We start from the raw sequence: 72,089 nt of genomic DNA, 5'->3' as shown, positions 1-72,089 counted from the left end.
CCCCAACATAGTGGTCCCACAGATTTATATTTCAATGACAACGGGAAGTATCAACGACTAATGTTTTGTGACAGATTTTTTGTCTACAGCTTTAGATTCCTGTTCACTAGTCTATTATCGTAATTGTTTATAAAGTAGATTTTTCACCATAAAAATTTTGATATAGTGAGATCCATATCATCTCGATAATAATTTTGCGATTTTGCTGTCACTGGTTCCCTTCTGTGGGTTGCAGATTGTAAACACACTCTCTACCAAAGCCATGAAGCATTCAACTGGAGTTTTATTTCTCTGAACCAATACCTGGGCTTGTGTAGGGTACAGCCGGCAGTTATCGTCACAGTAGACTGTCGCCACGACGCTTGTTGACATTTTCACTTCGAGACAGCGTGACAAACAATAACAACATCGGCTAACAGTTTGTACTGATTAGGCATTCCACCCTAATCGTCGCTCCGCGCACTTATCTCAGCTCAGTACCTGCAACCTTCTGGCAACGTGTCGGCAGGTCGATGCGGCAGTGAAGGTGGCGGTGGTAGTGGTGTTGTCTGCAAAAATTATTTCGCCACTCCTCGTCCTCTTCGCCAATTCTGCTGCTGCTGTCCGTCGCTTGAAAGCACATACATTCGATGAAGGTGCATTGGCTCCCCAAACGGGGAGCGTTTTTTGTTTTGGTTTCTGCAATCCTTTCCCTCGCGTATCTTTACCTAACTGCACGCTCTACTCACGGAGCCACGAATCGAGAGGTAATGGATGGCCGAAGAGAAAAACACAAACCGTTCTACCCGCTGACACAGCGAACAAACTCTCCGCGAGGAAGAATGGTGAACTTTTTCAAGGTTGTCCTTTTGGTCCACTTTTCGGGAGGATTGAACTTCGAAGCAAAGGGGATTCCAGGAATTCTGTTCACTTGCGTCTGCCGTTTGTGCAATGAACTTCAACTAAAGGGCTGCCGTCTAGTAGCAGTCCTGAAACTGCTCGATGACGAAAACAGAACTTCAGTTTGTACATCCGTTGAACTCTGTGGCAATGCTGATTCCGGTATTTTCTTTGCGTGGGTCGATAGAAAATCGAGAACGAAGATGTTCACCAGCTAGGAGGGTGCAGTGAAGAGGAAATGGATTCCTCCCGTGCCACCACTGTTGTGCTCCACCGCACCATGGTACTGTCAGTTTGCGATTTTTACTCAGGGGAACGGGGGTGAGACGAACAGGTTAAGAAGAAATTCGATTGTATCATTGGAACTTTCTGTTGACGCAAAAGCAGTGTGTAACAGTTGATTTTACTGTTTTTAGAATTGATTGTAAATTTTGATTCCTATAATTTCCTCAATTGAATTATGTCAGAGATGTAATCATACATGTCTCATTCCAAAACCAAAAAAATAACTTATGATTCTTATTTTTTCCATTTTTTACTGGTCATTATACTGGTCGAATAATCAATTCAACAATCAACTATTGGAATCAAACGCCTGTCCGACTTACCCACCGTTCCCCTGCATCCGCTGCCTGTGTTGCGTTTGTGTGTGAGGACAAGGTAAAGTTTTTCTAATCACTCCGTCTCTGCTACTGCGCTAGATCGCCGCGCGTCCCGTGGAGGGGACGGCACCGGTGGTAACTACCTAACAACGGCTCCACGCAGAGCAAACGGTGCACTGCTGGCAAAGGCAAGTGACTTTTAATTACGGTTAATTATTGCCTGCATCTCGGATGGAAATCCATTAACGGCTGGCCAGCTGTACTACGGTGCGAGATAGCAACGCCTTTGCTGTGTAGCTTTGTTAGGTGTATATCGACAGCGTGGATCCCACGTCTGTAAGGGTGGGGAGCTATAGAAGTACACCCCTTTTTATGTTTTCTTGAACTCATGGATACTGTCAGATCCGTTGTCAACTAACACGTTTCGCGGAATATATCCTTTCAATAAAGGGCGAGCGTGATTCAATCTGAAACTGTAACGATGTGATGAAGATTTTTAGTGTTCAGTTTTAAGCATACGTAATCAGAATCAAGTGCGTGGAAATCGCTGAGTTCATACAAAATAGGTGCCCCGTCGTTCAGCAATTACAAAAATATTTGAAGATTGATTCATTTAGAAAAGGGAATCACAAAACCAGTCTGTTCACAGCTGTAAATCTCTTTCCGTATCAAGAACATCCAGACAAATTTATCGGCAAAAACGAACTCTAATCCGTCCGAACAACAGTTGTACGTTCACTAAACTTTTCAGAACATCATAAACGGTCAATTTGACCACTTTCAGCTTTCAGTTAATCTTTTCACATTGCCGATATCTTTACATATATGCTTAACCCTTCGTTGTCAACATTTTCAGAGGTGGTTTCCTCTCTTTCATCACGCTCGATACATCATCTGTCACTCTCACAGCACCTCAATTCACACCGCCCTTTCCTGTTCCTTCGTAGTCCGATCCGATCGATAAGATCTCATCGATTTTTTTCGAGTCACTTTGAAATTCGGGAGAGCGAACCTTTTTTTTCACGGAACAAATTTTAATCTAGTATCTTTATCATTTTTGTCATTTCAATTCCAATTCAACTTAGCGCGGTCTTCTCGATCCGCTTTCAATTGAACCTAGCGCGGTCGACTCGATCCGCTTTCAATTGAACCTAACGTGGTCGTCTCAATCTGCTTTCAATTGAACTCAACACGGTCGTTCCGTTCCGCTTTCACTAAAATCTAGCGCGCTCATCAGGAGCCGCTTCCTTTCTTATTCATCGCAAAAAAAAAGTTCATCACTTCCATCCACCGTGTGACATGTGGGAATCACACAATCCGTAAATTCAACAAGCAAATTAAAAAAAATATCACTCGCGTGGATTTTTAGTATCGTACACGAAAATTTCTCACATATATAAAAATAGTGTTGTGTTAAAAATTCTGATAATCTTGTGAATTTTGTTAAGCTTACGTGGTTCCCTAGCGTTTATCATGAAAGGGATAGTTGTTAGTGGGAATGGTTAAGGAAAATCAGGATTCACTGCGGTAAGTGATGGGATTCTAAACACGCGAACTCTCAACTATTCGGCGAAATGAGATTTGAAGAAAATATCCATTCTTATCGGATCGGTCATACATTTTGTTATTTCCGTTTTTAATCGCACATACTGTTTATATAACTCCAATCGCGTCGACGGAAGGTTATTTTTTGGCAACCTGAGAAAGTCATCGAGAGAAATCCTCTAATTCAACCTAACAAGGTCACCGATAAAACTCCTGAAAAAATAATCAGATCGACGATATATTGTTATTCAAACCGCGCACGCTTTATATAACTCAAATCACGGCGATGGAGGACTATCTTTGAAAATCCTGAGAAGGGCACCCATAAAACTCCTAAAAAATTGATCAGACCGACGATATAACCCGTTATTCAACATGCGATGGTCACAAAGAGAACAAAGGTCACAAAAAAAACTCGTCCAGCATTAATCGAGCTTCTACATTTTCTACAATCGCTGAGATTCTGTTATTTAAACCACTTACTGTTAATATAACTCCAATCGCGGCGACTGGTCTACAATCACAAAACTAAACACACAACATGTTATAACAAAGTACAAACACACATACTGGCGTATCGTTTGTGCATTAAGCTACTCAATAATGAAATAATATAAAAATGAAGAACTAACGAACCTAAACAACTAAGAAATATTACTGTCTTTAATAGACTGCATATCGAAACATGGACATTTTATCACAAATATACGCCTCTTCATAAAATACACAATAGCATTTGTATTATCATATTTATATGACTGAAGCAGTTTATTTCAGCCGAAATTCTACACGTTCGCTCACGCAAACGAACATAAGTTCAAATCTGTGGCTTCTTTGCTATTACAACAACACCACATGAATGCAACAATCATCAATGATAGATTCATTGTTTCTCTTAACCCACTCACGTCTCGCTACTCGCCACAAGGAACATAGAATCGCTTGCGCCATCAATAACCGACTATGCCACTACACAGTGCCATCAAACACCAGAGGAAAGGAACTCTTCTAACATGAGAAACAACGAGCGATGCGAATTGAAAACAAACCCTGAGCAAAAATAATTACGTCTCACAGAGCGTTTATGAAAGTTGCGAAACACTAAACCACAACATCAAAGGGCAGCAAATATTATTTAAAAAAGATATAGGAGGTTGTGTTCAAGACACGACCACATTACTGACGTAGAACTACGCTGTACTTTAATTCATGTCGCTTGTTTATAACTGCGGATATTATTTTATAATGCTAAGAAAATTTTGAAACAAACATTCTACCAGTTTGGTCGCCCTGAAATGGTTTTTTTTTTTATTGTAGAATCATTCGACGATATTTTGAGATAAGCGCAGCTGTCATCCTTAGTGGAGAAAGGTTTGCTACTGGCAAGCGAAACCAAATCACATACAAAATTGGAGAACGACATTTACTTTCTTGGCGACTGAATAAACGAAATAAACTCTATCTGTTAATCTCAACAACCTCGAAAAGAGTAGCACTGCTTCATTATGATCAACAATAGCGCAAATGCAATCCTAGTTGAAACCAGTTTTGCGACTGGCACGCGAACCCAAATAAATTAATAACTGTTAACTGCTTGCAAAAAGACTGAATATTTTCCTCAGCAGAGATTCATTACTAATACCCTAGCGCAAATATTCCCGTCCCGTTACCTTCCCTCTTTGACTATATTTATCATTACGGCTGCATAATTTGCAACGCCAAACAATCGTCTATCATAGCACAAACAAATAATTGCATCGTTGCAGGGTACGGGAGCGGATACAAACGGGGTTTTGAGCGTAGCGAAGATGCACTTTATTTACGTACGGGCTATGAAGCACGCACGTACGCACACAAATATCCATATATCGATGGATTGAAGCAACTAAATATACACGCACCCATCTCCGTTTTGCGCTCTTCTCAACAGAAGCCCTTTCTGTTCCGCTTCGTTGCTCGTCGATAAGTTGCTCGTTATTGACAGCTCTGTTCGGGAAAGCACACAAATGGATAGAACAAATGTATGAGGAAATGGGAATGCTTCCAATTTTCATCAAATTAAACCATATGCAGACTATGGGATTATAATATATAGCATGTCAAACAAATCTTAGGGAATTTCCAATTCGTTTGGTATGTAAATCGCTGAATTCCGTTCGCGGCAAAAACAGTTATTAACGTTGACTTTATTTCATAAAAACGTGACCTGTTTTCTGATTTGGCACCCTTAAAGAAAGACGTAGTTCTACGTCAAAAACAACTTAGCGCTGCTGTTCACTATCCAAATCGTCATTCCATTGGCATGAAGAAAACTGTTTCGGAACGTTCTAGAAACAGCGGTTTTCAATCACACCACACTTTTCTTCCCGAGATTTATCCACAAAACCACTGAATTAAATTGGCCGAAACATAAGTACACAATTCTCCGGGGGTTTGACGAACTTTCTCACTAGAAACACAGACTTTAGACCGAACATTTGGCACAAACTATCACAATAATAACGAGCTCGAACGCGTACACCATTTTTTCTCTCCCAATCAATGCACGGAGCGACAACAAAAAGCGTCCGCACTCAATGCCTGCTCGATCGAGACTCTGAATTTGGTTAAAAATTCCTCACAATTTACTAACGCTAACGCGAGGACCTTCATAGCATACCTGTTAATTGTCTAAGGTCGTTGGGCTCGAACGACCTCCATACTTTTTTCACTTTCACGAATTTTATTTTTCGAAACTTATTTAGACACTCGTTTCACCATCTCACCATGCTTAATAAACACCGTCACGCGCAGTGCAACAGAAATTTCCAGCTCCTGGCAGGATCGCCAATGTGAATAACCGAGCTTCGTGAGATCATGCCCCGAAACTCGTTAACACATCTTACCTCTATTACGGCTGGAACGAGAAAAGGCCCGAATTCCTGTGTGATGTGTTCACAACAGCTGTCAGGCTGAACTCACGGTTCACCCGTCGGGTTGCTTTGATTGGGATATGTACGAATTGTAGGATGAGCTAATAAGGTGGGACAGTTATAGCTGGCAGTGGTGTAAATGTGCATTCTGGAATCCACATAAGGCCCATTATTTTTGTATCACTATCTTGCGCTTATACAACGCGAGATAATGATCACTACAGCCATCTATCTAGAAATAATGGTTTCATTTTCATTTTTGCCCCCCTCGGTTTTGACAGGTGGTTGTTAACATCTGATTCAAACATAAGTTTTTGATGCTGAGGAAGCTTCCGAAAAATGGGTGGAAAGCAAATCTCAACACAGGTCCGAGATTTGATTGTGCGTATCTTCCAGCGTGAGGAGTCCCAACGAAACATTGCTGAGAAGTATGGGGTAAGCCGTGTTGCGGTCAGATGCCCGGTAGGGTGTCCGATCGACCGGGAAGAGGACCAAATCGTAATACTGATGCGACACGCTTATCATTCGGGAAGTAAGGACAATCCCTCGAACGACCATTCGGGCGATTGAAGAAAGGTTTGATTTGGACCTTCCCAATCGCACCATTCGACGACGCTTGGTGGAACGAGACCTGAAGAGCTACTTCGCCAAACAGCGACCGATCATCACCAACATAAACCAAAAAAAACGACTTCAGTTTGCGAGGGGCCATGTCAACCTTCAGGACCGGCATCTCATGGTGTAGGGCTTCTCGTGGGCTGGGGTGGGAAACTTAGCGCAGGTCAACGGTGTTATGGCTGTCGATGGTTAGATCGACATGGAAGAACCGATGCTGAAAATGGGGCTCGATGATAACTACACCATCCAGCAAGATAATGACCCGTGTCAAACAAATGGTGTGGCCACTCCAAAGTCCCGATTTGAATCCTATTGAGAATTTGTGGGCGATTTTTGGACACCAAGGTGGACCAAACTGATGTTATGATCAAACAAAACTATTCTGCTGCATTGAAGAAGGCTTGGGATGAGCTGGACCCCCAACACCACCGGAACCTCGTGGAGAGTTTGCCAAGGCGTTGTCAGTTGGTTATCAAAACTAAAGGGGGTCATATTGACTATTGATTATTTGTTTTTATTTGTTTTGATTATTTTTTACAATAAACCATGAAGTGGATTGTTTATGTCATACCCCTAAAAGTACCTAATTGGGAACAAAAGTAATTTTTTGTTGACGTGGGACTACGTCTAACCGGAATATATGGAGGGTAAAATGAAAACCTAAACACAGAACATGCAGGAAAAAATGAAAGATTTCGAATGCTTATAGCTCGAACATTTCGTACTGGATAGGAGAGATGTTTGCATCACTTGATAGGGAATATTTCTACGCATCTATCGCAACTAACAAAATGTTGTTTTTCATTAGATAAACAATTGAATAACTGTAAAATATTAGGCGTTATCTAAACGCCCTAACTGCATCGTTTTGATTGGCCCGATTTACGGTTTCCCTAACACAGCCATCAAAACCAAGCAGCCTAGGGGAAATCGGCATTGCAAATTCATACAAATCGGGGGTGTTTTTGTTCCGATTGAAATGTGTTTCCCTAACACAGACTTCAAAACCGAGGTTTCTGGGGAAATCGGCTCTGCAAATAAATGCAAACTGCGAGTACTTTTGTCCTCGCTTGCCTTTGTGCAGAGTGGAATATGTCTGTCCTAACATGATCTTCTAAACTTAGGAACCTGGGAAAATCGTGCAGACACTAGAAGCGAATGAACTTCCCAGTTTCAAGCAAATTCGAGATTCGAGAAGTATGTACACTTTTGGGATGTAAACTTCAGAGGGAAATGTAAAATAAAATAATCGTTTGATAATTTTTTTTTGTCTTTATTGGAAAGATTTTCAGCCTTAGGCTGGTTCATCAAACGTTTGATAATTCTTCCGTACATATATTTTGTTCTAGTCATCATACCAAACGTAAAATGTCCGTCATTAAATTTACTTGTAACGAAGAACAATCAATCACAATAAATGGATTGACTTTACACGGCATTTGTTCATTTTTTTCACTCACAGAGCAAATATATTGAACTCAATTGAATTTGGAAACTGTTTCATTCAATCAAGAATTTAATCAATACAAACGAATGATTGCTAAGCTAAGGTAGTTCCACGTGAACCTTGCGGTTATATCATAGATATAACCCACTATTTTTTTTTCTAAAAAATAAATCAACAATACTGAAATGGCAAATTGGTCTACGAATTACCTACTTTTACGTATTATTGACTGGAATACCGAAAAGTTAGATTTTTAAAATACTGGAACACTTTGATTTCAAATGAGGCTGGGTTTTTTTGCGCCCATCAGTGTATGTACAAAATCGAAATAAATGTGTTGCAGTGTCAGTCTCATAATTTATTAGCCACATCTCGTATTGAAGATTTCTATAACCGTCCCCTAGACCAAAAAGAGTCGTATCTATCAGTTATACAGTCAAGTAAGTTCTTATAAAAATTGGACTTGAAAAACATCGGCTCATGGTTACATGATGGTTACATCAGCTGTTTTTGACGTAGGATTACGTCTTTCGGGAACATATTGGGGTACAAATTGAAATTCGAAAATCGAGCTCATCGTGAAAATTGTCCAATTTCAAACGTTTATTGCTCAGTCATTTCATGATGGATTGATGAATTTTTTGCGTCAATGGATTTCGGCACTCCATAACAATTTTGACGTGGGACTACGTCTAACCGGAATATATGGGGGGTAAAATGAAAACATAAACACTGAACATGCAGGAAAAAATGCAAGATTTCGAATGCTCATAACTCGAACATTTTCTACTGAATCGGAAAGATGTTTGCATCAATTGATAGGGAATATTTCTACGCATCTATCGCAATTAATAAAGTTTTATTTTTCATTGGGTAAATAATTGAATAACTGTAAAAAGTTAAGCGTTATCTAAACGCTCTTACTGCCTCGTTTTGATTGGCCCGCTTTACGGTTTCTCCAACACAGACTTCAAAATCAAGCAGCCTTGGGGAAATCGGAATTGCAAATACATGAAAGTAGGGGGACTTTTGTTCTCTCCGAAATGTGTTCTCTAACACAGACTTCAACACCAAGCAGCATTGGCGAAACCGACATTGCAAATACATGAAAGTAGGGGGAGCTTTTGTTCCCACCGAAATGTGTTTCCCTAACACAGACTTCAAATTCAAGGAGCGTGGGGAAGTTGGCATTGCAAATACATGCAAGTCGAGGGCATTTTTGTTCCGACTAAAATATGTTTCCTCAACACAGGCTTCAAAACCAAGGTGTCTAGGAAAATTGGGATTGCAAATTCATGCAGGTCGGGAGTATTTTTGTTCCGACTGAAATCTGATTACCTATAAAGACTTCTAAACCAAGTTGTCTGGGGAAATCGGCATTGAAAATGCCGCATGCAAACTGCGAGTACTTTTGTACTCGCTTACCTATGTGCAGACTAGAATGCGTTTCCCTAACACGGTCTTCTAAACTTAGGTACCTGGTAAGATCGTGCAGACACTAGAGACATGGCATTTGTTCAAATTTTTTCTCACAACGCAAATATATTGAATTCAATTGAATTCGGAAATTGTTTCATTAAATCAAAAATTTAATCAAACAAACAAAGGTAGCTAGGTAAGCGAAGGTAGTCCCACGTCAACCTTGCGGTAATATCATAGATATAACCCACCCATTTTTTTTATATTGAATAAAATAATATTTGTCATGAAACTCACTATCGAACAATTGAAAAATCCCAACCCCTATTCTAACGGAAATATCCACTTCTGATTGGTCGAAATTGACGACACATGCAGGCGGTTCCCTAACAGAGACATCAAAACCAAGCTCCCTGGGGGAAATCGGCATTGCAAATACATGAAAGTAGGGGGAACTTTTGTTCCTGCCGAAATGTCATCAATACCAAGCTGCCTGGAGGAATTCGGCATTTCAAATATATGCAAGTCGGGGGCATTTTTATATTGCAAGTAAGGTAAGTGATACGATTAATTGTACCAAATAACATTTGAATGTGGAACTTTAATGTTGGTTGCTTCGTGTAATTTCATATCAATGACTGATCGTGCATTGTGAAAAATTTAGCCGATGAATTTTAAAAGTGCGCTCATACTATCATGAAAATCCATTTTGCCTTGAAAGTTCTTGTTTAAAAATTGAAAATATTGAAAAGAATTATACGTTTCAACGTAGTTATGTTATTTTGATTGGAATAACAAAGGCTCTGGTAACTGTATGAACTTCCATTTTACCTTAACGAAGTATTGTGTTTTTATTACTGTTGTGCCTTTACGTGGATACCATCAACATCGTCGAATTCGCAATAACTATGCCAATCAATGATAATAAAGCTAAAATTATGCATCAAATTTGGTCTTTTAAATTTGATACAGATTTCAATACAGATTTTCTGAGGAAAAACTAAGACAAAAAGATTGTTTGAGACCAAAACACAGATGTTATTGTGACAACCCTGGCGGACACCCCAACAAACATTATTTTCCGAGCTATGTATGTATTGCAGACGAATTGACGAGAGGGAAACACCCGAGAACACCTGGCTGCGAATCAATGGAAAGTTTGGAGACAAATCGATTCTCAAACGTTGCTGCTTTCAATTTTACTACAAGAGTGAAGGGAGCACAGCCAGTGTAAAAGTATTACCAGTTGTAAAGTTCAAACTCCCGCACGTTTCTTCGAAGATAGAAGAACTATCAACTTGTCACGTGCAGTTGTGGTGGCTACAGCCGGCCGCGAACCATTTTTGTTAAGCTAGAACACAGCTTAACATTAATGTAGTTCTCTAAGTCTTACACCATATGAAGAAAATATTCAGGCTGGTTGGTTTTAACCACATTATGATCATTCGTGAACATCATCGGCACTCGAACGAAAACAAGTGAAATGATTTTCGAAGACGAAGAAGGTTACGATTCGAAGCAAGTTTTGCTTGAGTGCGTGTACGCATCGCATGCGCTATCGAGGAGAAGATATGCCCAATATGCAGCGCTCGTTTGCGCACCATGCAGCTTTCCCTTCAAATGACAGGACAAACGCACCATTGCCAGTTGCCGCTCCCTTGCCGTGGGTGATATTATTGAGACGCACACCATTAGCGACGCTAAGCAGAATGTGGCCATGTCCGGCCAGCTGGATAACCGTACCGCACGCAATCAAACCAAGCAAACTCGTTCACCTTCAGCGGCCGTGATCGCTGGTAAGTTGATCTTGCCACTAGATTCACCCGTGTCGGTGTGGTCTCGATTGAAAGTGGCTAAACTACTCGCGGAGCTATTAACGGCCTCTGTTCGTAAACGGTCGCTCGTGAAAAGTTGCGGCCAGCGCGCGTGTGCGCACGCGGATTGGATGTGTACACGCGTCGATCGTGCGATCGAAATCAGCAGGTGACAGAGCACACAACGCTGAGCTACTCAGACGCCCCGAGAGCAGTCGTGGCCGAGCGGTTAAGGCGTCTGACTAGAAATCAGATTCCCTCTGGGAGCGTAGGTTCGAATCCTACCGACTGCGAGGAAGTGTGTATTTTTTAGACCTAAAGTCTTGCCACCTTAGCTAGTTGTTAGTTAGCTAGAGTAGTACCTACTTTTGATCTATTTGCCGACGTCTAGTATTAGGTCGTGCGTTGTCTTCTATGTTGTTGTTTTTATAGTAAGGTAAATGATTTTGGTTTGTCCAGTCGAAAATATGATCATGGTTTGTCCACTGTTTTGAATGCTCTAGTTCAGCGCACCTGTGTCATATTAGGTATTCGAAAATATTTGAAAACATATAAATAATATTGTCTTCTTCATGATTCACTGTAGTTTTATAGTATATTTTTACGGAATCACATGATTTAAAGGATTATAAAATACACCATCTATTGGTGTTAATGCGCCCCTCATTTGAGCTAACTTTTAATCGATCACCAGACGATTATTTCGCACGTATTCAGACCTTTTCTGGATTATAACACTTACAAATATTGTAAACATCATTCTTGCACACCATTTGTATCAGATTTACATAAGTAAACCATTAAATTAACGCATTTTGATGAACTCAGTTCTGATCATGAGTTATCCAATACAATAATGTTGTTTTGTCCATATGATTTATATGGCAACCACTTGGCGCGCTGCACTTTGTTTATTGTGTCCTTCGCGTATAGCAGAAATAAAGTTTCTTTATGTTGAGTGTCTTGAGGTGAACACAAAAAATGCCCAAGAAAGTGCGATATTCTGAAGGAGGCAATGATAAATGCAACATCTACTTGAGAATTCGAATATTTTCATTCAAAAATGGCGATTTCTAAATCTGGACAAACCATGATCATTTTTTGGACAAACCATGATTATAATTCCTCTTTGAGGAAAATCGTTAAAAACATAAAAAAATGAATAATTTTAACGCCTTATGGTAGTGTTAGACACTAGAAACTTGGTGCTTTTCAACAAACCCAAACTCTTATCGATTATACCGTTTTGTCTCAAATTCCGAACACTTAAGCTTTGATGGCCATTAAACAGTGTCTCATTACTCTAGCTCATTGACTTCAACTTGATATGTCGATTATCCAAATCTGTTGGGTAGTTCGAAAGTTATGAATTTTTGAAAAACGAATTTTTGGAAAAAAAGGAAACATGATTTTTAGATCATCAGTTAACTTTCAAAAATTATAATTCAAAAACAAAAATAAACACATTTCTGATTTTTGGATAAGTTATGTAAAAAATCCTCAGCTTTCGAGAAAAAAAAGAAAAACAGTATAGCACCCTTGATCCCGAGACCATGAAAACTATAAAAAACAAATACGTATAATGAAAATAAAATTCAAATTTTTCAAATTTGCAGATGTTGTATTTTCTCAAAAAAGACCAGCTAACTGGTTTAATTTGATATATCGAACATCTGAATCGGTCCAGTAGTTCAAAAGTTGTGGTTTTTTTAAAAAAAGTAACTTTTGAAAAAAAAAAAATTAGAAAAAAATGAATTTTTGGACCACCCTAAAATGGAAATGGTCACCCTAACAAAAAAATAAAAAAATACGGGTCTGATATTTTGCGATAAAGAACAAAACTACCACTTTTCACGGAAATCGGAGAACCACTACAGGGAAACGTCGATATAGCGTACCCTCGTTATAACGTACCCTCGATATAACGTACACATTTTCAAAGTCCAAAGGAATAATTTTTTGAATATTGTTTTTTGGAAAGTTATATGCTATGTCATATGTCAATTAATTATATGTATTTTGATACTAAAGCTTGATTCGTACATTCCACCAATCTTGAAGTACAACTGTTTAGTGATTCCGGATTCTAAATGAATCAAATCTTAATCAACAGTATGAAGGGAAACATAATGAGAAAGGTTGGATTCGTCTTCGAGTTGAATTTATTCATTAACCTTGCTCAAACAGCAACACAACAAAGTAATATAAATTACATTTCTGAGTTATTTATTATGCTTCGATATAACGTACAATTCGATACAACGTACAATTTTGAAAGTAAAATGTACGTTATATCGAAGCTACCCTGTATATTGAGGTGGCAGTTGTTGCTCCAGAATTGGATTGTCCTTGTACCCCAATTGGTGAAATATCGCTGTATTTGCCGGAGAAAAGTGTGTTCAAACATTTTCTTTCGGAATTCGATTCTTGCGTCGAAACTTGATTCAAATTACAAACACTACATTAAAGCTAATTTTAATAATGATTTCTGTATAATTTTTTTTTTAACAATTTATAGGAGATTCGTAACGAGATTCTTACCAAACGAACATCTAAACAGCAATTAAAATAGTTTTAACTACAAAAATTGAAAAATTCACGATGCTTGTTTTCTACGGAATTTGCTAATGCAAACATTTTATCACTGGTTTTCGATAGTCATTTTTTTTTGTAAATGTTCAGTATTATAAATTATAGGCAGTATCGATACCAGTAATTGAATTTTAAAATGAAACCTATAAATCAAAGAATGTTAGGGTTTTCATTATGCAATTATTTATAACATTAAAGTTCAGTAAATTCTCATTTAAAAATAATGTGTTCGGGATTTGAATCAATTCCGAACTATACTTCAATACTAATTTTAAAAAATATCTCTGCACAAAATATCATTTTTTCATCCATTTATTATGGTACCTTACCTTTTCTAGCACTTAACACAGACAGCAAACAAAATAGTTGAAACAACGACAAAAACTGAAAAATTAACGATGCTTGTCTTTTACGGAATGTGCTAACGCAAACATTTAATCATTGGTTTTGACTGTCACTTTCTTGCAAATGCTTAATATTATAAATTATAGGATGTATCGATACCTGTAAATGATGTGAAAATGTAGCCTATATCCCAAAGAATGTCAAGGCTCTAATTATTCAACTATTTATAACATTAAAGTTCAGTAAATTTGCATTTAAAATGAAGTGTTCGGTATTTGAATCATGCAAAGAAACTTGATTCAAATTCCGAACACTACTTCAATACTAATTTTAATGAATATTTCTGCATAAAGTATCATTTTTTTCATCCATTTATTGTAGATTCTCACCATTTCTAGCACTCGACATGAAAAAAGCAAACTAAACAATTGAAAGAACTAATAAAACTGAAAAATTAACGATGCTTGTTTTTTACCCAAATTTGCTAACGCAAGCATTTTATCTTTGGTTTTGACTGTCACTTTTTTGCAAATGTTTAATATTTCAAATTATAGGCTATATCAATGTCTGTAAATAATGTTAAAATGGACCTGAAACCTTATACCTGAAAGAATGTCAGGGCTTTCATGATTCAACTATTTATAACATTAAAGTGTAGTAAATTTACATTCAAAAATGAAGTGTTCGGAATTTGAGACAAAACGGTATGTGATTTTCATAAAGAAAAATCGATTTGCATATACTAGTTTCGTAAAAACACCCCAAATCGGACAAACCAAGATCATTTACCCTACCACTAATGTACCAGTAATGCTGCTAATGCATGAACAAATTTGCTGCAATAAATGAATATCGTATTGAGTGGAGATCAAAACTTCGCTGTTATTTTTTCTTTGAAAGTCAATTAACCCTTTGCGGTCGTATTGAATTTGGGCATGAGTGTCGTACTGGTCGGAATTATTTTTCCTTGAAAAGCAGTGATACATGCAAGATTATGAAGAATAAACATTTTTGAATTTTTTGTGAACTAAAAATAAATGTCTCACACTTATGCGGACAATTATTCTGCTTTTTAAAAACAACTACTTCAACAAAATTTAAACAAGTTGTTACTCAAATAATGATTTCTTCGTATCCGAAATGATCCGATCTTTTTAGATAAAGATAGATTTTGTCGCTCGAGACAATTATGCGATTATTCAAATATCATGACATATTTATGCAAACAGTAGTTCTGATACTTATGAACAATCTTTTCCATCACACCAAAATGTTACAATGGCTAAATTTTGCTGTTATAATTTTTGTCCCACACGCACTGTGCGTTGTCTTGTGTGGGTGATTACTCTGTTTAATACTGAGTACCGTTGTCTTGGTTGAGTAAAATATAACAGATTTGCATGGTTTCTCGCTGTGGTGGCTGAGAGCAGACAAACGACCAGAACGGTGAAAAACGTATGGTGACTCAAAGAAGACAAACGACCACAAAGAGTTAAAATCGATTCCAAAATGGACCAAAATGCCAGAGCTCGATCAAACGAACTCTAGAAGAAATCTCGCTCAATTTTATTCATCGAGACGGTAACAACGACATATGTAGAACGGATAAAATGAGCGAATGTAGCTACGCCCTTTGCCAGGAGTGCGAGTTAAAATTGTCCGGTTGATGTTTTAAATGTTGCTCGCAGTGTGGCATACATTCCTCCGATTTGAGATAAGGCTTGGAACATTTAGAATCCGGAATTACAAAGCCCATTGTTGGTGCAAGATACAAATGTTGTTGTTTTAAGAAAAAAAAAGTATTCCGTTATAGTTTTGATGAATTTTCCTACCTTTCGGATACCTTCCATTGAAGTTTGAACTCTCTGTTGGTCAACCTCAGCGTCCATTTTATTCCACCATCTCTTCATGTCTGCAGCATCCCGAGTTACTTCGGCATCCTTCTTAAATTTCATGGGCAATTGGGAGGATTGAGGTCTTTTTTAATGTAATCGACCCCATTGTCACGATATAACTAAAGCATCTCTCGACTATAGTGACAGCTTGCTAAATCTGGTCAAAACATCACCAGACCTTTGCGAACCTTGATGAACGGAAGGAGACGTTGCTACAGGCACTCTTCTTTATGAATTTTCAAGTCCATTGTCTTGTTTATAACGAGTACCGTCATCCGGGGGCAAATTGATCACCGGGGTGAAATTGATCAAACGTGTTACTTAAACAAACATACATTTTGATAGGTATTATGCATTTAATTTTAAACTTTTGTAATCTGACACGTTCAATAATCATCTGAAGGTTCTTTTTATCAATGGCTCTCAATAAATCACTTATTAAATTGCATGAAAATTAACATTTTTCTGAACAGTATTTTCGTTTCCATTTTCAACTATGGTAAAGAAACATATTTTCAACACATCAAAGCAATATTTATAGATGCTAAGAATATTAATTCACTTCTAGCCGATGCTTGACGAGTTGAATAAGTAATCAAATACAGGTCGGACTCGATTATATATAGTCGACCTTTTTTTTCAACAATTATTTTCAAATCCTATACATAATCGAATCTCAAGAAATCAATTTTTTCATTAATTTATGAATGTCAAACATTAATAGAAAAATAGCTTGTTTGTGATTCGATTATGTATTGGATTCGAAAATTAACGTTGAAAGTGAAATTGCGATTATATATAATCGAGTCCGACCTGTACTTGTAATTACTATTTAAAAAAGTGAGAAAAAACTATTTTACAAAAAAAGCACCACGAATAACCAGAATCGAATCCCATCATGCGACATATCGAACGTTTTGGTTTGTCAAACCTAGCTCATTGGTGACCATTTCAAGGGTTTTTGACCACAATGGGATAACCCGAATGATCTCCGGATGACTTGCTGATCAGTGTTTAAATCGAGTTATGGAAAGGCATGGCCACACCTTTAGGTGGATTAAATCAGGTTTCTTGTATCCTCAAACCATTTAATTATCATTAAAATGACCGTTGAATTTAAGTATATAGTGTAGGATATAATAATTATTTTCATTTAAAAGACTGGTCATTTGAACTTTATTGTTGTGTTCAGGCGTGAAACATTTAAAAAACTAAAATTCCAGTACATATTTCATAACTATAGAACCAGATGGAAAAACTCTAACTCCTTTACAAAATTAACGTCAATTTCACGTGAATTACAATACGTTCTCAATCAACCATGACATGACCTTCCAGATTTTATGAATTGATGCCAAATTGGCCATTTATCACATTGTTTTCGATGTAAAAATATCAGTAAACGATTCTGAAGTACTTCATTGCACTTCTGACTGTTCATTCGTGTTGATGGTAAGCTACCTAAACCAGGCCTTTTTGATCTCCAAAGCTGCGGGTCCAAAAACTAATGTGGAAGCTAATGCCATGGATTTCACTATTTCAGGAGAACTTCTCTGATGAAAATAAATCCAACTTGAATAGAATGTCTTCATACTGGAAGGACTTGCGGAACTTGCCATGTAATTTTTCAACTCGTAGCTTTGCAGGCGGCAGTTTGATGGTTGGAGGAAAATATTTACAAAACGGCCGGGTTCAGATAGCTTTTTATCAAAACCAATGTACAGTCAGAAGTGCAATGAAGTACTTCAGAATAGTTTACCACTGTTTTTCCATCAAGAACACCGTAATAATTGGGTAATTTGGCAGCAATTCATAAAATCCGGAAGGTCATGATTTAATCAATAGGGACTTTACCACATCAAAACCCTATCAGAAACTTATGAGGAGAGATCGTACGAATAGTAGATGCAGCTTACAAGCAGTATGAATGATTTGAAGAGCTTAAACGAGCAGTATCCTCTGCGTAGAACGAGATACACACTACAATATGACGCAGCTTGGTCGTATCCACCCCGAATGGGTTATTTGAACTGATTAAGAACTAAAGATGACCTACGAATTAAAAACTTATTGTAATTCACGTGAACTTGACGTTTATTTTGTAATGGAGTGAGAGTTTTTCCATCTGGTTCTATAGTTATGAAACACTGGAATTATAGTTTTTTTTAGTTTTTCGCGCCTGAACACAACAATGAAGTTCAAATGACCAGTTTTTTCAATGAAGATAGTTATTATATACTGCACCATATACTTCAATTCAACCGACTCCTTACATATCTCTGGAAACTCAGGAAAAATGAGTGATTCTATAGTTGTGAAACGCAGTGTAGTAAAGTGAGAGACTTTTTTTTTTCTAAATAACGATGAGAGATTTGTTTCAGTTTCTTTCATGAAATTTAATTTTATTGCCTTCGTCCCATCCCTAGAAAGTGTTTTGATTGATAGAATGTTTATCAAATACACGCATTCAAAAGTGCCCTATTTCTAAATGATCTAAACTCTATTAACCGTTATCGGAGGGCAATCAAGTGGGCAAGGCAAAACCCGCTTACACAAATATTACCGGTCAATAAAATATGATTTGTTAAAGAAACTGATAATATCCTAGAAGCAATCAGAAAATCTTCAACATATGCGTGTCAAGACATGAAGTGATATAAAATAAAGTCCTACCATGGTCTACAATTCTACCACAGGAACTTCCTCAACGATGGACTGTGACGTCTGTGTTAAACTTCCAAATGTTTCAACAATTTGAACGATCACCAATCACCTAATCCAGAGGAGCTCAAAGTCGCAAGTATTACATGCCAGGTTTTTTTATTTTTCATTGAATCACATTTGTTTCCATTAGATTCAGTTTTCATGTTGAAGATTCAAAAGGGTAAGCATGGGATGCTGCTTCGTTCAAAATCGCTACTTGTTTCATTTGTCTGCATGTCGCATTTGAGGCGTCTTTGTGTTAATTAATGCATTGTTACAAAATGGACTTGAGGAACTCAACTTTTATGACGCATGTTATGAGAAACTGTGATTTTTGAACAAAATAAGATTGTTACAATGTGTGCTCGGGCTGGGGTGTCATATTCATCACAGGTCAATTGAGGAATCGAATTATCGTTTGGCTCGTAATGTTCGTGTGGGGTAAACAATGATTCATAAGAAGGATTATCGTATTCGACACTTTTCTCTTGCTCATTCAGTCAAAAACATGTATTGTCATGGCATGTCACCACTGCTCGGTACCGATTCAAAACATATTTGCCTGCCTCTGACCTCATCAGCGTTTTCGTCAGTGTATATGGGGCTGCCTGTGCACTCGAGGTCTACTACTGCCTGTCGTTCGCTACCGGGAATTAGGTCTCACGTAGAGGCGTTGCAGTCAAACACAGATGCATTGGCTTCCCCAAATTGACTTAAGATAATGATTTATGTTCAAAGTTTTGGGAACAGATTACAACGTTATTGTTCTGGTTAGTCATCGGATCTAGGTCTGTTTACAGATGATCACCACTCGGATGCATGCATACATCAATTCAAATTCATTCTTATTATGTGAATTTCCTTTGTTCAATCATTCACTACATATGAGCATAAGCGAGCGAGCATGAAGCGTTTATCTGCGGTCTCATGCCTTCATGTCACCATGTACACTCTCCTAATTGTTATTTAAATCGCTCAGAGTGACCATGTCTGCTGTGAAAACGAATGTTACCTTTTTACCACCCCGCCACTGGCTTTCGCTGTTTGCAAACATAGTTAAACATGCCAAAACTGTAAATGGCCCACTCTTCATCGTGGTATCGTGTGTCCATTCATTCAACGGACAGCTCGTCTTTCTTCTTTTGTTGGCCTGAACCAAGAGGGTTTTCGTTTTTAATGGCAAAAAATGGTTACTTTTTCTCGCTCATTTGCCGCTGTGTGTAACTCATAAACAGTGCCCGCTGCCTCCGCCAGCAGGCCTTCATATTGAATTCTTCTCTATATGTATCTTTGTTATGTTTGCCGTTGTTTTCCCTCCTTCGTTGGTAATTAGTTACCCAAGTGATTTACTACCGTTTCACCATCCCCAAACTCGACATCGCAGTCCGCGCCTTTGTATAGGTGCTCTTGCTTCGGCTACTTCAGGTGGTGCTGATCTGCCCATGATTGCATGGTTGACGTAACCACCAACACCGTCACTGATGGGGAGATGCGGTTTTGTTCTGTTTTGCCTAAAATCATCTGTGTCGACATTTCCAATGAAATAATCTGTCCAGTTAATGAAATTACTGATAACTATTGCCGTCATTGATAATGTACGGACTGTTCATTTAAAAAAATATTCATCGTAGTAAAAAGAATATGGGACGGATTGGATACATTCTGGATTTTTTTTATAGAACTACCAAAGGTAAATCAGTGAATGAGTAGTAACGAATAGTGTACCTCATTGCTGGAAATCAATCTTATTTTGTTTTCATTCTTATTGCAAACACAATTTTTACAAAATACAGAACAATGAACAGTTGATTTGGCTCTTTTTGGTGCGTACGTCACTCATGCAATCAATGGCAGTGATGCTTTTATCAGCGTTGGATATCATTCATTGGTGCTCGGTTCGAAACGGTGCTGCTGGAAGTTTCTATGGAAGGGAGAAGGCAGCAAATGATGGTTCCCTCAAAAGTCTTCTACGTGATGTGCGACGACAAACAAAGAATGCGCCAGAAAGTGTGAATCTGCTTTGGCTGAGAAATTACGCTCACCTACTTTACGTAACGATTGCATCATGCTATGGAATATGCCGCCTGCTGACAGATTGCAGAATATTGGGACAAAAAACGGCTAAATTAAATCAATCAATTAGTCTCACACAAGCAAGCTCACATATTGCTTATCATATGGCTAAAAGATAACGAAGCTTCTAGTTTATTTTATTTGATGTATTTGGGTTTGAATATGGCTCCACCCGTCCCAATAGTTACGCTAGTTTCTTCATTTAAGCAAGCTTCACAATTGTCCAAAATGACCGCTTTTTCTCTCGTGAATTGTGATTTTGTTTCACCAACCAGAATCGAGCTCAGCACGAGATGTTAAAAAAAGTTAGTTTTTCCCAAGCTTCTACCGCGGAAATTTACAAAATCGTCTTGCTTTTACAGAAGACTCTGTACAGTGCAAGGTGCTGGAAAATTGCCATTCGATTCTATACCGCTGATAGTTCGGCAAGTGAGATACAGCGCGGACTCGATTATATACAGTTTTTGCTTTCTTTTCACTGTATATAATCGAATCGAGTCAAAAAAAATCTTTTTTATTTTTTTTTCATATATTTTTCGTTTTTCAAAAATAAAAGAGAAATTTGATTTTTGATTCATCCCCTTAAAGTCAGAAAACACCTTTCTCACATGAAAAAAATAAATTTATCCAGATTCTCTCAGAAGGTGATAGAGGATCATATTTGAAGAAAAAATCCTCCTTCGCATATGTTCGAATTTCAACAATAACTCTACAGTAAAAAGTATGCTACAGAAGACGATTCTGATACTCTCATTTGAAATATGAGAAAATTTAGTACATGATATTGTAGTGGAACAAATAAATCAGTGGATTTTGATAACATTTTAGAAGTGAAAAACATAAAAGTTAATAATTTTTGATGTGTTATTATTAATTTTATCCTGGAAATTTATATGAAACTAGATTGTTTCTATCAATTAAATTAAAGCTCTTTAACCTCTCTACTATTTGTGCTTTGGCTCCCAACTTATATCTTTCTTAATTTAGCTGCAATATCGATATAAACAACTACTGGTGAAAATTCAAGCAAAATTTTCAAAAATCACGATTTTGACCCCACTATTACATGTACAATAGAAAGTTAAACTTCACCTTAACGTTGAAAGGTTACATTTCTTCTTAAAATAAGTCATATTTGAAATATAAAAAATATATAGTTTTTTCCAAACTGTATAAAATCGGGTCCAAAATTGTATATAATCGAATCACATATAATCGAGTCCGACATGTATAAAAAAGACAATGAATTAGAAATATATATTTTTAAATATATTTTAAATGTGGCTGCATTTAGAAAGAGATTGATGAACAGCTGTTTTATTTTAAATTACATTAGGAATCATAATTTGTGCCTAAAAATGATTGTTAACATACCAAAATTCGAAGTATCTAAAATTCATAAAAATTCGATGTTCCACAAAGTTCGTCAAAAATAGTTTTACCATCTTGGGCTCATTTTTTAAATTTTCTCCATGACTTCTATTTTATACGAAAAAATTAAAAAATACATATGTAAATTTAAAAAAAATTAAAATTGAAAAAGACAATAAAATAGAAATGTTTTTAAAAATATCTCGAGAATGGATGCATTTAGAAGGTGATTGATAAAAATCTTTTTTTTAAAATAACTTCAGAATTCATAATTTGTGGCTAAAAATGATGGTTAACATACAAAAATTCGAAGTTTCGAAAATTCATAAAATTTCGATGTTCCACAAAGTTCGTCAAAAATAGTTTTACCATCTTGTACTAATTTTTTGAACTTTTTACATGACTATAGAAGTATATAAAAAATATGTATATATGTATATACAGCCATTCCATGCCAAACCGATATAGTGGTTCTCAGATTTTCGTGAAAAGTGGTAGTTTTGTTCTTTATCGCAAAACATTAGACCCGTATTTTTATATATTTTTAGTAGGGTTTTTTTCCATTTTAGGGTGGTTCGAAAAATCAACTTTTTTCTCTTTTTTTCCAAAAATGACTTTTTTCAATAATTCATAACTTTTGAACTACTAGACCGATTCAGATGATCGACATATCAAATTAAAGCCAAAGCCAGCCTGTATTTTGGACATTGTAAATTTAAGTATTTTTTTTTGTAAATAAAAAAGAGTACTAATTTTTTTTCTCAATGTATATATTTTTTACGTTTGGACATCAACACTCCATAACTCTTTCTAATACACTACGAGGGCTTTCCGATAAGTTGTTGGCCCACAAAAAAACAAAACTTTTGAAAAACTGCCGATTTATTTCTCAATAAAGACCTCCGTGGCGGCGATACCTTCTCATTCGACTCAAATTTCTGCCCGGCGAGTGACATTTTCAAGTATGGAAACAAAAAAAATCGCACGGGGCCAAATCTGGTGAGTACGGTGGATGGGGCAGCAGTTCGTAGCGCAATTCAACCAGTTTGACCATGGCGACGGCGAGATTTGCTACACGATAAGTAATCTCTCTTGCGATACTGACACTATCGGGCGATGAGGCTAAGAACTTATCGGACCGCCCTCGTATTTCGGTAGAACTCATAGTTTATCGAAGATTTCTCTTACTAAAATCGATACGCCCTTTTCAAAAGTTACGCTCGAATCGAAAAAATCCCAAATGAACTGCTCATAATGAAAAATGTAATTTTTGGTGTAGCTTCCACCTTATCTACAAATTTCATGAAATTTCATGTAGACGATTGATGGTTTGTTAACCAACATTAGGGGAGGTGGGGGTAAAACGGACATGTTAAGAGGAACTAAGAGGAACTTCATGTAGACGATTGATGGTTTGTTAACCAACATTAGGGGAGGTGGGGGTAAAACGGACATGTTAAGAGGAACTTCAATTATATCTTTGGAAACTCATGTTTCCCAAAACTTTGATGCAGTTTCATGCAATTCAATATACTGTTTTTCTACCTAATTGGCAAATATTTTACAAAAAAGTGTTTTTCAATGTTTTTTACCAAAATTAAAACAGACCGAAAAGTACAAAAAAAATTTTCGATGCAGGTAATATGGACATATACTGGGGGGAATATGGACAGGTTTGTAATATATGAAGATCGCGAGAGAAATATATTTATTCAACCAAGGTCTGAACTCATCAGGAATGTCCGTGAAATGATGAAAAATCGAATTAATCCATCTAGAAGTGATATCATGCTTTTCAGCAGTATAAACGGACAGACCCTCATACATTTTGCTTTTGGTTTCAGTCAGCTTCTAAACAGTCCACATTTGGCGATTTGATTTCCAGTTATAGACGCTGGGCATTCCTTAGGAATAGATTAAATAGACTTTTCGTGGTCCATCTCACTCCCACTGGCAACTGTTCGTTTTACCCCACCAGTACAATTATTTGAATAATTTAAATTTTCCACTTAAAAATAAATTTACTTTTCCGTACACATCTAATATCATTTCTCTGTTATCTCGCACACTGAAATACAACAATCAGCGAATTGAATGTTGATATTAAACCACTCAAAATGCTAAATATCGAAGCAGCTAAAATTACATCAACACGCGGTATCATGTATGATTTTCGGTTTTTGTTTCCCTTTTCCACTTTTGGTCAGTATTCATTGCCATAGGGTGGCTTGAATATTATAGAATGACATGTAGCAGCTTTTCTCATTAACAGAAATATGAAATTCAAAATGTAACTATACAAATTAACCATCTGTCCATATTACCCCCACTGTCCGTATTACTCGCAGTTCCCCTTCTTGAAAAAAAGAATGCCTCCCCGACGGGGAATCGAACCCCGGTCTCCCGCGTGACAGGCGGGGATACTTACCACTATACTATCGAGGACATGTTACTCCTCTTATATTCAAGCAATGTCATCAAAAATTGTCCTGAGCTGAATCTAAATATTTATTCAAAATAGGATAAAAGCTGAGACAGCTTATCTCGGAAATATATAACTTAACTACAGTAATTAGAACAGTTTTATTAGCAACTTGAAGAATAGGTTGGAAATGCATGTTTGTTCATAAAAATCCACCAATTGGCAGCGGGTCCGCAATCTCTCGAATCTCTATTGACAGGTCTCGTCTCGGGTTAGAAGCCACTTTCAAATGGACCGCTATAAGAAAAGCGACCAAATCCCCATAAGCATTGATATCTATGGAACCAATGCCACATCTTCCATATCCATCTTTTGCGCACAATTCTCTTTCAGTTATCCCCTGCATACCGGAACACCGAATCAAACAGAGAAAAATAACTTGGCAATAAAAAAAGAGAATCCAGCAAACCAACAAGAACATATAGTCGGTCCCTTCCATACCCAAGCTTTATTTATTGACAGGTGAGTATCAAAATGTACGTATTACCTGCCATGCTCCCGCTTCCAGCGCTGACTGCACACAACTTCCTCTGCCCAATCATCATCAGCACCAGTCCTTCGTTCAACCAAATTAGTTTTCTTTGTGATTCTTCCACCAGCTCACGTTCCAGCCGTTTTCTTGGCGCTCTCTTTCCTGCGCTCTCCGATAAAAGGATAGCCCGGAGTTTGTTTCGGCAAATTTTTGGATTGGGAAAATACCCGTCAATATTTTGCTTCCCATTCCATTCTCATAAGCACTACCCGGACCCCCGTGCCTGCCTATAATTTCGTGAAGATTTAAAGGATAAAGTGGCTTTTTCCATTCTCATGCTGTTCACCGCCAGCGCACACCACAGTACACGACACGCACACATCGAGCGCTGTGACACCCATACACTACTTTCCATAGCTTTTCCTCGTACCCTACTTTCTCCCAGCCGCTCAACAGAAACCAAATACCGAAACCTATTCGTTTCGCTATTTCGTAACGTCGTGAGAATTTCTCTCGCCCCATTGTAGCAAAAGGCGACCGGCTGAAGATGGCTGCTAAACTACACCTTTATGATTCGGCCGATTTCTTGTTTCCTAGAGAGTGTGTATGTATGGCGGACGAGTGGATGGGCTAATCGCGTTGGATGCAAACATGAGGGCATTCCGGAACCTATTATGTCACTCTGCCGGTTCTTTATTTTTATTCAGAATTTGCAGCTACACACATACAAAAGTTTATGAGCTTTCACCTTGATTATCATCGTTCGGTGGGAAAATCATATCAATAATCCAATGTTATGATCCGCAGTGACAATGGTTCATTTCCAATCTGGATGTAATTTAAAATCATCATCCAATTTATCTGATGATCAGAACGTAATATTTGATTGTCAATGAAATAAATGATGAATCACATCACATTTTTTTCAGATGGCAAATAACACGTTGAGTATTCGTAATTATTTTCTATAATTGAGAAATAAACCCATTTACAAATACTGCAACACTTATCGGTCTGGTCTGATGGATGAACCAAAAGCTGTTAAGTTGAACAACGGGAACTGAAAATTGACATGCATGACATGTTTCTCACTCAAAGACCGACTATAAATGATAAATGTCGGTATAGTCATGGAACAATTATCATTTTTCATTCTATTCCGTTTTCAGCCTGATTACCCACCAAATTTCAGCACCTGTCACTCTGTCATACGCTAACTAACTTACTCCTTGCTGGTAACTCTTCAGTGCTTCACTCGGGAATATTACCAATGTCTACACTCTGTCCAACTTCTATAAGACCACCCTGATTCTATTTCGTTGCACCACAAACAGTTAGAATTTCAACAAGATACATTAATACATAAGTATATTCAACGTCAATTTCGTTCAAAAGAATTGTTTGTTTATTTATTGTGCTTAAATATGATCATCCTGTCCAGTTTCTATGAGACCACTTTAAAATTTATAAGTATTATCAATAAAAAAATTCAAAACGATCGGCTGATTTACATGTCAATAGTTGGCAACCTTGCCATTTCGACTAATAACCTGGAAAATTCGTGTTGGAATACTATTTACCAAATTCTGAACGGAACGGATTTCTCGATATTTTGGAATGTTTCCACAATTGCGGAAATTGTGGTGTAAATTTTCTCTCAGTATAGATTCGGCGTACAAGGATCCCCCTAAGATTTTCAACAGGATTCGAGTCTGGAGAGCGAGCCGGTTAGTCCAAAAAACTAAGTTTTAGGTCCTTAATCCATTGCTTAGTTTCCTTGCTGGTATGAATAGTTGCATTGTTTTGCTGGATAGTGATTTTTTTGTGACGATATCCACGCAAAAATGGTAGGAGAGAGGATTCCAGAACATGTATGTAATCCTTGAATGACGTGAAAGCTATCTTGAGCTTTCCGGTTGCACAGAATCCCGCCCAAACCATGCACGAGCCTCCGCCAAAATTCCAGTTTGGAAAATACTGTTCCTTCTTCCGTAAATCACACCAGTACCCATTGAAACCATCAGGACCATCCAAATTGAACTTTTTTTCTTCAGTGAAGACATACATTACATACCTATACATTGAAGAACTTTTCGTTATGGTATATAGCAAAATGTATTATTTTTGAAACATTCTTTGTCACAACATACCATGTCCCACTGTCGGTTCATGTGAGCTTCTGCAAAACTCAGACGTCTTCCGATGTGAGATAGTGTAAGATGAGGAGCTTTAACCTTTCAAGCCCTCTTCATGTGAGTATTTTTTTTACAAGAACGAATTGTCACCCGGGTAACATTTAAATTGAAATATTGCTTTATTTGCATAGGAAATTTTGAAGTATTCAAAGCTTTTCTAGCTTTTTCCCGCTTATCCTGGTCAGAGAGCTTCGATTTACGTGGAGCTCTCTCCTTCTTACCGTATCCTGGATGATTCGCCCAATAATTGAGCACTACTTGATGGGATCATCCAATCCAACGAGCAATTTTTCTGATACCAACATTATCTTGGAGAAATGCATCGAGTTGTCTTTCTTCTCTAGCGTGAGCACTTTTACCTTCGGCAGTTTTCCAGATTTGTTGATCAAAACAACTAAAACAACGGAAAATGTAACTGGTCTCATAGATTTACTGGTTTGATGATTCATTCTTACCCTCGCGAGAACAATACAAAAGCCTGATATATGGCGCAATTTGTATACTTACTCTAATGTACGCATTGCATTGAGTTTCCATTGCGAACGTCATCGCGGTTGTTTTTCCGCATTTGACACTCACTTGATCACAGGCAATTGAATTTTATTCCCACAGCAGCGCTATTTCATATTTCCTATCCGCTTTGATTTACCTTTAGCACATAATAATGTGTGCGTGTGATGCAAAAAGATGCAGAAACACTCTCGACCAGACGGCATGAAAATTGACGCGGTGCTTCCACCGAGCAGAATTGCATCGCTGTTTTCGATATCTTGCTTTGTATCAAGCAAAATCTGTGTCAGGCGGTGCCTTAATTGCAATATTTTCTCTCTTGAAGAATTTCCGATTCGATTGGTATGCCAATCATCAGAATTCATTCGTCGCAAAAATAATTGTAATATAACTTTAATATAATTTGTTAAATCGTTACCTGTTTTGAAAAAACTACAAAAACATTCGTTTACGCTCAGCGCTTGCACACACATATATGAAAATCATGTAACGTATGGTAGTCACCAATACCTTCACACTAGAATATAAATTGAAGCATGGTTTGTTTACAATGACACAAAGCAGCAATATCATCAGCTGGTCTTACAGAAGTTGGACAGAGTGTAATAAACACAATATCGAAGGGAACACTCTACGACCTCCCTTTTATGATGATTTATTGAATTTTCAATGGGGTGGATAATACTTGAACTCATCGGTTATCTTGCTCTGGCTGAGACTGCTCAATCGTTGAAGTAGATCTTGCAGATTAGTCAGTATTACAACTGTTCGATGCAATTAATTCCGTTGTCTCCTCCAAACCTGAATCTCCCGCGCTCAATGGTTTACCGATATCGTCCACCAACTTCTCCAAGTCAGTAACATTTCGGCGATGCTCTTTTCCATTTTTTTTGTGATTGTGATTTTATTGTTACATCTTTTCTTTCACCTCTGATCACCTCGAATGGCTCAGGTTCATGATTCGTACAAAATTTGTTGTTTTTTCGTATCCACTCAACAAAAACATGCAACGTTCAATTGGCCGCAGCTGGGGACAGTTAGGTGGGTTGAGGTCTTTTTCGACAACAGGATGTTGTTTTTCGAAAACCATTGTAGAGTGTATTTGGGATAATGTGCCGATGCCAATCCGGCCAGAATAGAGGAGGAACCTCGTGGTTTCCACACGTGCAAATGGCACCTTTGGGGCGAATTTTTCCGTCGCAACAGTCGTATAAAATTGAGGTCCTGGCAGCGTTCTGGAATCTTCTTTGGTGTATGTTTCGTCATCCATGAGAATGCACTGGTTGGGATTGTTCAAAATACGCTCATATAGCTTACGCGGTCATGTTTTAGCGCGATCTTGCTGCTCCGGTGTTTGTTTGGTCACTTTTTACTTTATATAGGTCTTTAGAACATGTCTCTGTTTAACCTGATGAATCATCCCAACACTGGCTTTGAACTTCTTGGCCAAGTCACGAATAGATCCAGAGCTGTTCTTCTGAACATGATTTACGACTTTTCGGTCCAATTCAGGATTACTTGGTTCAGGTTTTCATCCACTTCAGCTGAGATCCTCGAAAAAATACTCATCACCGAACTTTGCGATGATTCGTTCAACACTGTCTGGACAAACTTCGAATTTTTTTGCTTTTTAGTTTCCAAATCTTTTAAGCTTCCAAATCAAACCGCGACATTCCGAAAACAAAAACTCTTTGACCGCGACTAAATGACTTGTATTTCGATGTTTGACATGTTAACACAGCGTGCTCTGATTACACGATAATAAAAAGTTCACCCGTTTGTGTGTAATAACGTGTTAAATGTTTATGACCGATACACCCATAAGAAAGCTTCCCGGACAAAAGTTCTAGAAAACTACTGGTCGAATTGATATCCCTAGCAAGTTCCACTCTATTTTTGACGATGAATACGCAAGAAAGCTTATAATCTGGCCAGGTATTTGCAACTGCGGACAAAAAAAACTAGACGTGGCAAACAAGACTATGGATTCCAAAACGTACAAACAGGAGTGTATGGAAAAATCTATTCTCCCGTACATTAGAGCTCACAATGGACATATAAAGTTTTTGGTCTGATTTAGTAAGGTATGGAGCAACAGGGTAGATTTCATCGAAAAGGACATCAATCCACCCAACTGCCTTCAATTCCGCCCAATTAAGAAATATTAGGCAGCTGTCAAACAGAAGTTGAAGAAGAGTGGAAAGGTGACTCGGGATGTGATAGTGATGATGGTGGAACAAAATATCCGCTCAGGTTAGCCAACAAAGTGTCTGAAATATGATGAGTTGTATTCAAAGAAAAGTTCGAGATTTCAAATCGGAATAATTTTATCGCATTTTTTTCCTTTAAGGATCAATAAATGATATTCATATTGAGTGCTTATGATTTGTATTCCATTAACACAGTTCCGAGAAAAATTCGTTTTTTACATCCAGATATTAAATGATTCAAGCTTCACCCGTTTCCCTTTTCTATTGATAGTTCATCGTGATCCTGGTGCTCTTCATTGTCTCGAATGATTGTTGGTACTTCGGTAAGCTTTATTTGGATACTCCAACCAAACATCCTTCCAAAAGGTTTTCATAGCGACATAATTCGTTTGTCACGATGCGGCATCGCAACGGCAAATCATGGGACTTTCCGCTTTCCAGACATTCGAAAACAAGCTGAATTTCTACATCTTTCTGTAATTTTCGTATTATATCGTTCATATCCCAGTAGCGTCCTTGACATCCAGCCCAAATTTGGAACCTTCCTTCCCTTAAATCCTTTGGTGGTGATAAAAGTGATTACATCTCCCTTCAGTTCGGTACTCCATAGAGTCACAAACATAAAAGACTTGGGTATCCTTTGGAATTCTTTTTTTTTTTTTTATCTGTATTATAGTGACTTTCAACTCATTTGGCTGGTTCGTCACTTTTACTTCCATTTTTGGAAGAATGTCGGGAGTGAGAATTGAACTCGTGACCTTTAGCGTGAGAGGCATGGATGTTACCACTACGCCAGATCGCCTCCTTTGGAATTCTAAGTTCACCATGTTTAGCAAAAATGTTACATACGTTGTTTTAAACGCGTCCAAAACTCATGGGTTGTTTTCGCATCACAAAATGTCCATGACGTATATTGTGCCTTAAAGTGCCATATTAACTGCTTTGAATGACTAAGTTGTCTTGTTTTAAATACTAGAAAGGAAAGCTTACCTAATCACGCCTTCCAACTGCGCGCACCAATTGTGGCTAGAATATCATGGCAAACGCCTATCGATTTGCTAACATCCAGAAAAGCAAACAAAAGTCGCTTCAGACAAGTTAATTAGCTTAAGCTGTTGTCATTAGGGTTCAATATTAGCCCTTCTAAAGGTAAACCCCCAGATTGATGTGAAATTGAACCTAGAACCTTAAGAACCCTGAAAACGTCGGCAATCTAGTAGCTATATTCTGAATTCCCAAGCTAAACTTCAAAACTCTTAGCTACTTAGAGATTTGGTTGCCCATAGATCTTACCACCTTTGATATTGAAGTATAATACTCGAGTTGAAAGATTGCCTAGCTTCACGTCTGCAACGAATGTTCTTGTTATCGATAGTGGAATGTAAGAAGCGTAACCTTCCAGCACTTTAGAGTTTCGTACTTTGGTGAACTATTACATTACCTTGCTTCAACGCTTTCCACGCTTGATCTGTGATTTAGTTTGACATCTGATTCAGAATCGAATGATAAATCTCATCTCACTTCACCGACAATATTGTTTCGTTTTCAGAACGATAGCATTAGCGGATGCTTCCGAACTCGATGGGTGATTACAATGCTCGATCATTCGCTCATTATTCAGATTCGAACTTCTCTCTTGAATTACCGGATCCTACATCGCGATACTAAGTGGCGTTTAAGAGTTTATCTTTTGCTGGACATACCTCATCAAGGAAACAAATTGCGCAGCTCGAAAGAGAAGCTCTCCCATACCCTGAGTACCAGATATCGCTCCGAGACAATGTTTAAATTAACTCTCAGCATCAACATATCCTGTTGATTGTTCGCTGTCTAGAGCGACACTGGACGTATTTAATATCAAAGTAATTTTCGAGTATCTCTTAGCAAAATTACATCTCCAACGCTCCCAAACTGGCACAAATTATGCTATGCAACACTGTTCGCAGAAGGGTAACAGAAAACCCGCACCAAATGGGTTGTGTGGCGGCGACAGCGATTGCCGAGGAACAAACTTTCACCTCCAGTTTTCGACCGAAGAACACAGCTCTCATCGCTGGAAAGTACCCTTTTCACATTCTACTTGAAATGCGCTTTTGATTCGCTTTTAAATTATCGATCGGAAAATATCACCAATGAGTTCAAACATGTCCCTAAATTCACCCAAGCCATCTAGCTAGCCATGTGTCGAGCTTTGTGTCCTTTTTGCCGATGCAAGTAGTGCACTTAGTATGCATCTCTTCTTCTATGCCCACACTACAGCCACAGGCAATTCTATATTTGTTCCACCACCTCTATTATCTATCGCATATAATCGACAATGCCTACGTGTGACTCATTCATACACAAACACTCTCCATTTTACGGTATAAAGGGACGACGGTTTGCGTGGTTTTGTAGAAGCAGTTGAAGATGGTTGTTTGATGATTCATCCTTACCCTCGCGAGAACAATACAAAAGCCTGATACATGGCGCAATTTGTTTACTTATTTAAATATACGCATATCGAGTTTCCATTGCGAACGTCATCGCGGGGTTTTTTTCGCATTTGACACACACTTGGTCACAGGTGATTGTATTTTGTTCCCACAGCAGCATTATTCCATATTTATTACCCGCTTTGATATACCCTTAGCACCGCATAAAAACAACAACAAAATGTGCGTGTGATGCAAAAATACAGAAACACTTCCTCCGAACAGAATTGCATCGCTGTTTTCGATATCTTCCTTTGTATCAAGCAAAATCTGTGTCAGGCGGAGCCTTAACCGCAGTATTTCCTCTCTTGCAAAATTTCCGATTCGATTGGTATGCCAATCGCGAAAATGATTGTTAACTTTAATATAATTTGTTAAATCGTGACCTGTTTTCTGACTTAGCACTCTTACTGAAAAACGTACTAATACGTCAAAAATTACAGGGTGGTGTCCAGCAACGTGAACTGAGTACTACGATATTATTACAACCAATTCGCTTGTTTATCACTCCCAATATTATTCTAGTATAGTAGGCATTATTTATACCTTCGGTTGCGCGGGCTCCTTGTTCTTTTCTCGTTAAAGTATGATGATGCACGATTCGAAATGGTATTTGTAGGGGAGCCGCGGGTAACACGTACAATGGAGGTATGATGGACAGGTGGTTGATTTCTATAGTTGCATTATGAATTTCAAATTTCTGTTGAAGGGAACCCCTTCTACATGATATTCTAGAATATTTAAAACATCCTATGACAATGAATACTGATCAAAAGTGAAATAGGGAAACAAAAACCGAAAATCCAACATGTTCCCGCGTGTGGATGTAATTTTTTCGGCTTTATTTGAAAATTGAATTCGGTTATGGTTATATTTCGGTTTGTGAGTTGACAGAGAAGCGATATTTGGTATGTACGGAAAAGTAATTTTTTTCGTAAATGGTAAAAATTTCAATTATTGAAACGATTGCACTGGTGGGGTTGAAATGGACAGTCACATCCATCATCTCTAATCTTGAAAAAGGCCAATCAGACGACCAAAACAAATTATCTTAGCTCCGAAAAAGGTAATTTCAAATTTTAAAATAAACTCTAAGTCTTAAGAATGGTTGGCTTGAGCGAGACTATAGAAAATCCATCAAGTCTGCAAATGACATTTCTTTACACTCTCACTCGGTGTAATTTTTGTGCAAGGGTGGAGCTTAGGATGCAAATGTTACCCTTCTCCTTAGTGCTGCACTGAGTGTGTATTCCGAAAACTTAATTGTGGGGAAACAACTGAATATTGTTTCACCGTTACTTTAGGTGCTCGTTTGAGATGGCTCTGTTTTAATAGAAAAGCATTGAACAAACGTATGGAGAAATGACAATGTCTCTAATTTTTGTCGTTTTGAACTCTCTACAGACTGGAAAATCGTATCATATCAAACCAATTTTAGGGAAATTACAACCCCATTGGTATGCAGATCATCGAAATCATTTCGCAGCAAGAAATGTTGTGAAAACTATTTCATATAAACGTAACATGTTGCCTGATTTGTCATCCTCGAGTATAGACGTAGTGTTTCGCGAAAAAGAATAGAAAAAGTATTTCATCATAATTCAATTTTTTTCGTGAATACTTTTTCGCAACTTTTTTGAGGATGGAGAATAAATTGAAGTCCTAATATAAACATTGTCAAATGTTCGCACTGTTGTTACCAACACCTTGTAGATTATGAACAAATTCTGTAATTCTGCCATACTGGAAAGTCAGCTAAATTTTAGCTCGCAAATTCACAGCAAATTCAGCAAATGCATACAATTGGTTTCAACTTCGTGATCAGATAACGCCTATGAAATTACTCTTACGGAAAATAAGCATCTTAAAGTAAAATTACCTGTTACCTTCGCGTTCATAGAATAAAGCACGTCCTTCGAGGTTATCATTCGACAATTGAGCTAGAGATCACAAAATTCTCGGAAGATATCACAATATTTATCCACCAACAAGTGGACGAAATCGCCTATCGTATCCACATATTCGCAAAGCGGAACTCGTTTGCCTCTCATGACCGGTGACCAAAAAAACAACAACCAAAATTCAGGCAACGCATAAAGCATAACACCGATACCAAAACCAGCTTGACGAAGAAGTTTGCAATCGATCGCTTGCCACTTTTGGATTGGCCGCTGCTGATGGCCTGCTTTCAAGGTACCAAGTGCGGTGACCTGATCGGGTGCAGCCACGATATTTGAAGCAGGCAAAACCAAACTTGCAACAAAGTTTGACTTCATCGCACCGTCGATTGAAAAATTCGCCGATTCCTCGCTCGCTGCGAACGGTGGCGCGTGGCCTAGACCTTCCAGCTTCAGTGTGAGTATGCTGGCTGGCGGGGTTGTATTTAGACAAAAGTGTCGTGAAAGGCTTTGATTTCAGTGACCGAGTACGCACAACCTTAGTGGTGGCAGCTTGGGTTTCGCAAAAGCGCGCCGAGATAAGAATAGATACGCTCTCCCTCAAGAGGCAATGTTATGTGCGCTGCTGCGGGGTTTGGCACGACGAGTGATGACATTTGAAGTTTCGAAACAAGTGTGTAAGGAAAGAAGACCTACCCACTGCCATCGTGGCAGCGGTCAGACGGACAGTTGCTAAGGTCTCATTAAACGCAGAAGAAGACACAGTCGAGAGATGTTTCGATAATTGATTGGGTTGTCTCGAAAGGTAAAAGATTTGTAATCACATTTAGTTTCAATATTTGAATGGTATTCTCTCTAGGGGATGGTGGTATTGAAGCTATGAAAATGGGCTATTCACCTATTGCCTGAAGTACACGACAGGCCGTTATTTGAAAAAATTGCGGGTAGTCCCAAACCAACCTCCAAGGAGGTGGGAAGGCGGGTTTTTGCTATTTTTGGTAATAGTAATGTAATGTTCAAGCGAATGACCACAAAAAGCACAGGACGCACAAGATGGTGCTAAAAATCCGAAATGAGCTTCAAACAGTCCGGTTGTTATCAGTAGAAATTTAGTATTCTAGTATTCCGTTCAACTAAAGCTTCTCAAATGAAAATGCAATTCAACATTATTGTATCATGATTTTGATAATTAAAATTCGTTTTCCTCATAAACATGTTTTTTTTTAAATTCTAAAAAAGTTTAAAAATATTCCATACAATCACTAACAAGCCATTCATACATCGGAAGAAGGGCACTGTTACAGGAGAAAAGTTTTTCCAACAACAACTTTTCCATGTTTTCTTTAAAAAAATACTTCAAATCTTTTACTCGTAACATATGGTGCGTAATTTATCGCGATAAATATGTTCTGTAATTTTGTAATTTTCTATTTTGAAACACACAAGAAAATGTCAAGCGCAAATTTACACACAAAAATGTTACAGATAAAACATAATTTTTTCAGGAGTCTCCTTACAAATGCCATATATTCCAAAAACGATAAAGTAGAAAATTGACGTCTTCGACAGAAGTCAATATTTTAATGAGATCTAAACCTTAGGCAAATACACTATAACGCTATCTTGACTTCAAACAAAATTAGAATTAGTTGTATTTTTGACGTAGGACTATGTCTTTTATTAAGGGTGCCAAATCAGAAAACAGGATGAGGATGCTGAATTAAATGGCTATTAAAACTGAATGAAGTCGAACAGAGAAAGTATTTTCTGGAGATTTTTCATTCTATTATATCTTTTTGTTATTGAGTTGGGGAATAAACTCATAGCGTTTTCATATTTCTTCATTTCACAACAATTAGTTTTCTGTTTGGCAAAGGGTAAGTATTCGTTCGATAGAACTCTTTCTGTTCTATAAAACTATTTTATTTATATTTTTGAGTTATTTTACTTTTAATTAGTTTTGAAGATTAGAAACGGAATACCCAGGAGGCAACAATCAACATTTTCGACAACTGCTCTTCTTTGCTTTTCATCGAGGTCAAAAAGCTGCTGCTCCGAACGAAAAGTCTACTGTCCGGTGAGATCAGCACAAAAAAGACCGAATATTTAGTGTCAGTCCCCAGAGACCGACGCGGGGCTTCACGTGTTAACAATGCAGTCGTGTATTGGTCACTACTTTTTGTTTTTTTTTTTGCAAAATGTCCAATTTGTTATACAGCCCGGACTCGATTATATACAGTATTTGATTTCTTTTCACTGTATATACTCGAGTCAAAAAAAAAATTATTTATTTGTTTTTTTTGCTTTTGTTTTTCGTTTTTTGAAAATAAAAGAGAAATTTGATTTTAGATTCATCCCCTTGAAGTCAGAAACCACCTTTCTCACATGAAAAAAATAAATTTATCCAGATTCGTTCAGAAGGAGATAGACGATCATATTTGATGAAAAAAATCCTCCTACGTATATATTCGAATTTCAACAATGACAGAGTTATAGAACTTTTTATTTCTGTTTCGGCTTGAAACTGGCTCTACATCAAAAAGCACGCTACGGAAGACGATGCTGATGCTTTCATTTGAAAGGTGAAAAAATTTAGTACAGGATATAGTAGTGACAACTAAATTAGTGGATTTTAATAACATTTTGGAAGTGAAAAACTTAAAAGTTAATGATTTTTAATGTGTTATTATTAATTTTATCCTAAAAATTTATATTAAACTAGATTGTTTCTATCAACTAAATTGAAGCTCTTTACCCGCTCTACAATTTGTTCTTTGATGCCCAACTTCTATCTTTCTTAATAGGCTGCAGTATCGATATAAACAATTCCTGGTGAAAATTCAAGCAAAATCTTCAAAAATCACGATTTTTCCCCACTTGTAAAAGCCACTCAAACTTCACCTTAACGTTACATTTCTTCTTGAAATAAGCCATATTTGAGATATAAAAAAAATATTTTTTTCCAAACTGTAGGGGAAAGGGGGGGGCAGTTTCGGACAACGCTTGTAAAAATTAAGCGGTACAATTTTCAACCAAATTAAAAATATAAATAGGTTAACAGCCCTTCCACAAACAGCTGTCATATGGTTTGACATCTTCTGGTCGTTTATTACTTACGAAAACAACACAGTGCCCTTTTTCATACACGTTTCGAAACTTTTGAGCTTGAAGTTGTAAGTATTTCCCTAATTCCTTTGTGAACGATTTAGAAATTTAAGTACACAACCTCAGTTAGTAACTAATATGAAATGAAAAAAAAACGTACAGACAACGGGGAAATAAAAGTCTATTTATTAGATAAAATTATGATTTGTCTTCGGATGGTGGTGGGGCACATTCGACATCGTTCACGGGACACATTCGGACACAATTTAATACCTCATAAAATTTGTGGCTGATTGTTGTTTACTAACAAACATCGATTTAGTCTGATGATGGTTCGAAACTACTAAAAGAAAACCGATAAAACCAGCATCAACAAAGATGAGATGGAAGGAGTTATCGAACTAGTTTCGAATAGAACGTTTTCATGATTCTAGCTCACAGGTGATCTTACTGGGTCTATTGTCTTTGCTAATTTCCCAACATAATGCTAATTTCGGTCACATAATGGGAAAACTGTTTCTCAATGTTCTGGAACATTTGAAAAGGGTAGCAAAAAGCAACGTAAACGAATTAATTTCAAAAAAACAAAAATCAATCAAAAAGTCATTGCAGTTTGGAAACAATTAAATATTGCCGAGAAAATTGCACATTTCATGTATATTTTCCACCTAATGTCACAAATCGCTTACAACCGTTGGATGTTTCAGTTACGGGCCCTTCCAAGCAAAAGCTCTCAGTTTCCCAGAACGATTGGCTATTCAACCATCCTGGAAAAACTATTTCTATACACGACCTTTCAGGTATAGTTGCATCGGCTTATAATGCTTCTTTCAATCTGAGTAATATCCCAGCTGGATTCAAAATGACAGGTTGCTATCCATTCTCAAGAAAGTTTTTTTCGGACAAGGTTTTTGAATGCTCAAATGATTTCACCTACTGGAGCGGAGGTAGCAACTGACTCATCGGGTAAAACAACAATGCTGCAAAACATTGCGTCTACAGCATATATAGATTTTACTTTAACAACTTTGTCCCCGGAAAATGTTGAACCTTTTCCAAAAACTTCACCGCGGAAAACCACCACTAAAAACGAAAGAAAGCAAAATCACGAATTTTTACTAACTCTCATAGCAAGCAGTTTCCTTTCAGACAAATACTGAAAAACAGAAAAATGCCGAATATGCTGGAAATAATAAGAAAATGGACGTAATTGTTGATAAACATAATTTTTTTTTTTCGTTGTCCGAAAGTGCCCCAGGACTGTAGTACGAAACTGCCCCACACATGGGGCACATTCGGACAAAAAGGCAATTTTCAAAAATTCGAATAAACCATTCGTAATCGCAGCATCGCACACCTCTAACACGCCTTATATGATACATTGATGTCTAAATGACAACCAGGATGAATTCAGGACATTTTGTAAGTTTACAAAAAATATTAAAAATCAAGGAAAAAAAGTGTCCGAATGTGCCCCCCTCTCCCCTATATAATCGAGTGAGACCTGTACAACAATATTAAAATTTCATAAATTAAAGGTTCTTACCCATTTACAACTATATTCTCGTGAATTAGTCAGAAAATCGAAGAAAAAAATTACAATGAAGCTGAATGTTGTTTGAAGATTGTTGTTTTTTCAGCGAACAAAAATTGCAATGCTCTGGTGATCTTACATTTGTTCGATTGAGGTTCAATCAAGTGAAACATTTAACGAATATCTATTTTTATCGCAAGCATACTTATACACTACTGAACAAATTTAAAGGGTGTCAAAGTCATGACAACCAAAATGTATAAACTCCTCCGCATATATTGGGGTGGAGAGAAGTTTTACGTTCGCCGCTCTCTCGCATTACTGAAGCCGGAGTTTACCTGTCTTCAGCAACGTTTTGTGGGTCGGTGTGGGTGAAAAAACAAGCCAAAGTGAACAATAAATGCATCAATTTGACGTCAGCTGTGAAATAAAAGCAACCAAACATCCATGTGGCCAGAATCAGGTAGAACAAAAACCAGTGACGAAAAACAAGAATCAATGCATTGGAGTTTTTGCATATTGTGTATTACGTTATGATTTCACGTTGGCTCTAATGATGGCGCGCTGGTGATGTTGTCCTTGCATTCGACTAGGCTCTGAACAGGTCATTTTTCGTAAGCATATCTATTGAAACATTTTACGCATTCTTACTGCCGTCATTGATAGAGCGGTGTCTGTCTCCAGCACCAAAAAGTACACGACACTCTCAATCGCCACCACTACATGCCATATTATACCGCATATATCGCACACACGCACCGGCTCATATTTGGTTTTCCTTCCTCATGTTTTCATCGTTCCAGTCTCTCGCAAACGGGGCGGGTTAGACATGAACGGAGAAGAAAATACGTCACTTGCTCGCCGCTTCCGTCGTGCCTTTGTCCTCGTATCGCATCTGTGGCTCTTCGATTCGCAGTCACCATCATCAGCAGCAGCGGCAGCTACAACAGCAACAGCAACAGCAACAGCGGCAACGTAATCGCGCTGTATTCGCTTATTATTATTCCTAACCTCGAACTCGAGTAGAGAATCACGTACACACGGTCCTCCAGAAAGAGAGAAAGAGCACTGCTGCGAGGCTCCACCGCGTACACACAACTGTACACATCGCTATATGTATGTACCTGCAAACACAAGCATCCCAGCCGTCTGCTTGGAATCTTGTTTGCTTCCGAAGCTGAGGAATATTAAATAGCATTCTCGCTGTTCGCGACCCACAGTGCGAACGAAGAGCAAGTGGAAACATAAAGTAATACCCCTTCTAACTATCCAATCCTTCTCCCATTCGACCCACTCCCTTCCTTTCAGAACACAGTGTGTGGTGTATGGCACGAACACATCCAGCCCCGAATATACCGCGACGTAAACAGTATATACAGACGCAATGCATAAGAAACGAACGCATACAACTAAATAGGTGCATACAGAAATTCCCTCCCAATATATTCATTCGAATTCCTACGTGTAACCAAGCAACATCGCTTAATAAACCAGTGTTAAATTGTTATTCAAAAGGCTTTTATTCTACCGTTAACGTGTTCCAACCAGTTTTTTTTACAGAGTGTAATTCCTGAGCTATCGCTATCGAAATTTCCTTCAGGCGAAGGATCCGGCATCCCTCAATGGTGTGATCCACCATTTTTTGGTCCTTCGAACCGGATCACAACCGGTTTTTTCAGTTGCAGTTGGCAACTTGTGGGATTTTCCATTTGTGAAAAAAGACATTGACTGGTTTTGCTCATAGTGACCGTGTGAAACAAATGAAAAAGTGTGATCGAACAAAGTCGCGCATGGGAGCGTATCGCTTTAACGTGTCCGAACGTGTTACGAGAATATAAATAAAGTGTGCAAACTTTACGAGCTTGTTTGAACGTTTGTGTGACGATTGGGTGTGAAAAATCAAAGTGTTTCTTAAGTAACTTATGCCAATGCAGCACACACCAGTGAAAATAAATCCTAAAGAAAGGATGGCGGATTTGAAAATGCTGACTCATTTGCGTGGCCAAGCGAAAGCAAAAATCACACGCATTCGTAACGTTGTCGAGGCAGCCGCTGGTGCGAGTGTGATTGAGTATGATGCCGCACAGTTAAAAGTGTATTCGCGAAATTTGGAAGGACATTTCCAAGAATGTGTGGGCCTTCATCATCAAATTGTTGCTATGTCTCCGGTGGAAAAAATTGAAGATCACGATCAATGGTACCTCACTTTTGAGGAACAATATAACGAGACGTGCATCCTCGTAGAGAGAATGGTACAATCGATGTGTTCAACCCCAGTGTCCAATGCTCAACGTGTTGAATTGCCACCAATTGATAACCCTCGCATTATCGTCCAGCAGCAACCATTGAAGGCTCCCATTCCAACCTTCGATGGTAAACCCGAACATTGGCCACGATTTAAGGCAATGTTTTGTGACGTCATGCGAGCTTCCACCGATTCCGATTGCATCAAGCTCTATCATCTGGAGCGATCGTTGGTAGGAGCTGCTGCCGGCATAATTGACGCTCGAACTTTGAATGACAACAATTATTCCCATGCATGGGAAATATTGGAGGAAAGGTTTGAGAATAAACGAGTAATCGTGGATACTCATATTCAAGGATTGCTGAACCTCCAGCAGATGTGTAGTGAGAACCCAACGGAACTGCGAGAGCTCATCGATGAAGTAACTCGACATGTCGATGGATTAGCGGTGCTGAAGGAAGAGTTAGTTGGAGTTTCTGAACGCTTTGTGGTAAATCTCATGACTGCAGCTTTAGATAAAGAAACAAGAAAGATGTGGGAAGCATCTGTTCCACACAAAGCAATTCCGTCCTACGAAGATACAATTAATTTTTTGAAGAAACGTTGTGCCATCCTCGAACGCTGCGAAAGTGCACCGTATAGCTGTCCAGCGAGAGCAACCGATCCAGTAAAGAAGCCCATCAGCTTGATTAAAAGTACAGCTACCATCACTGCGAACAAGGACGCTACCTGCGAACTGTGTGCTGGTGCACACCATAACTTCAGGTGTGAGGTTCTCCGTGCGATGTCCGTCCCGCAACGTCAATCCAAAGTAAGAGAACTGAGATTGTGTTATAACTGCCTGCGCAAAGGACATCAAACCAGCAGCTGCAACTCAACCCGAACCTGCCAACGGTGTCAAGGTAAGCACCACACACTGTTACACCTTGATAGATTTCCAAATGTCATGTCAGTTGCATCTACTGACAATCCCAATCCCTCTTCCTCTGATGCTTTGTCCCAACTTGCTACTACCACTTGCTCAGTAAGCGATACTCCACGCCTTGGAAATAGTCTGTTAATGACAGCTGTCGTTAGTGTTTTAGACAGCAATGGTAAATTCTATTCGTGCCGTGCGTTCTTAGATTGTGGATCTCAAGCTAATTTAGTATCATCTAGACTCATCGACACACTGAACATCCCACGCATTCCTGCTAATATTGAGATTATTGGAGCCAACGACAGAAGATCCACTCTGAAAGAAATGGTTAAAATTGAAATACGATCTATGCACAGCAACTTCCTAGCTCATTTGGATTGTCTTGTAACAAATAAAATAACGGGTGTGATACCTTCTCGTAAATTCGATACACGAGTTTGGCCCATGCCTTCCGGATTGCCTCTTGCTGATCCAACATTTCACACTCCCGGTGAGGTAGACCTCTTGATCGGAATCAATTTGTTTTTCAAACTTTTGATGCCAGGTCAGTTGCAATTATCTGATGAACTTCCTATTCTTCAAGAGACTCGCTTGGGCTGGATTGTTGCTGGTTCTATTGATGAGGTCAATCAATCTCAGAGCATACATCAATATTGTGTAGTGTCTTCGGAACCACTTTCCAAATCTTTGGAAAGGTTTTGGTCCTTAGAAGCTGTTGAATCACCTCCAGCACTGACAAATGAAGAGAAAGAATGCGAAGAAATTTATTGTTCCACTACGCGGCGTAACACTGAAGGCCGTTACATCGTACAGTTGCCTCTGAAGGATTCAGTATCTAAGTTGAACAATAATCGCTCCCTTGCTCTTCGTCGATTTCTCATGCTTGAACAAAGATTTAAGAAAAATCCAGAGATGAAACAACAATATGTCCAATTCATTGATGAATACAAAGCTCTCGGCCATTGTAAGCAAATATCTGAGTTTGGAGATACTCCAGAAACGCTAACGTACTATCTTCCACATCATGCAGTGCTCAAACCGACGAGCTCGTCTACTAAACTTAGAGTAGTATTCGATGCTTCAGCCAAATATTCAGGTCTTTCACTCAATGAGATCTTGATGACAGGTCCGATCATCCAAGATGATCTTTTCTCGATCCTTTTGAGATTCCGTAGGCATCGTTACGCCTGTACTGCAGATATTTCAAAGATGTATCGGCAAATAAGTGTTGACAGTAATCAAACGTCGTTACAAAGAATCTTTTGGAGGAAAGAGCCATCAGATCCATTAGAGGTTCTTGAATTGACAACCGTTACTTATGGGACCTCTAGTGCTCCATTTCTCGCCATCCGAACACTCCATCAGTTAGCATCAGACGAATTAGAACGTTTTCCCACCGCTGCGAGAATTGTGAATGAACATTTTTACGTGGATGATGCTCTTTTTGGTGCTGATACTATCGAGGATGCTATTCAGTACCGTACAGAATTGACCAAACTATTGAACTGTGGAGGATTCCCGATTCATAAATGGTGTGCTAACGAAGAAGCTATAATACAATCAATACCGGATGAAGAAAGAGAGAAATATCTTACATTTAAAGACGCAGATATCAACCAGTCAATTAAAACGCTAGGATTACTATGGGATCCAAAGAACGATGTATTTATGTTCCTCGCCAAGTCCGTTTGTTCCTTAGTTGATCCACCTACAAAAAGACGTGTGCTTTCTGAAATAGCAAAGCTGTTTGACCCCCTCGGCCTGTTGTCGCCGATAATTATGATAGCCAAGGTTATAATGCAGCAGATATGGTTAAGTCGTTTGCATTGGGATGACATGATAGATGGGAAACTACTTCAAGATTGGCATAAGTTCCGTGAATCTCTGCATCAATTGCATCAAATAAAAATTCCTCGATATGTGGGCGTACTTGCAGGAAATATCTATGAAATTCATGGTTTTGCGGATGCATCCAATCTTGCATACGGCGCATGTATCTACATTCGGGCAGTGTCCATTGAAAGTGTAAAGGTTTCTCTGCTATGTAGCAAATCGAAGATAGCTCCACTTAAGGGTCTTACAATACCAAGAATGGAACTTTGTGCGGTACTTTTGCTTTCTCGGCTGTCTTCTAAGGTTATCCCCGCTCTCAAAATGGAGTTTAATCAGATTACATATTATTCAGACAGTCAAATCGTCCTTGCTTGGCTGAAAAAACCACCGAATCAGTTGAATTTATTTGTTCGGAACCGCATCATGGAGATTACCAACCAGACACAAAACGCGCAATGGAAGTTCATCCGAACAGAACATAATCCCGCAGATGTGGTATCGCGTGGACAGTTGCCCTCAACATTAGCCAACAATCAATTGTGGTGGAATGGACCGCCTTTTCTTCAGAATCACGAGTACCACATTGAAGAACCCGATCGCTTCCCAGATGATAAACTACCAGAATGGAAGTCTGCCCTGGTATCCACAGCACTTGTTTGCCCAGATATCCTCCAGATCATGACTGATATAAGCTCCTTCAGAAAATTACAAAGAATTGTTGGTTACGTTATGAGATTTTTTCACAACTCGAAGTCACCCAGATCCGAACGAATCCATTGCCAATTTCTTACAATTCCTGAGTTGAAACATTCGATGCAAGTTATTGTAAGATATATACAACACACGTATCTAATCAATGAAATTAATGCTTTGAGATCTGGAGAACCTACCCGAAGGCTTATTGGTCTTAGTCCTATCCTAAATAATGATCTTTTGAGAGTTGGAGGTAGATTACAAAATTCTTTGTTGCCATACGAGGCTAAACACCAGCTTGTGCTACCTGACAAAAACACCATTACGGAGTCTCTCATACGAGCTCTACACGAAGAAAATTTGCATGTTGGTCCATCGGGCTTGATTTCCATAATTCGTCAAAGATTCTGGCTCCTCAATGCTCGAAACACCGTAAGAAAGGTAATAAGATCATGTGTTGTTTGCTTTCGAGCGAATCCACAACTGGTACAGCCAACTATGGGTAACTTACCCGAAGCCCGAGTTGTTCCTGCCGCTCCTTTCGCCAAAACAGGTTTGGATTTTGCTGGTCCAGTTTTCATACGTCAAGGAATACGGAAAACAGTAATCAGAAAGGCTTATATATCTCTGTTCATTTGCATGACCACCAAGGCTATTCATTTTGAGCTCGTGTCAGATTTATCCTCAGCTGCATTCATAGCAGCGCTGCACCGTTTTGTCGCGCGACGTGGTCTCATTGAAGAGCTGCACTCCGATCACGGAACCAATTTTGTCGGCGCTAAATCTGAACTGCACGAATTATACCTCATGTTCAAGGAAGACCAGATGCGGTATAAATTGAATGATTTCCTTCAGCCACGAGAGATAACATGGAAGTTCATCCCACCCCGTGCCCCAAATTTTGGAGGGTTATGGGAGGCCGGTGTAAAGAGTACCAAAACACATCTCAAGAAAATTCTCGGTGGCGCATCCTTGACTTTCGAAGAGTACTACACAGTTCTGACTCAGATTGAGGCGATCCTTAATTCCCGCCCTTTATTTGCTCATTCCACTGATCCCACAGAACCAGAAGCGATCACGCCCGCTCATTTCCTCGTGGGGCGTCCACTAACAGCCATTCCAGAACCTATTCTAGAAGAAATACCAATCAATCGTTTAACACGATGGCAACATCTACAGCAATTGAGAGATCATTTTTGGCGACGTTGGTCCAAAGAATATTTGAATACGTTACAGTCTCGACAAAAGTGGACTAAGGCATCGAAGAATGTAACCCCGGGAGTTGTAGTATTACTAAAAGAAGACAATTTACCACCACAATCATGGAGACTAGGAAAAATCGTGAATGTATATCCAGGAATTGATTCTACCGTCAGAGTGGTTGATGTCCAAACATCAACAGGTTTATACCGTCGTCCTGTTTCAAAACTGGCACCGCTTCCAATTGAAACAAATTTGTCCAACGCATCTTAGTTGAGCCCGGGGGGAGAATGTTCGCGACCCACAGTGCGAACGAAGAGCAAGTGGAAACATAAAGTAATACCCCTTCTAACTATCCAATCCTTCTCCCATTCGACCCACTCCCTTCCTTTCAGAACACAGTGTGTGGTGTATGGCACGAACACATCCAGCCCCGAATATACCGCGACGTAAACAGTATATACAGACGCAATGCATAAGAAACGAACGCATACAACTAAATAGGTGCATACAGAAATTCCCTCCCAATATATTCATTCGAATTCCTACGTGTAACCAAGCAACATCGCTTAATAAACCAGTGTTAAATTGTTATTCAAAAGGCTTTTATTCTACCGTTAACGTGTTCCAACCAGTTTTTTTTACAGAGTGTAATTCCTGAGCTATCGCTATCGAAATTTCCTTCAGGCGAAGGATCCGGCATCCCTCAATGGTGTGATCCACCACTCGCAATTCCCTCGCCCATCTCAGCGAAGTAGATTTTCAGAGTTTCCACTCTAAATGGTTTTGCCGGGGTTGGTGGGATCAATCAGCATGGCATACTGTAATCGGTTCTGATTGAATGAAACTCACGCAGCAGACGCGTTTGCCTGAGATTGGACGTTTTACTGGGCAGTCAACCACAATGGTTGATCAACCATCTTTCTGGTGTTACTGTTTTGCCTAGTTGTCTGTCGACAGTTGAGGAGATCATTATGGAAAATTGATTCGTTTTCATTGAAATGAGTAAAGTCAGTGAAAGCCCACTCAGCGCGACGATAGCCTCGAACTTTCGCACAGGTGTGTTCGAACGTGTATCGGTATACACATGTGTGGGAGTAAGGGGCAGGAAACTAATCGTTTAAATTTCCACTTGAATGCAAAGTGGTATATATCCATTAGTGGTATGGAATTCTCACATCGCTTCGCCGCTATGACCGCGCGCTCACAATAGTCGCTGCGAACGGTATTATATTACGTGCTTCGTGAGCAACAGTGTTGCCACATTCAAGTACTTTTACAAAGCCACAACGAGATCATGCGGATTTCGTTCGACTAAGAATTTATCACATTTTATAGGTTAGGGTTTGGATTCATAGCAAAGCATAGCACAGCAAAGCATTTCCTATTCTATTAATAATTACAATCTATAACCAAACGAATCGGAATTTCTCAAACATTTGTTTGATATTCTATACAGTAGCATTGCGATACAACCACAAAATAAAACCAGGGTTGCCAAGAATATATTTAAAAAAAACTATGGATGGGTTATACCTATGATATATCCGCAAGGTTGACGTAGGACTGCCGTTGGCTTAGTAATCCTTTTTGGTTTTTTTAATTAGCAATAATCGCACCACGGATGTTCCTCATTGGGTACGATATCGCCGCTGCGCAGAGCTATCTTTCGTATGTATTGATTAAATTATTGATTAAACTAGTGAATGAATGAAACAATTTACGAATTCAATTTCAAACAAATTACAATTCAGATCCATTCATGCATAATGGTAGTGATTATCGCAACAAATAGTTATCAACATTTTGCCTAATCATCAAACGGTATGCTTAAAAGTTCAGTGAGCCAGTGACATGAAGGGATATGCAGTCTTGAATAACCGATCCAAAGCGTTGCATTTGTATCCGCTTTTGTAGACCGTGTTAGCAAAACCATTTCCGAAGTGTAAAAATGCATGGGAGTATAAAAGTACTGCCGAGAATCTGCAATTTTTCCAACTTATTGGTTTCGGAATCTGTGTTGGGAAAACACATTCCGGTTTGCAAACAAAGTATAGTAGAGGACAAAAGTACTCGCAGCTTGCATCTCATTTGCAATGCCAATTTCCCCACGCTCCATGGTTTTGAAATCCGTGTTAGGGATACATTCCGATTTGAAGAAACGCAAACGAGTACAAAAGTACCCGTTGATTGCATCTCATTTGCAATATCAGTTTCCCCAGGCTGGTTTTGAAGTCTGTGTTAGGGAAACATTCCGATTTGCAGAAATGCAAGCGAGTACAAAAGTACCCGCTGCTTGTATCTATTTTGCAAGGCCGATTTCCCCAGGCTCCATGGTTTTGAAATCCGTGTTAGGGATACATTCCGATTTGAAGAAACGCAAACGAGTACAAAAGTACCCGTTGATTGCATCTCATTTGCAATATCAGTTTCCCCAGGCTGGTTTTGAAGTCTGTGTTAGGGAAACATTCCGATTTGCAGAAATGCAAGCGAGTACAAAAGTACCCGCTGCTTGTATCTATTTTGCAAGGCCGATTTCCCCAGGCTCCATGGTTTTGAAGTCTGGCTTAGGGAAACATTCCGATTTGCAAAAACGCAAACGAGTACAAAAGTATCCGTTGATTGCATCTCATTTGCAATGCCAGTTTCCCCAAGCTCCATGGTTTTGAAGTCTGTGTTTGGGAAACATTCCGATTTGCAAAAGCGCAAACGAATACAAAAGTACTCGTTGATTGCATCTCATTTGCAATGCCACTTTCCCCAGGCTCCATGGTTTAGAAGTCTGTGTTAGGGAAACATTCCGATTTGCAGAAATGCTAGCGAGTACAAAAGTACCCGCTGTTTGTAGTTATTTTGCAAGGCCGATTTCCCCAGGTTCCATGGTTTTGAAGTTTGTGTAAGAGAAACATTCCGATTTGCAAAAACGCAAACGAATACAAAAGTACCCGTTGATTGCATCTCATTTGCAATGCCAGTTTCCCCAGGCTCCATGGTTTTGAAGTCTTTGTTAGGGAAACATTCCGACTTACAGAAACGCAAACGAGTACAAAAGTACCCGCTGCTTGTATCTATTTTGCAGTGCCGATTTCCCCTGGCTCCATGGGTTTGAAGTCTGTGTTGGGGAAACATCCATTCATTCCAGCGATGGTATCTCGATCGTTGCGCAATCATAACTGAGTGGATTTCCGAGCGACACTCGCTTTTATACCGATTGGTGTGGTTTCAATAGCCTGTTTTGATAGCAATTTAAAGACAATTGAAACAAGTTTTTGGATCAAAAAGTAACAAGTATAGAGCGCGTAGACATTTTATCTTTCGAATGAAGTGTTTATCATACCATTTCGTTCAGTTTTTTAGGAGCTATCAACGCTCAAAATCTCGGTGTCTGGCGTAACGCTTTCCTTTCGTTTTCGATACTTTGAACTTACACCTCAGTATAGTAATGAAAGAGAGAGTTTTATCTAAAACATTGTTTTAGCCATTTCAATGCTTGAGAAATATAACTTCCGTCGAAGTTTCGTTTATTATTTTTGTTTATATTTTTATATGTTTTCCGGTCAGAGATCACTGCATTCAACCTAACCTCAGTCTCCGTGCACTGATTTATGCAGTGATCTATGTAGAGAGTTGGACTTGATTTTATACACACACGATTATATGTGATTCGATTATATACAGTTTTGGACTCGATTATGTACAGTTTGGAAAAAAAAATATTTTTTTGTATTTCAAATATGACTTATTTCAAGGAGACATGTAACCTTTCAACGTTAACACATTGCGGACCGCTCACGAGATTTCTCGTGTTTCGGATGGATCACGAAATAACCAGTGTTTTCTACACTTGAAGGTTGAATCCTTGGTTTCCCAAGAATCTAACAAGGCCTACCGATGCCTCGCCTTCGTCTCATCCACATCGAAGAAAACGATCTCATTCGTGGAATCCGAACAAATGGAGCGTTCAAGTTTGCTCCAAAACGTGCGGTCCTTAATGTGTTAAGGTGAAGTTTAAGTGGCTATTACATTTGCAGTGGGGTAAAAATCGTGATTTTTTAAGATTTTGCTTGAATTTTTACCAGAAATTATTTATATCGATATTGCAGCCAAATTAAGAAAGATAGAAGTTGGGCGTCAAAGATCAAATTGTAGAGCGGTTAAAGAACTTCAATTAATTGATAGAAACAATTTAGTTTAATATATATTTTTAGGATAAAATTAACAATAACACATTAAAAACTATTAACTTTTAAGTTTTTCACTTCCAAAATGTTAATAAAATCCACTAATTGAGTTTTTTCACTACTATATCCTGTACTAAATGTTTTCAAATGAAAGCATCAGAATCGTTTTCCGTAGCGTACTTTTAAATGTAGAGCCAGTTTGAAGCAACAGAGTCCGAAACAAAAAAAAAGTTCTATAACTTTGTCATTGTTGAAATTCGAATATATGCGTAGGATTTTTTTTCATCAAATATGATCGTCTATCACCTCTTGAGATAATCTGGATAAATTTATTTTTTTCATGTGAGAAATGTGTTTTCTGACTTTAAGGGAATGAATCGAAAATCGAATTCCTCTTTTATTTTCAAAAAACGAAAAATACATGCAAAAAAAACAAATAAAAAAATTTTTTTTTGACTCGATTATATACAGGATTCGATTATATACAGTGATAAGAAATCAAAAACTGTATATAATCGAGTCCGCGCTGTAATTCTGGGTTAATTTTTAATAAGGTCGTGTTATAACAACGCAAATGAAAAATCGTTCTGAATTTAGCGCCATAGTAGATCATTTGAACGTTTTACCTAGGTGTATCATAGTAACCAAAAATTAGCACAACGTTTAGGCAACCCGAGTAGAAACGAATATTTCGGTACCTCAAAAAGGTATGGATTGGCATTAGATACGAGCAGTGTGACCACACGTACAGATTAATCTGGAAAACTACAGATTTTTTAGTTATTTCAGTTACAGATTCTGTACCGTACAGGGGACAGATTTTCGTCAAAAAGTACAGATTGGTACAATTTTTTCCCCGTGCGACATTTCTTACATTCGAACAAAGCAGCATTAAGGTATAAGAAGATTTTTACGCCGCAGTATCGCTTGGTGCTGCTGATCATAAAAGCGTTCACAATGCAATAATTGATCAGTTGTGTTAGGACGGAATTCCTTACAAGGATCTCTGAAAGGATTCGTGTCGGACGGTGCGACGTATGTTTTGCCCCAGATCAACATATTGAATCGTTTCTTCCTGGCTGAAAAACCTGAATTCACATGAATGCTACACGAAGAGCTTAACAATTTTCATTTGATCATTCTCACTAATGTCTGCAACATCTTACGTTGTTTCAATGCCCAATGCTATTAAATTTGAAGATCATACGGAACTCGGCAAGAATTTTTAGGTTGGAATAGCAGCAGAAGAAACTATCAGAGCAATAGGCAGCGAAAGGTAGATTCTTTTTAAGGATATTTGTCGCAGTTTTTTCGTGAAGCTGATAAAGCAAATTAGAAAAAGATTCGATTTCGACGACCCGACGCTCAAGGCTGCGGCAATGTTAAATCCCAGGAACATTTCCAATTTGACAAGCATTAAGGTTGTGTTAGAGGTTTCCAGGATTATACGATGGGAATATACAAGATCTGGAGAATTAATTCCGTACCCTAAAGATAAAGTTACTCCGTAAGGATATCACAGTTTAAGAAAACACGCATGTGCAGGATTGGTGGACAAAAATTGGATGCCTGAAAACAATTGACGGTTCACACGCAGTTTTGGCGTTTCGATGTCCTGTTTGGGACGTTTTCACTATATCTCACTCCTCGGAAGCTGTCGGGCGATTTTTATCTGAATATAATCAGAACAAAAGTTAAACTTCGAAATCGGCTCAGAAACGATACGATGGACGCTATTTTGAGATCAAAAGATTTGATTAAACATCGTGGCGGTAGCTCGAAAATTTTAATGGTTGACAGTATGCAATTTAACTTCAGAAAAACTATGCATAAGCATCATAAAATACACGAATGACTTGCAAATGTAAATGTGGTATTTGTGGTAAATAAATGAGAATTTGCCGTGCTAATAAATTAGATTTTTTCTCTACAACAAATATTTTCGGTGGTACAGATTTTTAGAAGAAAAAGTACATATGGGAAAGATTTTTTAACCCCTCCGGTACAGATGAAAATGTGGCAACACTGGATACGAGGTAAAATACCAAAGAAATATATCATAAACACTTCCCGTCTTCCCATTTTTTGGTATTATTCTTTAGTATTTTACATTTTATATCAGGCTTGTCCAAACCAAATTTTGGTATCAGAATCAAAATGAGGTATCCTTAAGTATTTTCTCCTGCTTATCTCTTTTTATTACGAACTATGCGCCAGCCGTGGATGCAATGGTAGATCAATTGGTCTGTAATTTAGAATGTTTTGGAGGACCTAGAACATCTGATATTTAGATAAATTAAAAGAATAAAGATAAGATAAAAGTTGAGCGGGAACCTGTCTTTGAAGTAGGCAGTCTATGTCGGAGGACTTCGTTCGAAATTTGAATGAATTTTCGTACTTTTCATCGGATACCTTCCTCCAAAGTTTGGACTCTCTATTGGTCTACCTCAGCGGCCAGTCCATTCCTTGATTTCTTCATGTCTACAGCAATCCGAGTCACTTTGCCCAATATTTTCGATTGGGCGGAATAGGGTAAATTGGGAAAAGCACATCCTCGTTTTCTTTTACAGTGAAGTCAGTAAAATCCTAGAACGAACGAATGTCAATAAAAGTTAATGCAAATATGTGGGAAAACATCACACCGTACTTCTGTGTTATTATAGCATATAAATAGATAAATGGATGCTTCAATTGCAAAATCGATGACCTCCATAAAACAAGGAGTCGAGAAAAATCATAAAATATTATATGTTGTTTTTTAAAATTCTTTTCGAATTACAAATTCGAAAATACGATGTAGAATGTATTATTGCAAACGCATATTTGATATGACGACATATAGAAAGTATAAGATGGATAGATAAACTTGGAGTTATTATTATTATAACTACAATTTGTTATTGTTATTATGGCTATATTAATTTATCGAATTATTGTTATTATTACTACATTTTTTTTTCGTGATTGGGGGAGTTAATCGATTTGGCAAGTGAAAGCCAATTATTAATTCAAATTCTGTCTTTGAATATTTTTTTTTGATTACGAATTTGAAAATGTTTTTTTCAGATATTAAACGCCCACCTCTATTTCAGTATCTTACACCATTCATTATGTTATGCTTTTGGACATTTCGGTCCCATTGATCAGGATTACGGCTTCCTTTTCGTCCAGACGAATTTTTTGCTGCGATTCTTTTATTGCTGTGATCAGATGACGAACCCGAATAAATACAAAACCGTTTCCGGTTTTGTCGAGCCTTCTGCCAGTAATTTGCATTGAAGAACCATCCGATTCAATATATTCTCTACTCAAATAATTGTTATTAACATCATCCATTTTAATGTTATAACGGTTTATTTTTTTGACAAGTTACACTAAATTTGAAATTTATAAGTATCTGCACTTGTAGTAGCTCGAATAAAACTATTTTTCTCGAACTTCGTTCGTGTAAGCGATTTACGATGACAGCGGTACGGTGTCGACAACTGGATACGACATTAGTTCCTATGAGGCAAATTATTCGCTATCAGATTAGTCGGCCCGAAGGCAGTTTTAAATTGGTAAAATTTGTATGAATTTTTTTTTGCGTTATTTAATTACTTAAAGTACGTTGTCCTGACCCTAAATTAAACTATTTTCTATAAATTTTCAAATATTCTCACCAAAATTTACCATTGTAATATAAAATTATCTTTATACACAATTTTTGTACGATATTTGTTCACCACTTGCAGGCAAAAGAGATTTTAATTTACATAGAATACTAATTTGATTTAGGAAAAATAATTTTCATTCATAATTTTTATTTTAAGAGTGGGTTCATTCCTTCTGCAAACCCATATTGTCATACTCACTCCCCCAAAATTAGACGAACAACTTACAGATGTTTCCGTAGGAGAGGAAAAACAGTGCAGCGGGTTAACTAGATTTTCATTATGATATAAATACATTATAGTATGGAGTTTCATGGAGTATCAGATTGGCTTCTGACATAAATTACTTATTATTCAATGGCTAAAAAGATTTTGTCATTTAGTGGTGTTAATAATTATTATTAAAAAAATTTGTTTTGAATATGTACAGTTAGAAGCTAAACAAGTGCTTTGATATTAAAATTTAATAATATTTAAAAAATGGAGTTAATCGATTGGCAAGTAAAGCATCCATATATTATATAGAGAAAGACGATAAACGTCATAAATGTCTTCGATATGAGTGGAGTGAAGTAGGATGCTCATAACTGTGAAAAAAGAGTATAACCCTCTCTTAGGATGCAATAAATGTTTTTACGGTGGCTAAACACTCCTTTCACCTCTCTAAAGAGGGTGAGAGGGAGAGTGCTGAACAACTCGAGAACTAATCAAACGAATGGAATCAAACTTAGCATATAGAGGTTTTAGGGATCGATAAACGTTTCTATGGTAGTTCGACACTCCTCCCCCTCTCTAAAGGGGGGCTCCCATACAAATGAAACACAAATTTCTGCATAACTCGAGAACTAATCAAGCAAATTGAGCCATATTTGGCATGTGAAGGTTCTAAGGGGCACGGAATGTTTATATGGTAAACTAGCTGACCCGGCAAACTTCGTTCCGCCCAGAATTTGTTTTTTTGTTATCAATACCTTCAAACATTCACATTTTCTTACTATAAGCAGGTTCATGAGTCCAATCGCAGAACTGTTCATTAATTGATCTTCTAATCGACCCCGTTGAATTTACCTTTTACTGTAAAATTCCTAGTATTTCTAACAAAACTCATCATTATAATATCAGATTATTTTCAGACACAATTCTCGTTCAAGATTTTTCAACCACTTGCAAATAACATGTTTCTCCGTTACATGGAATAAATGTTTGATACAAAAAATATGATAGAATAAAGACAGCCCTATATCGGACAATTACTTCCTCGAGTTCTGCTCTTATTAACACATTCGGCGATCCTTTTTTTTGGTATAGATAGAAGAAGATATAGGAGTGCGTTTCACATTAAAATTCATTTCCAATTTCGAACAAAGATCAATTTCGCTAGCGCAAACATCAAATGGACTAACAGCACTTGTCACTATGTAATTGTAGAACAAAAACGCCTGCATACCAGTTTTCATGTCGATCGGTTAGATGATTTCCGAGTTCATAAGTATCAGACAGACAGAAATCCAGTACATTTCAATAATGGTTGTGGATAGTTGAAAAACTCGGCCAAATCAACTTTTTTTTTTAATTTTTAACACACTGATAGATATTTTTCATTATCTTCTCCTACTCTTTAAGCATATTCGCTGAACTAAATGTTAGTTTTATTCATATTAATTGTTTCTATTTTGGTCCACTGCTTCGTTTTTTTTTTCTTTTAGTTTTTTTGGTATGGGACGTTTCATATAGCACATGGACACTGACAGATTTTAGATAATTTGATTTTTTCATAACTACATTGTGTCAGCCAGACCACTGTTGGCTGAATCGTGTTCACACTCACCTGCGGGAGCTGTTGGGGGAGGAACGATAAGCAACAGTCGGTCACGTGTTTCACGGCAGGAATCTCCCTAATTCCTCACTAGTGATGTCTAAGCACCATAAAAACATTTATTGCACCCTAAAACCTCCACATGCCAAATTTCCAAATTTCCAGGTTCCATTTGCTTGATAAGTTCTCGAGTAATGCAGAAATTTGTGTTTCATTTGTATGGTAGACAATCAAGAAAATCAAGTGTAACAGTGCAATATTAGGATGCTCTTGATGTAAAATAATCAAGCTAAATTCGCCAATTAGATGTGATACCTTACCAGGCATGTGAAAATCAACCGACCACCATTCGATGGGATTCTGCAAACAATTTTCTTCAAATTCTAACACACCACAAATCTGACCACACTGACAACAAATCGTGCTTTGTTCTCTTTGATTTGAAAATATTTACCTGATGCTAGAACAAGAAAATGGCACCAATTACGTATTTCGATGGGAATTACAATAACAGTTGAAGAAATTTGTTAGCAAATTCCGGTTCCTTCTTTGCACACATGGTACTTATCCAATTCCCAATGCTCGGCTTTATTTTTTAAATTATTTTCAATGAAAAACAATTGATATTAGGCACAATTGTACTTAGACATTCGTTTATTTGTAGACCATTCGTAATTCCCTCCGATTATATCAGTATCAATTGGAATAATTTAGATGAGGAACAGTGCTCGTCTACACAGAATTCTTCATCCATTGACCCGACCATCTATGATTTTATCAAAACGTTATGGTGACAAAAACATATAAAATAATACTAAATCAGATCTAAACATAGAAATTTGGAAAATACACTTATTTTATTAAATCTCTGGAAGGCGCCGTCATCGATTCAACATGGGCATTACCCGAATGTCATTGCCGACTTAGGAAATGAATTCAGCTCCACCGAAGTCCGACATCAGTGGTGCAGAGCCGCGCCGGCAATCCAAAGAGGTTACTGAGTGACCCAAGTATGTACGTATACTGCGATTGGCGGACTCTGTCCCTCCCTCTCTCTTTCTCCCTAAGTCCAGCATAAGTAAGTAAACGCACCAGGCTGCAAAAGCGCACGCGAGCCAAAGAGAACGAAGAACATAAAGCAGAGCAACAGACTTTACATAACCAAACAAAAAAAAAACTTGGCTGCATCTCAGCTGATTGATGATGGTGTTGCGACCGACCGACCGTACGTAGCGATCGTATTTCCCGTTGCCCATCTGTGCTAGATGAGTGCCGTACGGTACGGTTGCTCACCCGCTCGTGCCATGTAAATGTAGTGTAATGAAGGAATCCGAAAAAAAACCCGAAGCGATGGGGCGGGAGAGTGAGTGCCCCCGTATGACAAAGCAACATAAAACGTTATTACCTCGATGCAGGAGCGTGTGTGCACGGGAAGTAATCAAAGTGAGTGACGAGAAGGAGAAAGAGAGCAAAATTATATACCGTGCCGCGCGTTAGCCGTGTATGCTATATGCGCTTCGTCAAAGCATAGAGACCAATTGGTTTGTGTACGAGTCAATGCGAGTCACTCTGGCACTACGGTTGGTGTTGTCGCCCTCGTCAGTCTCAGATCAGCACATGAGCGAGTAGCACGCAAAATTGGTGTTCCTCCGTCAATCGAGGTCGCGTGTCAATTCAATATACAAATTATTACAATAGCAGCATAAATGCATTATCTAAAAAAAATTATAATAGCATCGAGAAATTTTTCGAAAAATCCTAATCAGTTGGGACAGAGGAATTCCAACACACAAGGACAGGAGTACAATTATCGGTCAACTTAGTGTCTTAGTGGACTTGATTGCAAGGATATACAGTGCAACAGTGTAAGGATTGATAAAGTGCAAAACCCATAACCGGTGAACGGACTTTCCCCGAAAAAAGGGACTCGATAGTGCCGAAAGTGAAAACCATCTTCCGGGAGTAACACCGCGAAAACAAGAAGCACCATCAAAGACATCTCAATTACAAAATATTTAACTGCTCTCCGAAAATAGAGCGAATATTAAGAGTGAGCGATAATAAAGCGAAAAGAAAAGAAAAACGCAAGTGTGCAAGTGTGAAGCGAAAAGAGGAGTGAAAAAGTAAAGTAGCAACAGCAGCAGCAGCAGCAAATCTTGTGTCTTACAACGGTTAATAAGCTAGCTAGCGGCAAGGTCGTATCTCGCGAAGGGGCAGCAGCAACAGAAGAAGAGAAGCCAAAGTCTAACGCGAGCAACAGCAGCAGCGCGGCAGCTCCGTAAAATAACGCAAAAGTACAGAAGAAAGACGAAAAATTGCCGTTCAACGAAAGAGAGCGAAAAATAAAACTAGACCCTCCTCCATCTCCCCATCTGCCACCCCTCCCACTAACCGTCCGACCGAGCAGTAGTTTTGTTGGGGACTGGAAACCATAATAACTATTTAAATCAAAATTAAAAAGTGAGTGAATGAATTTAGAGCGTGAACTACTGAACACAAAACAAAAAAAGTGATCAACAAACGCACGGCGGGTTGAAGTGTGGTGTGGTGGTCCATCCAAGTGAAGACCGGATATTTATCGTTCCTGTTGCGGTGAGCCCCGCACCCAGTCGTTTATCGCATTAGAGCGGACGTTTCATCCCCAGTGGTGGTGGTCAAATGGTCGCGGTCTCGCATTCTCCGAAAAGCTAGGATTATTCTGCGGTCGAGAACGCTAGCGTACGCGTTTGATTGTGAAATCTATTGGTAGTAGAGACAGAGACTGTGATTGAACAAAAGAGAAACTATTACGAGCTGGCAAACAGCAGCAACGCAGCGCGGCATCATCGCAAGTGAAGTGTTCAGTCGTTGAGATATGAAATAGAGACGAGGCGAAAGCACCCAGAAACAAACGGGGCACAGTGTAATTCGTAGAAAAATATTTTACTAACAATTTTGTCGGCTCAATAAGCCACCGGAAAAAAAGTGTATGCGCAGCTAGCGAGCTGAAATTGGGGATTGTATTGATCCGCTTTGAGCTAGATAGTAAGCAACAGCCTCTCCGCAGCATGACTCTGCCAAGCAACAACACCTCCAACGTCGCGGAAGATGATTCGGACATGTTCGGTCCACCGTACACCTCGCCGCCCATACGGCGCAATCGGCCCAAAGTTCCCATGATCTCAGCGCAGCTACGGATGCGCGAAGTGCGCAAACGAATCCTGCAGCTCTGCGTCCACAAACTCGAGCGCATCAAGGACTCGGAGCGGAATCTGCGTCGCTCGGTTTGCATCAACAACACCTACTCCCGGCTCACCGATGACATCCGACGGGAGAAGCAGCACAAATATCTCATGATGGATCAGCTGACCAAGTAAGTACCGAGGGCGGTTAAATCTCACCATGGGCCAGAATCCTCACATATTGCATTTCACTCGATTAACGCTGAGCAAGAGAGACAAGGGGAAATTGAAATTGATTCAGGGTAAAAAATAGATCACCTTACTCACACACCGCTCTTGCCCACCGGACAGGGCCCACTCTCCCATTGCTATAACAGCGGAAAACGATAGTGAGAGTAAGAGTGCGATACAAAAATAGTGTGTGAAAAGGAGGAAAAAATGCGAATTACCCATCGCCGATATAAATAGCGAAGAAAGTCAGTGAGCATAGCTTAAAATAGCCACCGAGAATTGTGGTTGGCATTTTGGATGGGAGCAACAAACAAAATCGATGCTACGGCGAATGGTTTTCGTGTGTCTCTCCATAAGGCATCTCCCCGATTAGAAGAAAAATGGAATCAATGCGTTTCGTGACGACGCCCGACGCGTCGTCTTATCGCATCCTATCGTCTTCCGTAATGTGATGCACAGCTAACGTCATTGCTTTCTCGACACAAACACATTCATTCATTTACACCAGTGCTGCTGCCCATTACTGCCCAAATATGCATGGTTGACGTAACCACCAACACCATTCAGTGATGGAAAATGCTTGTTTCTTGTTTTCATCTGAATAATCACGACTGTAAACGATTTATATAGAATAATCTGTCTCTTTTGACGTGGCACGACGTCTAACAGGAATATTTGGGGGATAAAATGAAAATCTAAACACAGAAAATGTAGGACAAAATGAAACATTTTGAATGCTTATAACTCGAACCTTTCCTAATAGATCGGAAAGATTTTTGCATCAACTGATAGTAGATATTTGCACGCATCTATCGCAATAAATAAAATGTTATCTTTAATGAGATAAACAATTGAATAATTGTGGAATGTCAAGCAGCATCCAGAGCAACAGCGAAATACGGTTTCTCCAACACAGACTTTAAAACCAAGGAGCCTGGGGAAATAGGCATTGCAAATACATGCAAGTCGGGGGCATTTTTGTTCCCATAGTTCCCATGTGTTTCCCTAACACCGACTTTCAAACCTAGGTGTCTGGGGAAATCGGCTTTGCAAATACAGGGGTACTTCGATATGACGATGGACGAATTTTAGGCCAACTCGTCTTAGGAGTTTTTGATAGTTGTATAGACTATTCATATTATTATCGTTCAGAATTTTAAAAAATATGTTTTTGAGAAAAACGAAATTTAATTTTAAATTTTTTTTCTAATGTAATTTTTTTGTTCGAAATTTATTTGCTATATTCAATGAAAACTTAAACAATTTCCTACATTTCATTGTCTGACAAAAGTTCTGTAGGTCTTATAGTTTTTAAGTTGGGATTTGCGGATCTTTTTTTTTTGAAAAAAAAATTCAAAACACTTCAAGACCTACAAAATTATAACGTATATATTACATACAATTCGACACAACGTACAATTTTGTACATTTCTTCCCAACGAAACTTGTTTCCCTAACACGGCCTTCCAAACCAAGGAGCCTGGGAAAATCGGCTATGCAAATACATTCAAGTTGCGAGTACCTTTGTACTCGTCTGCCTTTGTGCAGTATTTTGTGTGCCTTTGTGACTCGGTTATTCTAGACTGGATTGGATGATTAGGCAAAATGTTGATGATAATCATTTGCTGCGTGACGTCGATGGATTCAACAGTATGCGTTGGTCCTACATGCCAAAGTCGAAACTAAGTGCCTGAGGTTCATCAAATCCTATCAAGCAAATTCGCGGTTCGAGAAGTACGTACACTTGAGAGATGCAATAACTTCAGAGGGAAATGTAAAATGCAATGATCGTTCAACGATTCTTACATTCACATATTTTGGAAATCCTAGGCATCATACCAAAGGTAAAAGAACGATCATTAAATTTACTTGTAACGAAGAACATAATTTATCACTATGAATGAATTGAACTTAAATGGCATTTGTTGAAATTCTTTGCTTACAAAACAAAACTATTAAATTCGATTGAATTTGAAAACACAAACGAATGGTTACAAATGATTGCTAAGCCAACGATAGACCCACGTCAACCTTGCGGTTTTACAGTGTCGGACCAAACATTAGGACCATTGCTCAATCAAAAGAAGAAAGTGACAAAACTTTGAGAAAAAAAAAGAATCCAATCCAGTGCTTAAATTCATTTATAATAATTTATTTGTATTGTTCAAGGAAATTTATAACATCTGTAGTTAAAACAATTAAAAAATTCGTTTTAAGGATATTCAACAACTAAAATGATGCGACAAAAATTAAGACTGGTTTTAAAATTCATCGTATAAAAAGCAAGAAAATTCATACCGTGAAAAGCTCCTAGGGTTAGTACTTGGTCGTGTAACCTTTGTTACGCATCACTTCACTCACCCGGTTCGGCATGGATTCCACCAGCTTCTGACACGTGGTGACCGGGATGGCGTACCAACATGGTTGGATCGTATCTCACAGTGTCTGCTTATTCTTCGACTTCTCCGTGTACACCGACCTTTTCACGCACTCCCATAGGTTCTCTATAGGGTTCAGATCCGGTGATTGCGAAGGCCACTCCATGATGTCGACTTTGTTATCCTGGAACCACTTTTTGACTATCCTGGCGGTGTGCTTCAGATCGTTATTCGGCGAAAACTGTCATTTCAGGGGAATTTCCCACTTGCCGTGTGGAAGCTATACACCCCTTAGGATTTGAGTGTAGAGGTACTGATCCATGATCTTATCCATCCAGTACAGGGGGCCAATCCCGTGCCAGGAGAAGCACCCCACACCATAATGTTTCCTCCTCCAGGCTTGAATGTCTTCGTGGTATACTGTGGCATGTAAGCACAGCCTATTGGACGATGGACCCAAGTTTTTCCGTCCGAGCCGATGAGGTTTACCTTCGTCTCTTCCGACCACAGTATATTTCGCCACTACTTTTCTTTCTCCGGACCGATCCAATCGAAGTGGTCATTCGCGAACTTCAACCGCGCCTTCAGATGCTTCGGCGTCAGCATCGGGACCTTTCGGGGGCTTTTACCGCCTAGCTTCTGCTCCACCAGCCGCCGCTGAACTGTCCGGGAACTCCAGGACAAGTTCAGTTCGTCCCGGATTTTTTTCAAGGCCTTGAAGGGATCTTTCTTGGCGGCTCGCTTTATGGAGAATCATCCTTGGCGGTCGTTTTCCTTGGGCGTCCAGTCGTTTCGGATTTTTTTTTTTGCTGTCATGGAGGGCATTAAACACGAAGGCTTTGGATCGTCCCAAGTACTCTCCGATTCTGCGTGAGCTGCTGCCTGCCTTGGACGTTTTGCGGATGACCATCCGCTTTGTTTTCGTGCAATTATGCGCGTGATCCTTTTTTCGTTGACTTCAACTAGAATTCGAGAAATAAAACCATACATACTTCTTGTTTACATGATAAATACTTACCAGGATCCGAAACACACAAAATACCACCGAGAAACAATCAATTTTCTTCGAAAATCGGTCGAAACAACATTCGACACAGCATTCGAAACAGCCGAATTATTTTTTCCCAATGTTTTGTCACTTTTTATTTGTTTGAGTAGTGATTTGTTTTGTTTTAATGTTTTGTCCGATAATGTAGCATAGATATAACCCACCAATTTTTTAATAAATATTAACGGTCAAAGGTGAGCCGGAAGGGTTTTATGAGTTTTGTTATTTTAATTCAATCGAAAACGCAGTTGACGCGTACGTCAACCATGCATATTTCGGCATATTAGGAGATCATGTGATAGTAATTCATTCAAATCAATCATTCCGATTTTGGTTTTTTTCTGATTCTATGTTCTTTCTCTCTAGTTCTTGCAGATTGAACGGCAGCAACACCTCGGATATCGACTCTACCAATAACAACAGTGCTAATGTAAACAATAGAAATAACGAGAATCATAATAATAGCAACCACCAGCATAAAGTGCTAGAATCCAAGAGCAACGGTAGCAGCAATAAATCTGCAATATCGACAGAGAGCAAAGCTGCTAAAAAATCATCCTCGGTTGAGACTGATTTGGAGACGCTGGACCGGGAGCTTTGTGCACTGGACGCCGCAATGCCTCTTGTAGACCCCGAGATCACGCAAGGTGCCGAGCAGCTGGAACAGGCAATGGTCTCTCGCAAACGCAAGTTTTCGCAAATGGACGACGAGGACAACGATCGTCTAGTGCGGGAAGCCCTATCTCAGTTCTACCTACCCAGCAATCGACTGCTCAGCGGAATCGATGACTGTCCTTCTCACCTGCTAAACGGAAGCTCGGCTTCAACCACCCCATTATTACCAGACACCAAACGCACCAAGCTAGACCTTCTCGATGGCAGCGGCATCGTACATCACCATCACCAGCATCAGCATCAGCATCATCATCACCACCATCATCATCATCATCATAATCATCATCCCTTTCACTCGCTACCGGATCTGAATGTAGCGCTCGAACTCACAAACCAAAGCCATCACCACCAGAAAGATTTCGAGGTAATTATGGACGCACTGAGGATAGGAGCCGCCGGAAGCTCCATGGCCGGTTCGTCCGCGACCGGTTGCAATATTATCGGCAATATCGACTCTTGCGGCCAGGCGGCTATGATGATGAGTGGCGAGACTAGTAGCGTGTTCCACAATCTGGTGGTGACGTCGTTAGAGACATGAAAATAGGCCAACGCACATATCCCCAATTACGTCCACCACCACCACCACCAATGGACCCGCTGCTGCCATGGTTGGATAACTGGGGAGCTGCAATGACAACAATAATTTTGATTAACACAAAAGCAGCAGCCTTCAACAAAAAACAGAAAAACAAATGCATTAATCTTAACTTATTCGTAACAAAACAAACCCGCGATAAGCACATAGCATCATTATTTAAGTCCAATTTGTTAGCATTATCGAAATATTTATATCATTATTTTCCTAGGCAAAAACACAAATACCCAACAAGGACACAAGGTTGTTGTGGTCCTTTAACGAAAAAAAAATCAACCTAGCGAAAATTTGTACAGCAATTAAACGCGCATAATGAGATTCGCCTGCTTTGATTGCGTTCGAGACGTCGCGGCATTCTCGCGTCATATTCCCACCCTCCTCCTAATGCATACGCAGCAGCAGGCCAAGCAGTGATTACAATTACACACCGGCGGCAGACACTTGCTGCCACGACGGTGTCGCCTGCCACAAATTGCGAAGCTTGTGTGAAGCAAGCGAGCAGAAAAACAACCAAACCAGCCCGCCAACTCCACGTTCCAAGAGCGCGCGGCGGCGGTGGCGGCAGCGCTGCTAAATTATAGAAACGAGGAAAAATGTAAGTGAAAGTGTAAGAAAAACTCCCCCCGACGGAACGCGCGCGCGCTCTCGGCTTGGTTTGTTTAGCATCGGTGTGTCCGTTTGACGGTTGCGCGTTTTCTAGACGCAGGCGGATCGAAGAAGCCAAGGCGGCGCGAGAGAAAAGGAGAAAAGAAACTAGTTAAAACCGATCAAACCGCACGACGGTTGAGTAATCCAAGAGTGTGCGCTTCTTCGCACATTTCAGAGCGAAAGAAAAAAAAATGCAGGCGAATGTCGCTGCTTTTGTTTCGATATATTTTTTTAAACTTTGCTCGGTGTGTCTCTCAGTCGGACACTCAGTAGTCGATGCCAAAATTAACCATTCATTCAAAACTCGCTAATTTGTATCCATTCTAATATGTCGCCCCGGAACAAAAAAAAACGATAATCGATGCTTCCACTCTCTGGGAGCTTTCCTCTATCACCAAGCAGGCGTGTTTTCCTCTTTGCTGACCTACAAACTAGGCTAAAAATGAAAGTTTTCCTTCGCTGCACCCCTCCCTCCTTCCAATATCAGCGCACCATGGCGGTGGGCAGCGCGGGTAGCGAATTCTCAACGGGAGGAGGAAAATTCATAGTAAACAAAGTCTGTGATATTAGCCATAAGATGCATAAGCTAGCGATAAATAGTAAAAAAAAAGAATTATAGCGTGTAATGTCTGGATTTGGAGCGGAGCAAAGCAACACAACCAGTTAGCGTGTAAGAATGAATATGATGCGAGATTTTAGCAAAAAAAAATCGTCACACATAGTAAAAATACACAAAAACCAAACTATTCCAATGTGTAGCGAGAAGAGATTCGAAATTGTACTAACACAATTTTACCTTTCCCCAACCTCTCTCTGGTCGGAAGATCGCTAAGTGGGTAACACCTGTTTCTGAAATTCAAATCATGAAACCAAGTTATGAAAAGACCAAGCTTGTATGATTAGGTTTCAATTCTCACCATTATCCTAGAACGAACCTGGAACCAACCATTGATCCTGTCTATAGGTGTACATGAACCTGCGTTGGAGATCAAACCAATACCCTCAAATGGTCGACATTTATAAAAAAAACATCAAGCAGTCACGGGAAGGCATTATTATTTAACCAAAAAAAAAAAGAGAGAAATATGTAGAAACAACATTTGTCGCCATAACATGTCGATGAGAGATGCAATGTCAATTGCTTTAATTTGTTTGCCAAACAAAGAAAAAGTCGCCTTTTAAAACGTAAACAACCAAGTAAGAATTGTTTTTGTTAAAGTAAACATTCCGCGATAAGTGCACTAATCAACAAACAATTGCGTTGAGATTGCGTAGCAATCTCAATTCAGTTGAAGAACAAAAAAATATTGTTTCTATTCAAATTATTCCTTCAAAAAATCTCTTACATGAGCCAAAGTAAGCCAGTCAAAATGGCACAAAAAAAAGATCGATTCATTACCATGATATAGCTATCGTCAGTACTTAAATTAACGGATGTTTCCAACGAGACAACTTGTTCTTCAGGACCAAAACTCTCCAGAAAGGAGAAGAAAAAAAGTATCGTTTTCAATTTCCCAACAATGCGTTTGGACCACAAAATTTGTAACCGATAGTTTAAACACGCATGACGGAATCAAGACAAAAGATATAAAATACCCAAAGTGCTTTGTTGAATTGTAATTGAACCTATTGTAATTACTATTTGTACGAAAGATAAGGAAAAAAATCAAAGTTTACAAGCCATCGTCTCCTATATAGTTTTATTGTTTTGATTTATTCCGTTTTTTTTTTTGTTTGTTAAATAGCTCACATTTTCCACTGACTCAATTCAAAATATGGCCAATCCACCGACATGGCAGTTCTCAGGTAATCGTCGGTAGGTTGAGTCATAAAAAACAATCAAAAAAGGATGCAACAAAATTGAATTTTCTACGCGCATCGAATCCATTTGGTTTCTAAGCATTTTTATATCCTCAACGAGTGGCTCCACTTCCACACACCCCTAGATTCTATTTATGTTTTGTTTCATCAAAGAAGAAAGATAAAAGTCTAGTAAAATTGTTATATCTTTATTTTAAAACCAATATTGCTCAGCCCGACAAACGCCGAGTCGGACAACGCAACCTCACTTCCTGTAAATCGTTTTTTTTCTTTCCTCTATTTTAGTTCAGTTGCTGCGTTTTTATTGAGTTAATTTATCTTCTATATAAATAGACAACGGTTAGGAATTGTACATGATGATTAAGTATATAACAAAGAAGAAGCAAGCGGCATCCATGTGTGCTACAATCTAAATTAAATATATGCGAAAAATTATAAATTAAACAACATATATACACACACCTAAGGACACTTATTGTTGTAGTAGAATTTTATCTTCACAATAAATGTACCTGGAAAAACTTATAAATTGACGCGTTGGTTGTGCAATGGAACGGAACGAAAAAGAACTGCCCCTTCTCGTTTACCAGCAGATGTCCTACAGCTAAGAGGCATCGATAAAACAGCTTCGCCAACACGTCCTCCGATAAAATTAACTTCAAATTACCGACGACAGATAGACCAAGCGCAGTCTACTTTTAGAATCACATCGGTGACTGCGAAATGGTTCAGCAGAGCACTGCACCATTTACCGACACAATTTTCATTCGATGCGCCACACAGAAGAGAACAAAAATAACTAAAACATCTAAAAATAGAACCACTGGAGACGATAAATTAGTGGGGAGTGGGTAAAACAGTCTGCATATATGTCGCATGGTATAGTAGGAAAAAGTATCGATGCGTATAAATACGCAGCCTTCATATCCAATTCACGTTGACGGCATTGAGATTTGTGTTCTGTGTCAAAATGAACCGAAAATGATAATGGATTTTCGGGTTGGATATACACACATCTAAGGGGCTGTCCACATACCACGTGGACAGAAAAAGCTTGATTTTAGGCACCCCCCTCCCCCTCCGTGGACAAACGTGGACATTCCCTATACCCCTCCACCTGTTGTACACGTGGACATTTCTCCAGTTTTTGGAAGAAAATCAAGAAGATCCTATATTTTTCGCTTATATCTAATTTCAAGTTTGTTTCAATTTTCTATTACATGTTTTGTTAATAGAAATGATAGCCTTATTAATAGTAACGATTTGTTTTAAATACATCGATTTTGATATTATCGCGCTGTTCAAATCGTCTAAATGTTGTAATATATTGCTAGTTTTGGACCGTTCAACACACCCGAATTGTCACTCCAACGAATAAACGTTATTTGTATTGACTGCATTAAACTTTGTGCTTCGTTATTGGGAAGGAATAATGACAATGGATTGGTGGATTGAACACACTTTGGAAATAAAAATTATGATTTACCCTCCACTCACCTCCATCTCGAAGATACTCTTATTTGAGGATCCTACAGTTGGGCTCCAATTATCAAAAAAAGAACACAAACAAACATTTAGCAACAAAAAGAGTGGACAAAAAAACACGAAGAACAAAAATGTATGGACCCCAGTGAAAAATAATATTTGTTTTAAAGGATCCATAAAATAAGAGGAGAAAAAATTAAATGAAAAAAAAACCATGGAACATGGAGTTCACAAAATAGAGTACTGGCAAACATACAAAAGATGATAAATGAATGGATTATTGTGATTGATGGATCTATATTACGATAAAATTGGTCATTGATTTGAGATATTGTTTTAATTTCTTTTGAAAATTCAATTTCCATTAATTTTTTTTAAATTCTAAGATGAACGTAATTTGTCTCAGAATCCATTCATCTACATTTATGATCGCAGATTGCGAAATATTTTCTCATCTAACAGAAATCTTAACAGTTGATAAACTGAAGATACAATATCTGGTGAGTAAGGCAGGTGGAGTCTAGGAAGCGCCCTTGAAGCGTTCTAGATCGCTGATTTTAATTAGTGATGAAACGGATAGTAATTTGGCCGGATACTGTATACCGGATATCCGGCCAGCTTCGATTTTTCGTATAGAATGAACATCCTTTAATTGAGTATCAAATTTTCTGCAAGGATATTGAACACATTTTTTTCTCTCAAGGATTTTCTATTTTCTATATCTATTTCTATTTATTTATTTTTTTTTTGTAGATATATTGAAATAATTCTAATACTAGCTGAGTTAGAATAAGTACTACGAATTCAAATAATCAAAGAACAACAATCAATTATTTTCATTCAAGATTTAAAAAAACATGGAACTGTCTTCAGGGGTGATAATCTGAGAGAGGGTACATTCACTTCGACACAAATCAAATCAAACGAAGCAGAAGAGACGAAACTGAATTAAACCTGAAACTCACGACACCTTTTGAAACACTTTCAACGAAGTGCCAAATGAATATGATAGTCATCGTAGCGAAAAGAAAAAAAAATCTCATTGCTAACGAAATCGACTGTTGTGGGAAAACATTTCGAATGGATCACAATCACGTTGATTACGTTTGGTAATCATTAAACTCTAAGCAGTATCCCAATTGGCAAAATTTGCTAGAGTTTATCTTTCAGTTCCTTACAGTAGTGTTTAAGAAGCTGGCCTGGTGTACGAAGCAAAGCGTAATCGGTCAGTTCAAACATTCATAATAAAAGTAATAGTGTTAATGAACTATTGTTATGAGTTGATATTAATTTAATTTTGAAAAAAATATTATTTATCTTGTGTTAATGAGAAATTATTGATTTTTTCTGATATCCGGTATCAGGCCGGATATTAAGTCACCATCCGGTATCCGGCCGGATAGCAAATATTGTCCGGATAGGCCGGATACCGGATATCCGTTTCATCTCTAATTTTAATACGCTCAGCTGCGAGCAGTACTTGTTACTAGTTGGAATTCATCGAGACTAGTTGCTTGGTAGAAACTCATAATGCAGATTTTCTTCTAGTCTTACCAGACCCAGAGAACCTGTTTCGGGGTTATATTCACTTGGCCAATATTTTTTAACTCAACATTATTGTGAATTATTTGTTCTTCGCAATTTGCTACAAATATGTATTTTTGTGCTCCCTTGGCCGAGTGATTAGCGTCACACATTATCATGCCGGGGGTACGAGTTCGACTTGCACTGAGGTCACGCGAATTCTAGAGCTTTACACTCCTGAATACATTCAGGGCGTGTTCTTCGGCATAGAAATCTCAACGAAGTACTACTAATAAAAATGACGCAAGTAACACCTACGTTGAGAGGCCTCAAGTTCCACTGGGAACGTTAGTGCCATCCAAGTCAAGTCATGCATTTTAGTTGCGTTTATGAAACGAATCGTAGATTGAGGTGCGTTCTTTTAAATGTTTTTCGATAATATAAACCCTTATTCCGGAATCTGGTCGAATGTTAAATTGGCACAATATTGCGTTCATTCATCTGATCGAGTCAAAACCAATCGGGTTGTGCAAATGTTGCATCCTTGCAACCCACTAGAAGTGTATTACAAAAATTACCAGATATCAATAAAGAAAAACATCATTGCAAGAAACAGATCTCCACAGATACGCTCGTGCACTCATGGAAGAATTTGTTGTTTGTTTCAATTTTCGGAAAACCTTGGGAGCTCTCTGAAAATAAATACGAAGCCGTTTTGTCATCAAGAGCAGAGCACACGAGTCGTGATTTTTATACTACAAAAATTCCAACATTCTTTATGTTTTTATCCTGACGAAATACATGGTCCTCTATTACCGTTTGAAATAAATTGATCGATGCCAGTTCATGCGTTTGTTACAGAATATACATCTCCGGGAAGAAGTCCAGCCATATGAAAGAATATGAATGTCTGACCGGGCAGCACTCTCAGGCAACTCAGTCTTTTTATTGTTGAATACAGAATATTCAGGGTGGGCGTAAAGTTAAAAATATCTTGTAAATATAGAGCAGATCTCATTGAATTTTTAGTTTTACTTAAAAATATACTTTACATGTCCACGTGGACATTATCTAAACCCCCTCCCACCTCACCGTGGACAAGCGTGGACATTTTTGTAACCCCTACCTCCCCTAAAGTTGTCCACGTGGTATGTGGACAGCTCCTCATAATAAAAACCATGAATGAACATTTACTTTCCCGTATTTGATAACGGAAGGTGGTCCGTGCAGTGATGCTTCGACCCATTTTCTTTCAAATTATTCCTTAAATTACCGTTTTACAGATCTATGAATATGAAACCGGAATTCACACATTAATCTATATTGTACCAAGTGTTCGAAAAATCGAACAGCAACTTTGTTAATTTTTCATGGCTTTGGAAAGCAACCATATGGTGGTATTTTGGAATTAAATGATAGCTTAGTTTATTAGCGCTTGCTTACCATAAATTTCATTCAATTTTGTATAACTTTATTGGGCAATTAATAATTCGGTTGAAAGGAACTATGTGCGAAAAGTGCATAACCTAACATAATCTAACCGTGACCGGAATAAATCGCTTCAGAAAACAACTGCAACAGAAACGACCGCTCAGAAAAAAATATACTACGCTAGAAATATTGTTAACTCGTAAATTGTATCATAAATTAATTTTTTCGTGTTCATTTTTCAAATTTTTTTTCTGAGGTCAATGTGATGGGGGCGAAGTTTTCATTTAACGAGGATAAGGAATCGAGGCGGCCCAAGCCGCCAAGATGACGTGATCCGAGTCCACAGCCGACCCGCCGTCGGAAGCGGCGGTGTCTCAAACGCAAACTTGTGTTCCACTGAAAGCCCGGTTGGTTTGAAACATAGTATACGATCCATTAGCAAGGTCCGACCGAGCTTTAGCGAGCGTAACACCTAATCAAAATTTCCGGAATAACACCTAATAAATTACGAAAACAGCCATTCCATGCCAAACCGATATAGTAGTTCTCAGATTTTCTTGGAAAGTGGTACAGTCATACCTCGATATAAGGCAACCTCGATATAAAGCAACCTTGATTTAACGTAACTCGATATAACGTAACTTTTACCTCGATATAACGTAACTTTTTAAGATGTAAAAACAAACAATACAGAAATAGTTTTTGGAGTATAAATTATTTCGAATGAATGCTTCTAGTAAGTTTTCAAACAAATAAGTACCGTAAAATGGTGTAGCATTGGTAGTTTTCATTTTGGATCTCAATTTTATTTTTTGATAAAAACGAGCTTGTGGAAAAGCAATGTACGGATTGTTTTGTATTACAGTCCACGACAATTTCCCTTATGAAATACGCATGCCTTCAACACTTCAACACTTGGTATTATTATGGCATTTTTTGAACTTTTTAGCATAACTTTGAACATGTTTCAAGAACAAAATTTAGAGGAATTTCAATTTGGAGATAAAGTAAGTCAAACATAGAAATTTCTAAAATAAACATTGATATTAGAGATGAAACGGATATCCGGCCTATCCGGTCAATATTTGCTATCCGACTGGATACCGGATATTGGAAAAAATCCACAATTTCTCATTAACTCAACATAAATAACGGACGGCGCCAGTGGTTGTGTGGCATAACAACCTCACAATCCGATCGGCCATGGTTCCCAGTTGGAGTCGTTGGGATTTTCTGAGGTGAAAAATCTATGGTTACGTCTTCCTTCGGCAGAAAAGTCAAAGAAGTTGGCCCGGCTCATGAGTTGTGGGGTCTGATAGGTAGGAACAGATGTATTCATCTCCCTGATGTCGGTGATTGGCACTGAAGTGGCGGAAGCAGGCCGACAAAAAATAAGCGAAGATAAAAAAAACAACGAAAATCATAACAAAACAACTCATTAGATAGCTAGCATAGCA

At 38.5% G+C, this 72,089-nt stretch overlaps 2 protein-coding genes, 2 non-coding genes and 1 pseudogene across 5 annotated transcripts; 3 read left to right on the top strand and 2 right to left on the bottom strand.

The window, feature by feature from the left end:
• The first annotated feature begins 11,447 nt into the window (after positions 1-11,447).
• Positions 11,448-11,529, top strand: Trnas-aga (transfer RNA serine (anticodon AGA)). The gene has a single exon. It is a non-coding gene; the product is annotated as a tRNA-Ser (tRNA).
• Positions 11,530-24,588: 13,059 nt separating this feature from the next.
• Trnad-guc (transfer RNA aspartic acid (anticodon GUC)) lies at positions 24,589-24,660 on the bottom strand. The gene has a single exon. It is a non-coding gene; the product is annotated as a tRNA-Asp (tRNA).
• Positions 24,661-40,220: 15,560 nt separating this feature from the next.
• Positions 40,221-57,046, top strand: LOC129776034 (uncharacterized). Of its 2 annotated transcripts, none has more exons than XM_055781403.1 (2): positions 40,221-40,344; positions 40,404-47,417. In XM_055781403.1, exon 2 carries the CDS (start codon positions 41,018-41,020, stop codon positions 46,256-46,258), a length of 5,241 nt encoding a protein of 1,746 aa, XP_055637378.1. In that variant the 5' UTR covers positions 40,221-40,344; positions 40,404-41,017; the 3' UTR covers positions 46,259-47,417. The 2 variants fall into 2 exon arrangements, 1 of the variants encoding a protein (XP_055637378.1); XR_008743050.1 differs by adding an exon at positions 55,862-57,046 and having other exon boundaries at positions 40,306-46,635.
• Positions 47,572-47,649, bottom strand: LOC129780997 (U4 spliceosomal RNA; annotated as a pseudogene).
• A 183-nt stretch (positions 57,047-57,229) lies between the features above and the next one.
• LOC129776035 (uncharacterized protein DDB_G0281497) lies at positions 57,230-66,725 on the top strand. Its single transcript, XM_055781404.1, has 2 exons — positions 57,230-58,987; positions 62,820-66,725. The coding sequence occupies exons 1-2, from the start codon at positions 58,683-58,685 to the stop codon at positions 63,664-63,666; spliced, it is 1,152 nt and encodes a 383-aa protein (XP_055637379.1). The 5' UTR covers positions 57,230-58,682; the 3' UTR covers positions 63,667-66,725.
• Positions 66,726-72,089: the final 5,364 nt, after the last annotated feature.

The sequence above is a fragment of the Toxorhynchites rutilus genome, chromosome 3 (genome assembly GCF_029784135.1).
Source record: "Toxorhynchites rutilus septentrionalis strain SRP chromosome 3, ASM2978413v1, whole genome shotgun sequence".
NCBI classification, from domain to species: Eukaryota; Metazoa; Arthropoda; class Insecta; order Diptera; family Culicidae; genus Toxorhynchites; species Toxorhynchites rutilus.
This window is presented reverse-complemented; position numbering and strand designations above follow the sequence as displayed.

Bases quoted from the DNA above. Each gene is read 5' to 3' on its own strand.
- LOC129776035 (XM_055781404.1), top strand. From the start codon at position 58,683: ATGACTCTGCCAAGCAACAACACCTCCAACGTCGCGGAAGATGATTCG. The intron at 58,988-62,819 runs GTAAGTACCGAG...CTTTCTCTCTAG, and splicing joins ATGATGGATCAGCTGACCAA to TTCTTGCAGATTGAACGGCA.
- LOC129776034 (XM_055781403.1), top strand. From the start codon at position 41,018: ATGCCAATGCAGCACACACCAGTGAAAATAAATCCTAAAGAAAGGATG.